Source organism: Lathyrus oleraceus, chromosome 5 (genome assembly GCF_024323335.1).
Source record: "Lathyrus oleraceus cultivar Zhongwan6 chromosome 5, CAAS_Psat_ZW6_1.0, whole genome shotgun sequence".
Lineage (NCBI taxonomy): Eukaryota > Viridiplantae > Streptophyta > Magnoliopsida > Fabales > Fabaceae > Lathyrus > Lathyrus oleraceus.
The window spans coordinates 58,781,182-58,853,270 of record NC_066583.1 but is presented as its reverse complement, the minus strand read 5'-3'; the positions used below and the strand labels follow the sequence as shown (position 1 = coordinate 58,853,270).

Below are 72,089 nucleotides of genomic sequence, written 5' to 3'. Positions count from 1 at the left end.
CATTTCCCCTCCCTCTTCATCTCAATCCCATTCTCTTCTCATTTATTTCATGGACCTATGATATCTCTATCTCCTAAGGCTAGTTGATTGCAAAATCAACATAAGTGTGGATGAGATTAGGTCCATCCCTTTTGCATATTCTTTTAAGTGTGGTATGTTTTAGGAGTATGATTCAGAATACCATATCTCTAACATGCATTAACACTAAAATTTATATTGCCCGACCTCAAATAATTGTGACTTCTACATAAATCCAATTATGATTGCTTAACATAGCGCTAAATTATTGACACAAAAGGTATAGCATTCTAGTAAGTGAGATTGTAAGTCTCCCCTCTTTCATGGTATTGTGTGGAAACTTGGCCTTTTTTCCTTCTTTTGGAAGATGTCTTGGTTCAAGGATCCATGCCTGTGAATAGTGGGTTGAGTGTTCTCCAAAGAATGACTTAAACAAAACAAAGTCAAAGCAATACTAACTTCTAATCAACTAACAACTAACATTTAATTTTAAGCCATTTACTTTTATGCACTTTAATTGTTAAGTCTTTATTCATTTGCCATTATTCATACCATTTAACTTGTTTACTTTAATGTCCTTTTCACATGGCTCACTTGAGCCATACCTTGTGATTATATTGTGATTGTATATACTTGTTTGTGTTTGTGGCCTTTTGACCATAATGTACATAATAACAATAAAAACCTTAAAAGACATTTCCTGTGGACTGTTGGATTGATCTGAGACATTGGACTTAGGATTAGGCAACACTCGCTATGCAAAAGGACTTGGCCAATGCCAACTATCATGAAACGAAGTGCTTGTGATTTGAAACATCATCTGAAGCAAGTATTGTGATCCCATCTGAGTTCATCTGCTACATGGTCTTATTGAAGCTGTTATTTTGAACTTGTGTCTAGTGCATATCCTTGAGTTCATCTAATGCATGAGAGATTTTGAAGAAGATCATGGAGTTTCTAAGCTTGGATGTGGCTATCTTTATTTGATGCCTTGCTGGTCATGTTGCTATTTGTGTATTAACAATACTTGATTCTAAAGTCCAAGAGAAATTTGGGTTTCTATATGACATTCTTGTCTATTGGATTGCAGTCCATTGGTCAGATCTTTTCAACTCTTAAATTTTAATTTTTGCTTAGGATTAGTCTCTTCATCTCTTCCCCACTTCTTAAATTTCAAATCTATCCCTCCTTTTAAAGCCTTCTTTCGTTGTGTTTTCTAAACATAGACCATATTGCAAATTAGAAACTTTGCCCTTATGCCATCGCATTTTTAAATTCTTTTCATAATCAAACTTGTAAATGAACCTAACTATACCTGACTTAAAATTTCAAAAGACAAAAAGAACTAACACTCATTCAAACCTTTTAGGCCTTTTGTGCCTTTGTTAAACCTAAATGTTTGTTAAAAGCAATGCATTCACTTTGAAATTAATACCACGAACTACGAGGTTTTGATCCCTCATTTTTTATGTTGGTACATAGGCACAAGTCCGAAGGTCTTGTCAAACACAATAATATAATTAATAAATTCTTTTCTCATCCCTCCACTCTATTTATGGCAAACATCATTTCACACAAAAATACATATGCACACAAAAAAGGGCTCCCTAGGAGTACTTAAGACACTTTGGGTGCTAACACCTTCCCTCTTTGTAACCAACCCCCTTACCTGTAATCTCTGGCATTTTACTAGTTTTAATTTGAAAACTTCTTACTTTTGGGTTTTGTTCGTACTTTTCCCTTTTCCCTTGGAAACAATAGAAGCGCGGTGGCGACTCTGGTTTAATTGACGTCTAGCTTACCCATAGCTGGATGGTCATGAATTTACCGTTACAATTTGCACGTAGGATATTTGCACGACATCCAAATCATTTGAATATCTTCGCAATGAAATCATAATAAAAAAATGTACCAATTTAAAATCTCATAATATTTTTCATAACAAAATTAAAAGCACTGACTCATGAGTCTTCTCCAAGCGCTATCATGCCAAAACATAAAACAAATACGAGAGCATGCATTGTCTCTCAGGAAATTTCAACATAAAACAAATTATTTGCTCCACAATGTTACATATTAGAGCATAACCAAAGCTAACATGAATAAACTAAAAGAAATAGCTCTAAGAGCTAACTCCCACTCGCATCAACGTCTATACTCTTGAGTATCTACAGGATGTCCATGTAAAGGAAACATTCAAACAAAAGGGGTGAGAATTCATTTTAATAATAAAAATATAGAATGTAAAATAGAGTACAACATCTACACAATCATGCAAAACAACATATCACATTCTCACGCCCAAATTATCATCAACATCACATACAACAACACCATCACCGCATATAGTCATATTTCACACATATATTTTATTTCTGATATGCAACTCATGACAACGACAACGACTTATATGCATGTGGTACCAATTCAAAATTTGGTTCTTCTTATGAACCCGATTCACCCTTTGAAATCCCGAACTCCCCCTTCTGAGGTCCGTATAGCTTTTTCGTCCCCCTTCGGACCTATTACTTATCTCCTTCAACATGATAACAATGAATGTATGACATGGTAATAATGCAATTAACAGAATAATTATAATAATATTTAGTGATCCACAATAGACCACACAATTTCAACCATGCGTAACGTAATTCGCCCTTCTGGACTACCACAAATATAATCAAACACATCATCCCAATCATTCAGAACACATCAAATCATTTTTCAATACACACCTCGTCCATATTCGTCACAACATGCACTTCTTTCTCACTTACTACCAACCTCTGTTAAAATCATTAAAAATATTGTATCTCTTAAACAAAGTTATAGTTCTCTGTTTAACCTACCCAACACTTAATGTTTGTGTAAGCCCTAGAGGCCAATACTTTTGGTACTTGTATCGAATTACTTATTAATAATAAAAGGATTTTTCTTTATTATGTTTGTTTAATAAAGTCCATAAAATAGCTAGTCCATTTAATGTATAAAGTGTGACTTAATCATGAAATCCCATTAAACATAAGAACACTATTCTAAAAGTATCCATAGTCGAGCTTTGTTGTGAAGTGGGATAACATTAAAGCATTAAGACTATTATGTATATAGACTGATTGTCACATCTCATGGATCATGGATAAGGAGTTATCATGTCTCAAATATAAGTATGAATATTGAGAGTAATATTTATACTGGATTGACCCGCTATGAGAATACTATATAGAATGTTATGCTAAGTGTCATAAGTTATTCTCATGGTGATAATGGTGTATACCACCCTTTGACCTGAAACCACTATGTACCCTAGATGTAGAGTCGAGTGCCTTATTGCTGATCAAACATTATCCGTAACTGGATGACCATAAAGACAGTTGATGGGTACTCCACGAAGCATGCTAAGGGACATGAGTGACCTAGATGGAATTTTCCCATCCTGCGTAACAAGGATGACATGGTCTATGCCTTGTGTTCAATATACGCATAAAGGCAAAAGGGTAATTGTACACATAACTATAATAAAAAAAGGATTTGTCAGATAACATGACATTTTCGTGTCTTGGATAGCAGTGATGTGTTGCTAGATACCGCTTACTGTTTATTATGTTAAATACGTGATTTAATATAATTGCCAATGCCGTGAAAACCCACAGGGTCACACACAAAAGGATGGATTGATGAGAGATAGAGTAACTAAGGAACACCATAAGGTATGGTGCATTTAAGTGAATTGTAGAACATGGTAAGGTACGATGTACTTAAGAAGAATACGAAATATGGTAAGGTACCACGCGCTTAAGTGATTTTGGCATATTATAAGATATGGGCCACATACACTTAAGTGGGGTTTTAGCTTGCAGCCCACACAAGCGATTCCATAAATAGAACCTTTATGGAGAAGCATTTGTGTAGTTGCAATTTCATTTCTCTCTCTCTCTCTCTCACTCAAAGCCTTCATTCGTAGCATCTAGCACTGAGATTGAAGGAATCCGGTCGTGTGGACTGAGTAGACGCGTTGTCACCATTCAACGTTCGTGATCGCTCCGTAGATCTGCATCATAGGTTTCAATCGCCACAAGAGGTAACGATTCTATCACTGATCATGCCCATTGGTAAGGATCAATAAAGAAGATTTTTTTTTAAATTTTGCTGCATTTTGGATCGCTCTTCTCCTTCAGTGGTATCAAAGCCACTTACGAAACCATGCATCCGATAGCTGTTTATTTTCTGTATTTTCTGTATTAATATGATTAAAAGAAAAAATGAATTAAAGAATTAACGAGTAATTAAATTTGGCATCATGTGTGTACGATTTGGATGATCGATGTTGACTATGCTTCGGAATCCGATGTTAGTATGGTGAAGCAGGGATACATCGATCGTCCATAGGTTACGCAATTGAGATCGATCAAGTCATATATATGATATAATTAATCTTGATGCAAAATACGGTATATATGATATACTGTTTCTGTTTCGTTCATTCAAACACTTAATGGTTGTTTTCCTTTGAGCGATCAATGGTCATTTGCTTCTTGATCCGACATTAGTATGGTGAAGCAATGTCGTGTTGATCAATCATACTAAATTAACAATCGAGGTGTGTTTGACGGTCTGAAATTGGTGCATTAGGGGTCATGACGGCACAAGGGTTGTGTTGTCAAAGAGTTATGTGATTAGGGTTGTGACTGCGCAAGAGTCGTGCCCCCTTGACCCCCGTCCGCTGAACGGTCAGCGGAACCCCCGACTATGCGATTATGGCCTTAGTTTTCCTTTATTTTATTTTGGGATTTTAAAATACGACTTGCATGTCGTGCCTCTCTTTTAATCTCTTAATGTAACTTCTTTTCTCATCTAACTCCCTCGTATGTAAAACATGTTTCTTTTATGTAATGTAATGTTATGAAAAAGAGAAGAATACAATATCAAAGGAGGACAACCTTGGAGATCTTGCTTAGAGAAGCTTAGATCGTTATTAGGTTATCTTAGGTTCTCTCATTGGCTTGGGAGAACAATTGCGCTAGAGGCCATAACTGTTTCATTATGTATGTTGATGCATGTGAATGTATGTTGATGCGTGTAAGAGACGATTTATATGATAAATAAGCCGGTGAGATCAGAATAATTGCAAATTCCCTCAAATTAAATATTAAGTTTATGCTTTCCAAGTTTTAGCACTCATCGAGACTAGTATCGAATAATGTAGGTTTCGCCTACGTGAGGTGCATATTCTATATTAGTAAGGTGCGATGGGATAATTGTAATATCCAATTGCTAAAACAATGGGTCAAACTTAACTAAACAAATTATAATAAGATTATATATGTTTAGAAGCAAGGGTTGGAATGATCAATGTGATGGATTAGAATAAGGAGTTATTCACCCAACTAAAATATTCGAGAGTTGTATTAGATACAATTGGAAGAAGTTCCTACCTAAATAACCTAGTTTTGTGTAATCCTCCTACGCGGACATAAAACAAAGTGAAATGTGGATCTCGACCCACTAGAAAATCTTCCAACGGGATTTTCCAAATCAAATGGTGAGGGTCATTTGTTTTGAGTAAAATAGTGGGAGAATATTTAATTAAAGGCCTAATTAAATAGGTTATTGATACTTCTATTCTCATTATTTGCATGTAGATTACCATGACAACAAACACCTCTAACAACATTTTGCGATCAATCCTTGATAAGGAAAAATTGTCTAGGAAAATTTTCTGGATTGGCACCGAAATCTGAGGATTGTCCTCAAACATGATAGAAAGCTGTATGTCTTGGAGAAACCTGTTTCTGAAGAGGAACCTCCTAGTTCTGCACCTAAGGCAGAAAGAGATGCTTATATGAAGCATGTCGATGATGCCAATGAAACTGCTTGCCTCATGCTAGCTACTATGAACTCAGAATTGCAAAAGCAACATGAGAACATGGCAGCGTTCGATATGATCGAACACCTGAAGATGCTCTATCAAGAGAAAGCAAGGCATGCTAGTTTTGAAGTTTCAAAAGCCCTTTTTCAAGGCAAGTTAGTTAAGGGAGCCCCTGTTGGTCCCCATGTGCTCAAGATGATTGGGTATGTGGAGAACCTTGAGAGGTTGGGTTTTCCCCACGGAAAGGAACTTGCGACTGATTTGATCTTGCAATCGTTGCCAGATAGATTCAGTCAATTTGTCCTTAATTTCAATATGAATGATATGGACAAATCTCTTCCTGAACTGCTAGCTATGTTAAGAATTGCTAAGTAGAATCTGAAGTCAAAAGGGAAGTCCATTCTGATGATCGGAAATGGAAAGAGACAGAACAAAAGACCCACTATGCAGGGGGATAAAGGGAAAGGCGAGGAAGTTGCCAAACCCAAACCCACTGCTCCTGCTTTGAAGCCTAGTGGAGGCATAGCAAAGGAAGGCACCTGCTTCCATTGCGGTAAGACCGAACACTGGAAGAGAAACTGCCCAAAGTACCTGGAAGATAAGAAGAATGGAGTAGAGACTTCAACTTCAGGTATTTTTATTATTGAAATTAATTTATCTACTTCTGCATCATGGGTATTAGATACTGGATGCGGTTCTCACATTTGTACCAATGTGCAGGGGCTAAAAAGGAGTAGAGATCTGGCAAAAGGTGAAGTTGACCTACGAGTTGGCAATGGAGCAAAGGTTGCTGCTTTAGCCGTAGGAACTTATGTATTGACTTTACCTAGTGGTTTAATAATTCAGTTAGAGAACTGTTATTATGTACCTGCAATTACGAGAAATATTATTTCCGTTTCTTGTTTAGACAAGTTTGGTTTTTCATTTATAATAAAGAACAATTGTTGCTCCATTTATTTGAATGATATATTCTATGCTACTGCTCAGATTAACAATGGACTATATGTCCTTGATCTTCAAATGCCTATTTATAACATTAATACTAAAAGGATGAAACCTAATGAGTTAAATCCAACTTACCTTTGGCATTGTCGATTAAGCCACATAAATGAGTAACATATTTCCAAACTCCATAAAGATGGACTCTTGGACTCTTTTGATTATGAATCATATGAGATATGCATATCTTGTTTAATTGGAAAGATGACAAAGTCTCCATTCACAGGAAAAGGTGAAAGAGCTAATGATCTTTTGGCCCTCATACATACTGATGTATGTGGACCATTGAACATACCAGCCAGAGGAGGTTTTCAGTACTTCATCATATTTACTGATGATTTCTATAGATATGGTTATGTGTATTTAATGAAACACAAATCAGAGTCCTTTGAAAAGTTCAAGGAATTTAAGAATCAAGTACAAAACCAACTAGATAAGAATATTAAAACTTTTCGATCAGATCGAGGTGGTGAGTATTTAAGCCTAGAGTTTGATGACCATCTGAAAGAGTGTGGGATCCTATCCCAACTTACTCCTCCTGGAACACCCCAATGGAACGGTGTATCTGAGAGAAAAATTGAACCTTGTTAGACATGGTTCGATCCATGATGAGTCACGCCGATCTTCCAAACTCCTTTTGGGGACATGCATAGTTGACAACAGCTTACACACTTAACCGTGTTCCATCCAAAAAGGTTGAGAAGACACCATATGAGATATGGAGTGGTAAGAAACCACTCATGTCTTACATGAAGATTTGGGGTTGTGAAGTTTATGTGAAACGACAAATTTCAACTAAGCTTGAGCCCAAATCTGACAAATGCTTATTTGTGGGGTATCCTAAAGAAACAAGAGGGTATTACTTCTACAATCCTTCTAAGGGCAAAGTGTTTGTCGCTCGAATTGGAGTTTTCCTAGAAAAGGATTTTATTTCCAAAGGAATCAGTGGGAGGAAAGTAGAGCTTGAAGAAATTCAAGAATCATAAAACATTGATACACCTATGGAGGACTTAGAGAAGGAAACACAAGTAGTTGTGGAAGAGCAACCTGCTCAAGTAGAACAAGACCAGTGTAGGTCAAGCAGGATACGTCACCTACCTGAGAGATATGGATATCTCATAACTGATCAAGTTGATGTATTACTCATGGATCAAGATGAGCCTGTGACCTACCAAAAGGCTATAACTAGTCCCGTGTCTGAGAAGTGGCTAGAGGCCATGAAATCTGAAATGGATTCCATGTAAACAAACCAAGTTTGGACCTTGGTAGAGCCTCCTGTAGGAGTTAACCCTATAGGATGCAAGTGGGTCTTCAAAAAGAAGACTGACATGGATTGTAAGGTACATACCTATAAGGCCAGACTGGTTGCAAAAGGATATAAACAAATTCATGGGGTTGACTATGATGAAACCTTTTCACCAGTTGCAATGCTTAAATCTATTCGGATTTTACTTGCTATCGCTGCATATCATGATTATCAAATATGGCAGATAGATGTCAAAACTGCTTTCCTTAATGGGAATCTTCTTAAGGATGTGTACATGACACAGCCTGAAGGATTTGACATTCAAGAAGAAGCCCAAAAGATATGTAAGTTACGAAGATCAATCTATGGATTAAAGAAAGCTTCCAGAAGCTGGAATCTTCGTTTTGATGAAACAGTACAACAATATGGATTCATCAAGAACGAAGATGAGCCTTGTGTCTACAAGAAGGTTAGTGGGAGCATGATCGTTTTCCTGGTATTATATGTAGATGACATATTACTCATTAGAAACGATGTCCCTACCCTGTAACAAGTAAAGTCTTGGTTGGGGAAATGCTTTTCTATGAAGGACCTAGGTGAAGTAGCCTATATATTAGGAATCAAGATCTATAGAGATAGATCACAAAAAATTCTTGGCCTAAGTCAGAGTACATACATAGACAAAGTGCTGAGACGCTTTAATATGCATGATTCCAAGAAAGGATTCATACCTATGCAACAGGGCTTGTGTCTATCAAAAACACAATCCCCTTCAACTAAGGAAGAAAGGGATCGCATGAATAAGATTCCATATGCATCTACAATAGGATATATCATGTATGCCATGTTATGTATTCGACCAGATGTCTCGTATGCTTTAAGTGCAATGAGTAGGTACCAATCTGATCCCGGTGATGCTCATTGGGTAGCTGTCAAGAATATCCCTAAGTATTTGAGAAAGACTAAGGACTCATTCTTGATATATGGAGGTCAGGAAGAGCTTGTTTTAATTGGATACACCGATGCTAGCTTCCAGATAGATAAGGATGACTTTAGATCACAATTTTGTTATGTGTTTTGCTTAAACGGTGGCGCTGTGAGCTGGAAATGTTTAAAGCAAGATACAATTGCTGATTCCACAACTGAGGCCGAGTATATTGCTGCCTCAAGTGCAGCAAAAGAAGTTGTTTGGATCAAAAAGTTCATTAGTGAACTTGGCATAATTCCTAGCATTGTGGAACCCATTGGTCTTTATTGTGATAACAATGGTGCTATGGCACAAGCTAAGGAGCCTAGATATCACCAATGATCCAAACACATATTTAGGCATTATCACCTCATTCGAGAGATAATAGATAGAGGAGATGTGAAAATATGCAAATTACCTACACTTGAATATATTGTTGGCCCACTAATAAAGCCTCTTACGCAGCAGAAGCATGATGGCCATACTAGATCTATGGGCATTAGGGGTTTTCTTGATTGGCTCTAGTGCTAGTGGGAGATTGTTGGTGTAAGCCATAGAGGCCAATACTTTTGGTACTTGTATCAAATTATTTATTAATAATAAAAGGCTTTTTCTTTATTATGTTTGTTTAATAAAGTCCCTAGAATAGCTAGTCCGTTTAATGTATCAAGTGTAACTTAATCATGAGATCCCATTAAACATAAGGACAATATTCTTAAAGTACCCGTAGTCGAGCTTTGTTGTGAAGTGGGATAACATTAAAGCATTAAGACTATTATGCATATAGACTGATGATCATATCTCATGGATCATAGATAAGGAGTTATCAAGTCTTAAACATAAGTATGAATATTGAGAGTAATATTTATACTGGATTGACCCGCTATGAGAATACTATATAGAATGTTATGCTAAGTGTCATAAGTTATCCTAATGGTGATAATGGTGTATACCACCCTTTGACCTGAAACCACTATGTACCCTAGATATAGAGTCGAGTTCCTTATTGCTGATCAAACATTGTTCGTAACTAGATGACCATAAAGACAGTTGATGGGTACTCCACGAAGCATGCTGAGGGACATGAGTGACCTAGATGGAATTTGCCCATCTTGCGTAACAGGATAAATGTCTATGGGCCCAATATTGAACTGGACAAGGATGACACGGTCTTTGCCTTATGTTCAATATAGTTATAAGGGAAAAACGGTAATTGTACACATAAGTATTATCACAAAAGAATTTGTTAGATCACATGACATTTTCGTGTCTTGGGTAGCAGTGATGTGTTACTAGATACCGCTCACTGTTTACTATGTTAAATACGTGATTTAATATAATTGCCAATGCCGCGAAAACCTACAGGGTCACACACAAAAGGACGGATTGATGAGAGATAGAGTAACTAAGAAACACCGTAAGGTACAGTGCACTTAAGTGAATTATAGAACATTGTAAGGTACGGTGTACTTAAGTAGAATACGAAATATGGTAAGGTACCACACGCTTAAGTGATTTGGGCATATTATAAGATATGGGCCACATACACTTAAGTGGGCTTTTTAGCTTGCAGCCCATACAAGTGGTTCTATAAATAGAACCCTTGTGTAGAAGCATTTGTGCAGTTGCAATTTGATTTCTCTCTCTCTCTCTCTCTCTCTCTCTCTCTCTCTCTCTCTCTCTCTCTCTTACACTCAAAGCCTTCATTCATAGTAGCTAGCACTGAGATTGAAGGAATCCGTTCGTGTGGACTGAGTAAAGGCGTTTTCACCATTCAACGTTCGTGATCGCTCCGTAGATTTGCATCAAAGGTTTCAATCGCCACAAGAGGTAACGATTCTATCACTGATCATGCCCATTCGCAAGGATCATAAAGGAGATTTTTTTTTCAAATTCCGCTGCATTTTGGATCGCTCTTCTCCTTCACTTAAAACCTCGTCCCAAAATGATTTACGAGTTTAAAGTTATGATCAAAACCGTGCATGAAGGCGTTACAAGGAAGTTGTTGTTTTCTGAAATTTCCAACACGATTTTCGTCTTCTCCAACCCCAAAAACGGCCATGAAATCATCATCAAGAATGTTTTACCCCTGAAAAAAGTTATTTTCCTCTGTCTCAGATACCTAATGCTTCAAACTCCATCCTAAAATGATTTATGATTTGAAAGTTATAATCAAAACCGTGCACAAAGGCGTTACCAAAACGTTGTTGTTTTTCTAAAATTTTCAGCATAACTTTCATCTTCTCTACCCCCCAAAACGTCCATGAAATAATCCCAAAAAATATTGTATGGTTTTAAACTCATCATAAGCATACTTATATCAATCATTACTTATATCCATATAATCAATGATCTATATACTCTATCAATCCCTAAAATCTTCAAACATCACCAAGGGTGAACATACATGGACACTTTAAAACGAATATTTCATTGAACAAATATCAACATTCATCACCAATCCAAAAAGAAATAAACCTTCCTCTACCCTTCCATTCATATCCCTATTATTGAACCAAATTTTTATCCTTACTGTAGCGGGGTTTTCGTTACCTTTAGATTTATTGACTAAACCAAAAGTAAACATACAATTCGAGTCGCCACCGCACTTTTATTTGTCCAAAGGAAAGGCTAAAAAACGAACAAAAGCCAAGGTAAGAAGTTTTATCAAATAAAAAACTAATAAAAATTTCAGAGATCTAGGTAAGGGGGTTGGTTATGAAATGGGAAGGTTTTACGCACCCAAAACATCCTTAGTACTCTAAGGGAACCTCTTTTTGCAAACATGTGTTGTAGGTTGGTATTTGTGAAACTATGTGCAAAATATTGGAGGGATGAGAAGAGAATAGATTATATTTACAAATTTGTTGTTTGAATGGATGAACCCATTTCCTACGTACCATCACAAAGGTAGGATCAAAACCTCGTAGTTCAGGTTAAAAAATCTCAAAAGATTGGTGAATTGATTTGATCAAAACCCTTAAGGTCTTTTGTTATCAAAGGGAGAAAACTCAACCTAAACCAACAATCCACCATGTGAGGAAGGATTCAACATGCTAGTGAGGGGTTAACCCTATAATAAGCATGGAAGAATTATAATCCAACCACTAAGGATAAGGTGAGATTTACATCAACCACTATGATAACTCAAACCTATGACTAATGTTTTTTAAAAGGTTTTAATAAGGTGGCCATTGGAACCACAAAAATAACTTGAAATGAGTTATATTTACAAGTTAGATTTATTTATAAAATGAAGTCAAAGTTGGATTAAGATTTATTCACAATAAGTATTGATGAAAATGGTTTTGAAAAGTCAAAGGCATAAGGCCTAGGTTTCTAATTTGAAAGCAATATCAAAGTTTGCAAGAAAAGATTTTGGCTTTGGTTAGAGTGAGGATAAGAAGAGAAGGGCTAGTCCTAAAGCATACAAAGATAAGAGGGAGAAGATAAAACCCTTGGAGTTCCTCTTCTTGAAATCATAGAGATGATTCAAGATGCTCCTTTCCTTTGGACTTAGCAACCAAACAAGCAATCAAACAAATTAGATTCAAGCTCCTAGGATCTCCATTTGGCTTGCCTCTCTTAACTTGGCTATTCATGACAATAGTCCTCTTTACTATCTCAAGATGGAATCCCTATTACATAAGAGCAAACATCAAAAAGTTCACAACACAATAAGGGGAATGGACAAAGAATAAGTTTAGACGAGAAGTCCTTTAAGATCAACTTTGAAATTTAGCATTCTAAAGGCATGAGGCCTAGTTTCTCTTCAACAAGTTTAGCATTCTAAAGGAATGAGACCTATTTGCTCTTGAACTCCTTTAAGTATAGGTATGTCCTAATTCTAAGTCCTTTCTCCTTTTTGCATTAGGTTCACACAAAACAAAGACAAAACAAACACAAGGCAACAATATGTTTATATACAATAATGAGCTTAAATGAGCAAAATAAAAATGACATAAACATAAAATATGTGCTCAAGTGAACAAAATGAAAAGGAATATGAATAAATGAGCAATAAATAAATGACATTAAAGTAAATGGCAAGAAATTAAATGCTCAAATTAAAGTTAGTAATTAGTATGGTTATGTTAGTTTGGTCATAAGACAATGTAGCGCTATGTTAAGCAATCGTAAGTGGACTAATGTAGTAGTCACACGTATCTGAGGCCGGTCAATAAAACTATAGGAAAATAAACACAAGTTAGAGATCATGACTAGTAAGCCAAACTCCACAAACTTGCCATGCCAAAACAAAAAGGGAAGGGCCTTGTATGGATTTTAGGTTTTTTGCTTGACCAAGAAGCAACCTATCTTGGACGCAAAACAACTCACTTGATCTTGGATCAAGTTGAGTTTGGTTTGGATCAAAGAAGGTTAAACCTCTCATTTGTCAAGACCAAACATAAGACATTAACTCATTGGCCAAATTATGAAAAAAAAAGGATGAAGATGAAATGGATGGAAAGAGAATTCAAGTATCAAACTCAATTGATCAAATGTGAACCAAGTCATCATCAATCAATATCAAACATAAATGAAATTAAGATTACAAGTCAACAGGTCAACCATAATTTTTTGGTAATTTTTGAATTAAAAATAAATGCAAAATAAAATAAACAAAATATTGGTCAAACCTCAAATTTAATTCAAATCAACTTCAACAAGTCCAATTAAATTATTATAGGTCTAACATGGTCAAACAAACTTTGATAAATTTTCTTAACAATTTTTGAAATCAGAAACTATTTAAAAACAATTAAACACAATGAAAAATAACACAATATGAATTAAAATCTCAAATAAATCTCAAATCAAATAAGAAATTGATGAGACTATTTTTCATTGACTTATCATGATCCATAGGTGTTATGAAAATATTTTTGGATTTTTCAAATATCAGAAAGTAATTAAAATTGAATTAAAACTATTAAAAATCAAATAATTCACAAAAAATATTAAATGAAGTCACAAAAATATTTAAAAATCAAAATATGAAACTAGATTTTTTAAGAATTTTTTTGGCATTTGTCTCATATTTTTGTGACTTCAAATAAAATATTTATGAATTTTTGAAATAAAAGGAAATAACTGAAATTAAAAGAAAAATAGGAATAATAGAAAAATGCGCAGCCATTAGATCAATTCATTAATTGACGTGGCAAGTGATCAAAGGCTCAGAGGCACGGATACATGGTGTGGCCAGGTCAAACGCGTGGCAAAGTGATTTAAAAAAAGTAAACGCGATGGATGCTCAAGATTATAACGTGGAAGCATGATCCAAGGGTTCAAAAAGCTAACACGTGGTGATGGTGGTGGAAACCACCATCTTCTCCGGTGATCCAACAATCTCCGGCCACCACGCGCAGGGAAATTTTTTGCAATGAAAATGAAATGTAAGGACATTAAAATGAAGCTCAGGTGATGTACATCACCACTGTAACCATGGATCATCCTCACTCTTCCTATTTAGAGAGAAATGTGAGATAGAAGATCATGGTATGCCAACTGAAATGGCACGATTTGAACAATTAAGACCACCACTGGCCTGCCTCAAGTGAGAGGACTTCAGAAAACCACACAAACCAAAGGAAATCACATTGAATTGCAAGTTCTAGATCAAAAAAGTTTGAGGTTCTACCTCTGAAATGAAGCTTCAAATGCCACGAATTCTTCAAGATCTTGATCTGTTTTTGCTCTGGAAGTGAGATGGAGATGATAGGTTAAGGAATTGAGCTTTGAAAATCAACTAATGATGTTAATTTCAAGCTTGAAAAAGAAAGAGAAATCTGAAAATTCCTTTAGTGAGGGTTGGGATTTCAATTCAGCAGCAATTCAGGTCTCCACTTGGTTGTTAAATGAATGAGAATGCAACTCTATTTATAGATGAAGAGGGTTGTAGAGCATGGTTCCCTCGTGTACATGGGATTTGAATTCTCCTTGCATGGGCCTGTACAGGCGCATGTAAGGCCCAATGATGGGTGATACACCATGCTGAGGTCAGCTGGAAATGAATTGGACGTGCATAATGAACCACACAAGCTTGCATATCAAGTTATATCATGAAATGCCAAAATGGACACAAAGAGAAAGCTCTCCGAAACTCACACATGGAAAGTCCAAAGAAGTAATGTGAGTAATGGTTGGAAAGCCCTTGAAATAAGGAACAAAAGTCATGTTGGGTAAAAATTCATTTGGCATTTGGAAATTAATGAAAACTGGCTGTGAAGGTTTGGGCACAAAACATGTCTAAGTCACCCTTTGAAAATTTTCACCAAATGCAAGCCCCTTCAAGCCCTTCTGCTTCAATGATGATAGCTTCAAATGAAAAAACCTACAACATCAAAGTTGTAGATCTTTTCAAGATGATAAATTTAGACTCAAAGTTTTCATCATTTGGATTTTTCAAAGTGACCTATAATGTTTTGTATTATCACATGTATTTCTTTTAGGATTATGAAATTTTTTCTAACATAAAATTTGAAGTAGACATCTTACAAGTTCCAATTCATTTGGTCTCACATAAAAATAATAAAAATTAAGGAAGTTAGGTCCTTGGGAAGTTGACCCAAAATTAGGGTTTCAGTCAAAATGACCTATAATGTTTTTAAATGAATGATGACCTTCCTAGTTTCAAATGGATTTTTTATGAACATTAAATTTGTTCATACGGTTCTTAAGAACATTTTTTTCTCTTAGGATCATCTTCATTTGACAAACAAATTAGAAGTTGTATCTCATGGACCCTCAGCTTAGTCAGATGACTTGACTGGTCAACTTTTCAAGGCCAAACTTCCAATCTTGATGAATAAATGATTGAGGGGCCACACATAGGCTCATATATGCATCAAATTATTAATGAAAGAACTTCCCTTGATTAAATTTGATCATAGGTTGAGATTGCTTCATGAGCAAGGCACAATCAAAGCACAGTTGACTTAGGGTTTCCTTTTGAAGCAATCCTCAAGCCCTTTGGGTTATCTTGATCAAATTGTCAATTTGAGACACTTGGGAGACATATATGATGATTATGAGCTTTATGGACCATTGTCATGCTGATTCTCATCTTCATCTAGCCACTTCATTGAGCTTAGGAGCCTCCTTGGAGCATTGGAGCACCTGATCACTTAAGCTTCAAAACAAAAAGAGTTAGTGACATATTTTTGTGCTTTTGGTTAGTAATCAAAATGAGAGAAGCAATAATATACAATACAAGCATGCTTTGTGGTCTCAAACCACTCACACAAGTCCCAACCCTAGGGTTAAGGAGCTAAACATGCTATGATCCTTGAGGCAATGCACTGAGCAAATGATATGATGCCATGAGGGATCTTAGGGTCAAAATTAGGGTCTTACACTTACCTTATAATTCCAACAAAATCAAGCTTTTGGCTATGGCTTCTCTTCCATATATCTCTCCTTAGGTTTTCCTTGCTATTCTCTTCTCTCTCCTCCTTTTCTCCAATTCCAAAAGTTTCACCTCACTTCTCTCCTTATAAATCAAAAACAAAATTTCTATCTTTCTAATATTCCTCTAAGGCCCAACTTATTACTAACTTACATTATTTATTTTAATTCTCCACAATTCACACTTTTCACCCCAAATTCATTATTTCCTATTATTTTATTATTTCAATTAAATAATTCTAAATAAATCTTCCAACCTCTAAATTCTCTACCTAAGGGTCACCCATTCTTGTTGCCCTAACACATCTCAATTATCACACAAATAATAATTAGATACACACATAAAATTATACTTAATTAATATAAATTATTTTTTAGAAAAACGGGGTGTTATAACTCTCCCCCACTCAAAGAATTTTCACCCTTGAAAATTACCTCAAGTGAATAGATTCGGATACGAATATCTCATCTGGCTCTCAAGCTCGCAAGTTACGTTTCCACCAGTCGGTCCTCCCCAAGGTACCTTCACCAAGGTAATCTCTTTAAGACACAATTGTTTCACTTCACGATCCTCTATCTGCATGGGTGATACCTCAACACTCAGGTTATCTCTTTTCTACACATCATCCACTTGGATCACATGAGACGGATCCAGAATGTACCTCCACAACTGACACACATGAAATACAAGAAGATTAGAAAGCAACGGTGGCAAAGAAATCTGATAGGACACTTCTCCTATTCTTTTCAAAATCTAGTAAGGACCGATGAAACACAGAGTGAGCTTTCGAGACATCAAAGCTCGACCAACACCAGTTAACGAAGTAACCCTTAAAAACACATGATCTCCCTGTTGGAACTCAAGTGTTTTCCTTCATCTATCATGATAAATATTTTGGAGACTCTGAGAAGCTTTCATTTTCTCCTAAATCACTTTGATCTTATCGGTGGTCAGTTGGATAATCTCAGGTCCAATCACAACATCCTCCCATGACTCATACTAACACAAAGGCGTCCTACACCTTCTACGATATAATGCCTCAAACGGTGTCATTCCAATACTCGAATGGAAACTGTTGTTGTATATAAACTCAATAAATGATAAAAAAGTATCCTAAGCACCTCCTTGTTCAAGTACACAAGCCCTCAACAAGTCCTATAGAGTCTGGATAGTCCTCTCAGTCTGACCATCTGTATGCGGATTATAAGTAGAACTCAAATGCACCTTAATACCTAAAGTCATCTGCAAACTCTCCTAGAACCCTGATGTAAACCTTAGATCTCTATCAGATACCATACTGGATGGAATATCGTGTAAACTTACAATCCTCTTGATATCCAGCTTCACCAACCTCTCTAATGGATAATCCAGTCTCATCGGAATAAAATAAGAAGACTTCGTCAACCTATCGACAATTACCCAGATAGTATCACAATTTTTCAAAGTCCTTGGCAATCGAGACATAAAATCCATCAAAATGTTGTCCCATTTCCATTCAAAAATAGATAACAGTTGCATCAAACCCAACGAATTTTAGATGATTATTTTCGAATGGAAGAGGAAGTACGATCGACTCGCCAAAGAGAAGGCAGATATGGAGGCAGCCTATGAGAGGGAGGTGAAGAGGCTTCGTGCAGCTTATCTTCCAGTCTCCAGAGCTTTAGATGATTGTTTCTAGGGTTCCATATGATGTTCATTTTCCTTCTCTCTTGTATTGTATTTGGTTACCAAGACTGTACTTCTTTGGTGTAAAAATATTTTCCAGATATTATTGATATGTTATTTCCATATATGTCTAAATGATTAATACTTTCAAATATTTGCAAATAGGACTCTAAAGTTCCTCTGATTAAAAATAAATCATATGCACAAGCATAGCATGCATCATGTGCATAAGCAGGTTTTGCTCCAGGCTTCTTGTTCAATGGTCTAACTCTGTGTTCTTCATTTATTTTGAAGACAAGCTGACTCACCGGTACTACACTCGAGCCAACATTTCAAGACTGATGGATCACTTAGAGCAAGAGAACCGTGAACTCAAGGAGGAAGTGGCCAGACTGACTTCCCTGATGGAGTCTTTCATGGCCGCCCAAAGCCAGTCGTCTCTAACACCTTCAACTCCTCCCCAAAGGACAATCATCTTCGAGATTGCCTCTTTAACAGTGCGTGTGGCCAGCGCCCACTTTGCACCAACTGCTATGCCAGCCGGGTTTCCCTGGGGGATGCTCGCAAACTTTGTTCCTGAGGGTCTCGCCCCCATGTTTGCTTCTCTGTCGGCATCTAGCTCGGTCCTCGCCGTTCCACCTCCTGTCGTGCATACTATACCAAGAGTAGATGACACCATCTACCACTCTGATCCGTCTGAGGGTCCAGACGTATATGAAAAGATGGACGCTATGAACGACCAGTTTCTTGAGCTCCGCATGGAACTCAAAATTCTTAGAGGAAAGGACCTCTTTGGCAAGTCTGCTGCTGAACTCTGCCTAGTTCCAAACGTCAAAATCCCTGTAAAGTTCAAAGTACCTGACTTTCAAAAGTACAAAGGAAATACTTTCCCTCTCATCCACCTGGTTATGTATGTGAGGAAGATGTCGACTCAGACCGACAACGATTAGCTCCTCATTCATTATTTCCAGGACAGTTTGTCTGGTGCTGCTCTAAGATGGTATATGGGCTTGGACAGAACAAACATCCGATCCTTCAATGATGTTGGCGAAGCTTTCGTCAAGCAATACAAGTATAATATGGATATGGCTCCCGATAGGGATCAATTGAGATCCATGTCCCAGAAGGACAAGGAAACTTTCAAAGAGTACGCCCACAGGTGGCGAGAACTAGCAGCACAGATCGTGCCTCCGTTGGAAGAGAAAGAAATGAACAAGATCTTCCTGAAGACCTTGAGCTCATTTTATTACGAGCGGATGATCGCCATCGCTCCTTCTTGTAGATGTTTAATTGGCTGCATTGTATGGTAAAACACTAGCTGGATTCTAATGTCTTGACTGATGTCATGACATACTGTGGAGATGTTTGTTTGACTGCATTGTATGTTAGAATATCTAGCTGTACTCTGATGTTTTGGCTGATGTCATGACATTCTGAGTAGTGTACTGCAGGATTAGCTAATACAGGATTTATTGAATGTCAAACTGGATGTTATGACATTCATCCCTGTCAGCAGATACTGAGGAATAGAACAGGTGATGTTCTACTATAACTCAGTATTTATTGTCAGTCTGCTTATCAAGAGGATAACAAACCTGATGTAAGTCTCTATATGTGAATGTCAAAATTGGATGTTTTGACATTTATTAATGTACGCTGATACTGAAGCATGGACAGATTGATTCTGTACAGTACAGCAAATTGTACAGTATGTTTTCAGGAAAAACAGACTTAGCATATGGTTAGTGACTTGAATGTCAAACTGAATGTTGTGACATTCATTCCTGACAGTGTATGCTATATTGTAGGTTGTTTAGTTTTTCTGTTTCAGCATTTTACTCAGGCTATTCTTCAGGGATTCAACAGCTGAGAGAAAATCCAGGAAACCAACAACCAAGCTACATTTAATGAACCTAACAAATAGCCTATTTGTTAGTAACCTAGATGTGGAATTTAGGGGAACTCGCGTGACCTTAAATTCAGGAGAATACAAGTACAAGGCCCAAGTGCTGCAATATAAAAGGATAGCAATCCTTCATTCAGGACTGGGGATTTTAGGCGTGAAGATTTAGTGTGTCCATCATACTTCACTGCTGTATTTTTGTGAGTCTTGTATTAGACATATCTTGTAAGCCAAGCTATTATCACATAGATGATTACATTGGTATAGGGTGTTCATCAAGTTGTAAGTGTTGTGTCACTCTAAGCTTTTAAGCGTGAGTGCTGTGTATCTTGATTAAAGATGTTAAGCACAATCAAGAGTTGTTTGAAGTGTGACTTCATAATTGTCTTTAATATTGATTAAAGGTAGTAATCACTGAGGTGATTGAGGGGGAGTGAGTAGGAACTCTGATCTTAGTGTAAGATTGAAATTGCATTGGGTAGGTATTAAGTGATAGGGTTAAACAGTTGGTTTAAGGTCTGAATTAATACTACTAATAGTGGATTTCCTCCCTGGCTTGGTAGCCCCCAGACGTAGGTCATGTTGGACTGAAGTGGGTAAACAATTACTTGTGTTATTTACTGCACTTACTTTTAAGTTCTGCATAATTCTTGTCTGTGCAGAATTGGATGTCATAACAACCCGTGTGACATCGAAAGTCTGATAACTAGAATTTCAATTGGCATCAGAGCAGGCACCCTGCCTGTTAATTTCTGGGTGAGATCTAGGGAAGTTACTTTCTAGTACCATGGACAAGGATATAGGACACTCAAATAGACCACTCATGCTGGATGGTTCTAACTATGATGACTGGAAGCCACGTATGATATCCTTCTTAAGGTCTCTAGATAGCAAAATCTGGAGAGCTGTCAACAAAGGATGGGAACATCCAACGAAGACAGGTGAAGATGGAGTCAGTGTGCAGATTCCTGAAGAAGAGTGGGACAAGGAGCAAGAGGCATTAGCCCTTGGAAATTCTAAGGCCTTGAATGCATTGTTCAATGGAATCAGTAAGAACATCTTCAGACTGGTGCACCACTGTGAGCTGGCTAAGGAAGTTTGGGATACCCTCAAGATAACTCATGAAGGTACCTCTAAGGTGAAGATGTCCAAACTTCAGATGTTGACCACCAAGTTTGAAAATCTGAGGATGAAAGAGGATGAGACTATTCATGACTTTCACATGAATATTCTTGAGATTGCAAACACCTCTGGTGGCCTAGGTGAGAAAATGGCTGAAGAGAAACTTGTAAGAAAGATTCTCAGGTCTTTACCTAAGAGATTTGCTATGAAGGTCACAGCCATAGAAGAGGCTGAAGACATCTGCAATATGAAGGTGGATGAGCTCATTGGTTCTCTCCAAACCTTTGAAATGGGCATGTGTGAGAATGTTGAAAAGAAGAACAAAAGCTTAGCTTTTGTATCAAATACTGAAGAGGAGTCAGAAGCAGGATATACTCGAGGTGATGAAAGCATATCAGAAGCCATAGCCATGCTTGGGAGACAGTTCAACAAGTTTGTGAAGAAGATTGATCAAAGAGGTAGACCAAATGTCAAGAACATCTCGTCTGACATCAGGAAAAGATCAACTTCTGAAGAAAAGTTCAACCAAGGCAAGGGAATCCAATGTCATGGATGTGAAGGCTATGGACACATTAGAGCTGAATGCCCTACGTACCTCAAGATGCAAAAGAAGGGGCTAGCTGTCACATGGTCTGAGGGAGATTCTGAAAGTGAATCTGAAGGAGAATCTGCTAAACATGTCACTGCACTAACAAGTGTTTGTGCCACTGATGATGACTCAAGTGCAGATGAACTGACCTTTGATGAACTTGCTGCAACTTATAAGAAGCTATGTGTCACCAGTGCAGAAGTGCGGGTACATGGAGAAAAGCAGAAGAAGCTCATCAAGGAGCTGGAAGATGAGAGACAGAAACATCTGACAGTCATAGAGGGTCTAAATGGTGAGATAACCTTGCTGACCTCCAAGCTGGATCAAATGACTAAATCCATCAGAATGTTGAATAAAGGAACTGACACCTTGGAAGAGATCCTAAAGGTTGGACAGAAGTCTGGAACCATATCTGGTTTAGGCTTTGTGAAAAAATCCTCAGCTGAACTCAAACGCCCAAAGGCTAAAGTTCAGAAATTCAAGCGGAGGTCACACCCAATGTCTCAACATCAGGGAACCAGGATGAATAATCATCAGAAGAGGAAATTCCAAAAATGGAGATGTCACCACTGTGGTAGGCTTGGCCATATAAAAGCCTACTGCTACAGGCTTCATGGTTACCCTAACCAAGCTCCTCATGTCAGACCTAAGCATAAGACATATAGACACTATGTCCCCATCAAGAAGCGACAATGGTATGCTAGGGTAGCTCACACAGCTCTAAGGGCATCTACCAGAGAAGACTGGTACTTTGACAGTGGCTGCTCAAGACATAGGACTGGTATGGAGAATATATTGGTGGATATACAACCTCACACTACCAGTTATGTGACCTTTGGTGATGGTGCTAAAGGAAAAATAAAAGGTGTGGGTAAGCTGGACTGCTCTGGAGTCCCATAACTGAATAATGTTCTGTTAGTAAAAGGACTGACGGCCAACCTCATCAGCATAAGCCAGCTGTGTGATCAAGGATACTATGTTCAGTTCACTAAGGAGCTATGTGTGGTGACAAATGGAGATAATCAAGAAGTTATGAGAGGTTCCAGATCCAAAGATAACTGTTATCTGTGGGAACCTAAGCTCTCAAACTTTTCCACAATGTGCTCCTCTGCCAAGGAAGAACAGGAGGTGAAGCTGTGGCATAGACGCCTTGGTCATCTACACTTAAGGGGAATGAAAAAGATCATTTCCAAAGAAGCAGTTAGAGGAATCCCAAAGCTGCTTATTGATGAAGGAAGAGTCTGTGGAGAATGCCAGGTGGGCAAGCAAACCAAGATGTCACATCCGAAGCTGGGACATCCTACAACTTCCAGAGTTCTGGAACTGTTGCACATGGACTTAATGGGACCTATGCAGGTTGAAAGTCTGGGTGGAAAGAGATATGCATATGTGGTGGTTTATGATCATTCCAGATACACGTGGATAAGCTTCATCAGAGAGAAGTCAGATACATTTGATGTCTTCAAAGACCTGTGCATCAGACTTCAAAGGGAAAAGGACAGTTGTGTTGTCCGAATTAGGAGTGATCATGGTACGTAGTTCAAAAATTCCAAGTTTGATGAGTTTTGCTCGTCTGAAGGAATAAGTCATGAGTTCTCCTCTCCTATAACTCCTCAGCAGAATGGGATAGTTGAAAGGAAAAATAGAACTATTCAAGAATCTGCCAGAGCTATGATTCATGCAAAGAAGCTCCCTATGCACTTTTGGGCTGAAGCTATGAATACCGCTTGCTATGTTCACAATAGAGTCACCTTGAGAAAAGGAACCTCCTCCACTCTGTATGAAATATGGAAAGGCAGAAAACCCACTGTGAAGTACTTTCATATCTTTGGAAGTAAACGCTACATTCTCACAGATCGTGAACAGAGAAGGAAAATGGATCCCAAAAGTGATGAGGGTATATTCCTAGGATACTCAACTAACAGCAGAGCGTACAGAGTGTTCAACTACAGGACCAATGTCCTGATGGAATCCATAAATGTTATTGTGGATGATAAAGAGGAAGGAATCGATGTCAGAGAGGATGTTGGAACATTCCTTGATACTACAACAGACATACCAGTCAAGTCTGAAGAAGTACAGGAGACCCCTACTGAATGTGAGGTAGATGCACCCACCAAAATGCCATCTATTAGAATTCAGAAAGACCACCCTAAGGATCTTATCATAGGAGATCCCAATAGTGGTGTGACTACCCGATCAAGGGAAATTAGTTCAAATTCCTGTTTTGTATCCAAGGTTGAACCAAAAAATGTGAAAGAAGCCTTGACTGATGAATATTGGATCAATGTCATGCAAGATGAACTGGAGCAGTTTAAAAGGAATGAAGTATGGGAGCTAGTTCCACGACCTGAAGGGACTAACATCATTGGTACCAAGTGGATCTACAAAAACAAGTCTGATGAGAAAGGAGTAATTACTAGGAATAAAGCAAGACTAGTAGCTCAAGGATATACTCAAGTTGAAGGGGTTGATTTTGATGAAACGTTTGCACCCGTTGCTAGGCTTGAGTCAATCAGATTGTTGTTAGGTGTAGCATGCATTCTGAAGTTCAAATTGTTCCAAATGGATGTGAAGAGTGCATTCTTAAACGACTACTTAAATGAAGAAGTCTATGTGGAACAACCGAAAGGGTTCTATGATCCTAACCAACCTAAACATGTGTACAAGTTGAGGAAAGCCTTGTATGGGTTGAAGCAAGCACCTAGAGCTTGGTATGAAAGGTTGACTGAATTTCTGACCTCAAATGGATACAGAAAAGGTGGGATAGATAAGACCTTGTTTGTGAAGGACGAAGATGGCAAAATCATGATTGCTCAAATCTATATGGATGATATAGTTTTTGGTGGAATGTCAGAGCAAATGGTAAAACATTTTGTTCACCAAATGCAATCTGAGTTTGAAATGAGTCTGGTTGGGGAACTGACTTATTTTCTTGGAATGCAAGTCAACCAAATGGAGGATTCTATGTTTCTCTCCCAAAGCAAGTATGTCAAAAACATAGTTAAGAAGTTTGGTATGGATAATGTTAGGCACAAGAGAACTCCTGCACCTACTCATCTAAAGTTAACCAAAGATGATGGAGGGCCCAGTGTTGATCAATGTTTGTATAGAAGCATGATAGGTAGTCTTTTATACCTAACTGCAAGTAGACCTGACATTTCCTATGCAGTTGGAGTGTGTGCTAGATACCAAGCAGAGCCCAAAGTGAGCCACTTGAATCAAGTCAAGAGGATTCTCAAGTACATCAATGGGACTTTTGATTATGGGATGCTATACTCACATGGTTCTGAGCCTGTCCTATCTGGGTACTGTGATGCTGACTGGGCTGGGAGTGCTGATGACAGAAAAAGCACATCAGGAGGATGTTTCTTCTTGGGAAACAATCTCATATCATGGTTCAGCAAGAAGCAGAATTGTATATCTCTGTCCACTGCAGAGGCTGAATACATAGCAGCTGGAAGCAGTTGTTCCCAACTGGTTTGGATGAAACAGATGCTCACTGAGTACAATGTCTCTCAAAATGTCATGACATTGTTCTGTGATAATCTCAGTGCCATCAATATTTCCAAGAATCCCATCCAACACAGCAGGACCAAACATATTGACATTAGACATCACTTCATCAGAGATCTGGTGGAAGACAAAGTGATTACCTTGGAACATGTAGCCACTGAACTCCAACTGGCTGACATATTTACAAAGGCTCTGGATGCTACTCAATTTGAAAACTTAAGGGGCAAACTGGGAATATGTCTCTCTGAGAACTTATAGCAACCAATGATGTTTGGGATGTATTGTTTAATATCTCTGCCTATTAAACAATTGGAAGTGTGCTCTGATTGGTCAACAGATCATAGCTATATCACTTGCAACAAGTGTGGTAACAAGAGGTTAAGGAGATATCCTAACTTGAGGCAGCCTATGCACCTGCAGGAGTTCAAGGACAATGTTCATGCAGGAGTGGTTCTGGATGTCAGACACAAAGTAATGGCATCTGATATGGTGGTACCTACTGTAAAGCAAGAGTGTGTGACTACTTGATCAAAGCTGTGAAGCAATATCAAGTGGGTGTTGACTTGGTTGAAACTGTGAAGTAAAACCAAGACTGTAATTCTGTCATGTTTGTGTAATTCTGTTTATGTTATGTGGATCTGTATTTTAAAGTGTTGCTTTGGCAACATTTTTGACAAAAAGGGGGAGTAACAGGTGATACCCCAGGACAACAGATTATTTTGCTTATTGCTAAACAGATATTCAGGACAGATATTCAGTATGTGTGTGCTGCAATTAGAAGTTTTTATTTAACTTCTGTATGTGTGCTGATATGTGAAGTTTTTATTTAACTTCCATGTGTGTGAGTGTGCTGCCACTCTGAGTGTATTAGCTATGTTAATTTCCTGCTAGATGTGAGATTTCCGCTGCTATGGACTCTGTTGTGAGACCAAAGTGTTTTAGCCAAAAATTTGCCAAAGGGGGAGTTTGTAGATGTTTAATTGGCTGCATTGTATGGTAAAACACTAGCTGGATTCTAATGTCTTGACTGATGTCATGACATACTGTGGAGATGTTTGTTTGACTGCATTGTATGTTAGAATATCTAGCTGTACTCTGATGTCCTGGCTGATGTCATGACATTCTGAGTAGTGTACTGCAGGATTAGCTAATACAGGATTTATTGAATGTCAAACTGGATGTTATGACATTCATCCCTGTCAGCAGATACTGAGGAATAGAACAGGTGATGTTCTACTATAACTCAGTATTTATTGTCAGTCTGCTTATCAAGAGGATAACAGACCTGATGTAAGTCTCTATATATGAATGTCAAAATTGGATGTTTTGACATTTATTAATGTACGCTGATACTGAAGCATGGACAGATTGATTCTGTACAATACAGCAAATTGTAGAGTCTGTTTTCAGAAAAAAAAGACTTAGCATATGGTTAGTGACTTGAATGTCAAACTAAATGTTGTGACATTCATTCCTGACAGCGTATGCTATATTGTAGGTTGTTTAGTTTTTCTGTTTCAGCATTTTTCTCAGGCTATTCTTCAGGGATTCAACAGCTGAGAGAAAATCCAGGAAACCAACAACCAAGCTACATTTAATGAACCTAACAAATAGCCTATTTGTTAGTAACCTAGATGTGGAATTTAGGGGAACTCGCGTGACCTTAAATTCAGGAGAATACAAGTACAAGGCCCAAGTGCTGCAATATAAAAGGATGGCAATCCTTCATTCAGGACTGGGGATTTTAGGCGTGAAGATTTAGTGTGTCCATCATACTTCACTGCTGTATTTTTGTGAGTCTTGTATTAGACATATCTTGTAAGCCAAGCTATTATCACATAGATGATTGCATTGGTATAGGGTGTTCATTGAGTTGTAAGTGTTGTGTCACTCTAAGCTTTTAAGCGTGAGTGCTGTGTATCTTGATTAAAGCTGTTAAGCACAATCAAGAGTTGTTTGAAGTGTGACTTCATAATTGTCTTTAATATTGATTAAAGGTAGTAATCACTGAGGTGATTGAGGGGGAGTGAGTAGGAACTCTGATCTTAGTGTAAGATTGAAATTGCATTGGGTAGGTATTAAGTGATGGGGTTAAACAGTTGGTTTAAGGTCTGAATTAATACTACTAATAGTGGATTTCCTCCCTGGCTTGGTAGCCCCCAGACGTAGGTCATGTTGGACTGAACTGGGTAAACAATTACTTGTGTTATTTACTGCACTTACTTTTAAGTTCTGCATAATTCTTGTATGTGCAGAATTGGATGTCATAACAACCCGTGTGACATCGAAAGTCTGATAACTAGAATTTCACTTCTGATTTCACCGAGATGGTGAACATGGGGATGCGTTTGGAGGAAGGAGTCAGGGAGGGGCGCCTGACCAGAGAAGAAGGCTCTTCTGCCAAATGATATGGGGCATTTGGAAAGAAGAAAGATGGTGAGGCACATGCTGTAACCTCCCATATTAAACCAAGAAGACCCTCAGTGAGGAGGAAGACCGTGCGTCCCGGCGGTAATCAGCATCAGGTGGCTCACATACACTACGCCAAAAAGTGCTTTTGGCAGCACCAAAAAGAAAGCGCTTTTTAAAAAAAGCGCTGTAATAGCTTGAAAAAAAATTCGCCTATGCGTGTAAAGCGCTTTTAAGGTAAAAGCGCTCTTATAGGTCTCCACTTATGAAAGCGCTTTTAAGGTAAAAGCGCTCTTATAGGTCTCAGTCTCACATCTATGAGTTTCACACTTATGAAAGCGCTTTTAAGGTAAAAGCGCTCTTATAGGTCTCATGGGTTTCACACTTATGAAAGCGCTTTTAAGGTAAAAGCGCTCTTATAGGTCTCAGTCTCACATCTATGAGTTTCACACTTATGAAAGCGCTTTTAAGGTAAAAGCGCTCTTATAGGTCTCATGGGTTTCACACTTATGAAAGCGCTTTTAAGGTAAAAGCGCTCTTATAGGTCTCAGTCTCACACACTTATGAAAGCGCTTTCATGGTAAAAGCGCTCTCATAGGTCATTTATAAAAATTATAATAAATCTAATATTACAAAATCCCTGACTTTCAGAAATCCCTCTTTCACTCTCTCTCGTTCGAAGCTCTCGCTGCCCTGGAAAAAATTCCACAGAGTACCTGGAAATCTCAACGATAAACACTGCAAATTTGAAAGAGACTGCATTCGAAAGAGAAGGATTCAATACCTGGAAATCTCATTGCGTTTTAAGGTTAGGTTTTCGTGTCTTTCTGTTTTGCCCTAGAAGTCAAAGAATAGGTGGTCGATTTTGGTTTGAATGGACTTGCATTGCTACATTATGGGTTATTTATTTGTCAGTATCGATTATTAGAGTTTGTGACTATGTTTGCTTAATATTCTGTAACTTACCGAAAGTTTCATCTTGTTCTGATATAAATGATATTCTGTAACTTGCATCGCCATTGACTTAGAAATAATGTTGGGAGTTCTAATAGAATCAGTGCCTTTTCAACATTTGTTTAAATTTGCTGAGAAAGTAGGAAGGAATGAACTGATATGTTTGCACCATTGTATCCTCATATTCTAACTATTACTGAAATTTCAGAAAGTGATTTTGATGTTAAATGTTGGATACTCAAATGGAATAACTTTGTCTGCTACAGTGATATATGTGATATGGTTTCAAGAACTTAGAGCAATGTCTCATATTTTGGCAATCCTATTACATGTTGGTTTGAATGAACAGTTAAACTTCAAAATGTACATTCATATTTTGGCATAACTTTGTCTGCTACAGTCATATTTTGGCAATCCTATTTAATGTTGTAAAATGATGTTTTAATATTATGTGAATTTTTAAGATGGTCACTGTAGTGTAAAATGAATTTTTGGTAATAGTATAATTATAGCCTATGTCATTCAAGAAAATTTAATTATAGCCTATGTCATTTTATATTATTCAATATATATATATGGATTATTGATTATGGATTTTTATATTTTTCATTTCATTTTTATATTTTTTCTTTATTACAGGTTAAATGGCTAGTGATCAAGAAAACTCACAAGATGCAAATGCTCCTGATGATACTTCAGAAAAAGAAATTACACGAGGCATCACTATTATGAAGAGTATCATTCGTGATAGAGATAAAGCAGTAACATATAATGTAAATTGGAATGCTGATAACCAACTAATTGGGTCTAATGCTGCAAAGTTGGCAAGCTACATTGGTACACTTGTTCGTATGCACATTCCAATCACTGCTACAAGATGGAGTAATAAAGAGTTGGGTAGCGCTAAAGATAAGATTTGGACTGAGATACTGGTACAATATATGATTGTTTATATTTTCTTTATATTGACGATAATGTGTTTAAATTACTTATACTAACACACTCTATTCCAATATTTTTTCGTAGAGGTCTTTTAACATTGAAGATACAACTATCCGAAAAAAGTATATACTTCAATTGGCCGGAAAAAGACACAGAGGGTGGAGAACGTTTTTAACAAACAAGTATCTTAAGGACAAAGAAAATTTTTTTGTTGAATATGATCCGGAATATCCAGTGAAGTATGCGATCTTCATTACAGAAGAAGAATGGGTTGCTTTTGTAGACCAAAGAAGAGACGAAAATTTCAAGAAAGTGAGTGCCACAAATCGCGAGAGAGCGTCAAATCCCACGTATGCATACAAAAAAGGGCGTTTGGGATATGCACGCTTAGAGGAAAAAATTGTAAGTATACAAAAATGCTACGATCTTATTAATTGTCTCAATGTGTTATAATTGATTATCTTATTATTTGTGTCAATGCGTAGTTAGACGAGACGAAAAGTGACGCAACATCACTTCCGCCACATGTTTTGTGGAAAGAAGCTCGTGTGGGAAAGGATGGAACTGTTAGGGATGACGTTCAACATATTTATGATGAATGTGTAAGTAGAACATTGTGTCTTTAATTAAATCAAAAGTTTAATAATATATAATTAATTTTTTTATCTCCACTAATAATTTCCGATATGTAAATGAATTTCAGGAGACCCTATCTCAATCGATAAGCACAGCTGAGGACCAGGAGAACAGGAGCGTACTTAGTAGAGCACTAAATGTTCCTGAGTATCCCGGTCGGGTGAGGGGTAAAGGGCATGGTTGTACTCCAACTTCCTTGTATAAGAATCCAAGGAGAAGAAATCCTAGCAATCAAGAAGTGATGGAGACGTTGCAGGCATTACAAGCGCAAGTTCTTCAATTGCAAAAGGATAATGAGAGATATAGGTGTATGGAAAAGTGCAGTTCACAGTTGAAAGAAACTAGTGAGAAAGCCAGTATCAATTGTCAAAATAAATTTCCCGAGGTAATTATATATGTTATTTTGAAATTAAAATAGCACATTTATGTTAATTGAAATATATACACATTAAAAGTAACATATTTATTATTGGTTTAGGGCATTTCATCTTGTCAGCTATACTTATCGTCACCGACTTATCGCCTAGTTGGTAAGGGAAAAGTGCACAACACTTCGGGAGATTTACTTCACCATAGACCGCTCCCGGATGGACACCTTAAAGTATCGGTTGATGTTGTATTAGATAAGGATGCGTTGCTACCGATACCTGACATTGTTTCAGAGACAACATTGCTGCGAGATGCAATAGGATCATTTGTTGCATGGCCCTTGGATCTCATTTTCATTGATGATGAGGTATGTTGAATTCAAAAACCACTATGAATCTTTTAGTATTCAAATGTCAATTCTGAACCAAAAAATGCATCTAAGGATAAAGGGATTTTGCGGCACAACGAGTTTGTTGCATCACAAAAAGAGGTATATTGAAAGTGTTAATTATATGATCCGAATCAAAAAATGCATGATTTTATAATTTACCTATGTTATATGATTTATAGGTATTTGCTCAAGGGTCACAACAACTGAGCCAGAAAATTGGTAGTCGACAGAAAAACAAAAGGGATCTTCCAGTGACTTCTTTGCCAAAAAAAGGTGCTTTTGTGCCTCGATACCAGATATCTCTTGAAACACTTGTTGACTCATCAGATATGGCAACAGCTGGTGCTATTCGCTTACTGGATATGGAGGAAGATATCTTTGGTTATTCATGCACTGAAACAATCGGAAAAGAAGATCTGGAACATATTTTTCGGCATCAAGAATTAGGCGTCGGTGTTATACACACATACATCCGGTAATCCGATCTATATATTATTTAATTACTTGAACAATTTATTTACACATTTCAATAAAAATAGTCTAATGTTTATTATGTTTTTATTGAAGGTTCTTGTATGACAATTTCACGCGCGGGAATGATCAATTGTCAAACAGATTCCGTTTCGTGTCTTCCTCCCTGGTCAACAAAGCATTAATTTGTAGGGAACCGGATTCATGTAGAGAGTACTTAGTCAAGAGATTCATGGCCAGCAGTACAAACAACTTGTATCTTTGGCCGTATAATTCAGGGTTAGATTTTAATTCTAAGTTTATTCTAATCTTTAATTGTTTCTTTTACGTAAAAAATTTCCATATAAACTTTTGTTTTAATTTATAGGTGTCACTGGTTGTTGCTTGCTATTGATCCTTTAAAAGAAGTGGTATATTTTCTGAATTCGATAGATGGTGAATGGACAAATTATCCGGATATGAAGCAATTAGTTGATACGTAAGTGAGACTGTTCTAAATATTCGTGTATATTTATGTGAGATTGTTCTAAATATATGTTTTTATTTTGTTAGATCAATAAAAGTGTTCCGATCTCAAAGACAAGCTCGAGTACCACGTACTAAATCCAGCAACATTACGTGGATAAAAGTGCAGGTACTTTAATTTTCACAATTTTGCTTATAATAGTGATGCTACTTGATAAGAAAAGATAACTATACATTCTTATTTATTTTTCTATGTAGTGTCCTCTACAGCGCAACGGTATCGATTGCGGATACTTTGTAATGAGGTTTATGAGGGAAATCATTAATATGAATCAAATAGAGATTCCAATCACGGTATGGATTTATAACTTAGGATTTGTTTTAATATTTATCGAATATTTCATATTATTTATTACTTTTAACTAAATCATGCATATTATGTTTTGTTATGTAGTACTTTGATGAATACAAGTGTGCTCATTACACGAGACTGCAGTTGGAACAAATCAAGGAGGAATTGTGTCAATATTTTATTGAGAAAAGATTAATTAGTATATAATGGTTTCAAAATAACATGAATACTTTGATGAAGAATGGTTTCTGGTTGGCAAGTGTATAGTTCTTTATATTTTTAACAGATTAGTTATGACTCCAAATAGGCCGTATAACATATTAGTTTTGACTTGTGTATAGTTCTTTATAATTTTAGTGATATCTTTAATTTCATGGATAGATTAATGTGTTCATTCTTGTGTTGGTTTGCTTTAAAAAATTACAAATGCTTGAATTATGACTCCAAATGTGTTCAGTGCCTATCTATCCTTGTGTTGGTTTGCTTGAATTATGACTCCAAATGTGTTCATTCTTGTGTTGGTTTAAAAAATTACAAATGCTTGAATTATGACTCCAAATGCTTGAATTAGAGAGGCTTGATTTACAGGTTTATGGGATTATTCCCAAAAAATATTACAGGTTGAAATGGTAGGCTTAAACTGAAGGCAGCGTTTTGTTATTTTACTAGAGGAAAAGACAGCGCTTTTTAGTAAAAAGCGCTGCTAAAGGTTGTCAATAGAGAGCGCTTTTTAGTAAAAAGCGCTGCTATAGGTTGTCAATAAAGAGCGCTTTTTACTAAAAAGCGCTGCTATAGGTTGTCAATAGAGAGCGCTTTTTAGTAAAAAGCGCTGCTATAGGTGGTATATAGACAACCTTTAAGAGCGTTTTTTACTCAAAAGCGCTGCTAAAGGTTGTCAATAGAGAGCGCTTTTTAGTAAAAAGCGCTCTTAAAGGTTGTCTATATACCACCTTTAGCAGCGCTTTTTACTAAAAAGCGCTCTCTATTGACAACCTTTAGCAGCGCTTTTTAGTAAACAAAAAGCGCTGCTAAAACCTATAGCAGCGCCACCTACGGCAGCGCTTTTAAGCGCTTTTAAAGGCCAAAAAAAGCGCTCTCATAGGTCTTTTTTGGCGTAGTGATAGCACCTGTTTTAGAGAAAATCAGCACTATCAGCACAATAATAACCAGCAACATCAACAATATCAACAACAAAAACACCATCCTCAATGGCAGGCCTACCAACCTCGAAACAATAATCAGACTAGTACCAGCTATGAGAAGAAGAAGGTCACCATTGATCCCATTCCAATGACCTACACAGAGCTATATCCCTCTTTGATAGAAAGGAAGCTAATTACTCCACGCGACCCATCGGCTATACCTACCAACCCTCAGTGGTGGTATATGCTCGAGCTACATTGTGTTTATCATTCCGGTGCCCCCGGACATGACGTGGAAAACTGTTACCCGCTGAAGACCAAGGTTCAAGACCTTGTGAGAAGTGGTATCTTGTGTTTCGAGGATGTAGGTCCCAACGTTAAGAAGAACCCATTGCCCGAGCATGGGAAATCTGCTGTTAACATGGTCCAGGGTTGCCCTGGTAAATATAAGGTCAAATATGTCAGCCATATTCGACAATCTTTGGTCGAGATGCATAAAATGTTATGTGAATACAGTCACTATGAGCATGACCATGACAGATGTCGAGTTTTCACTGTCAATCAGAGGGGATGTCGCCAAGTTCGTAAAGACAACCAAGAAATGGTGGATGAAGGTGTAATTGAAATACTTCAGAATCGTGATGGTGATGATGAAGTCAATGTGATATCACCAGTATTTCGGATCCCAGAGCCTGTTGTCATCCGATATGATGGCAGCAAACAGAATGCTTCTCCCTCTTTGATAATTAAACCAGCTGGCCCTGTGCCATATTCTTTTGATAAAGCTGTCCCCTATTGTTACAATGCTGTGGCATGGGAAGATGGGAAGGAGGTGCCCCTGCCCTCTACCTCTGTTGTTAATATCGCTGATGTCAGTGGCCTGACCCGTAGTGGTTGTGTTTTCTCGGCTCCGCCGAAACCCCAGGCTGACATCAGAACGGCTGATGTTGCTGATTGTGATGTGCGCCCGGTTGGGAATGCTATTATTGCTCTGAATCCGGCACTTATTGCACAATGAAAGAAGAATGTGATGAGATGCTGAGGCTCATCAAGAGGAGTGAATACGACATTGTAGATCAGCTTCTACAAACGCCATCAAAGATCTGTGTGCTATCTTTGCTTATGAATTCAGAACCACACCGTGAAGCTCTGCAAAAGGTGTTGGATATGGCGTATGTAGATCATGATGTCACAATAGAACAATTTGATAGTATTTTTGCAAACATTACCACTTGTAACAATTTGAGTTTTTGTGATACTGATCTCCCTGAGGAGGGAAGAGACCACCATTTGGCACTTCACATATCTATGAGCTGCAAGGATGATGCCATGTCTAATGTGCTGGTAGACACTGGATCATCACTGAATGTGTTGCCAAAATCCACTCTTGCTAGATTGTCATACCAGGGGCCTCCCATGAGGCAGAGTGGAGTAGTGGTAAAAGCTCTTGATGGATCCCGCAAAACTGTGATTGGAGAGGTTGAACTCCCAGTCAATATCGGACCAAGTGATTTCCAGATCACTTTTCAGGTCATGGATATCCACCTATCATATAACTGTCTGTTGGGTAGACCATGGATTCACGAGGCAGGCGCCGTGACATCCACCCTACACCAAAAATTGAAATTTGTCAAGAACAAAAAGTTGGTGGTGGTAGGGGGAGAGAAGGCTCTCTTGGTTAGCCATTTGTCTTCCTTTTCTTATATAGATGTTGAGGATGAAGTTGGAACGCCGTTCCAAGCTTTACCTATTGCTGAGCCTACTAAGAAAGGAACTTCTTCATTTGCGTCCTACAATGATGCTAAGTTGGCCATTGAGCATGGCACAACTACTGGTTTGGGACAAATGATCAAGATGGAAGACAACAAATCCCGGGCTGGCATATGGTATTCTTCAGGCACTTTCAACAAGCATGGGCTGTTTCAGAGTGGTGGGTTCATCCACGCCGTCCAAGACGAGGAAGCTGCTGCTATTATGGAAGAAGATGCAGAGGAGGATTCTGGCAACTTTGTCACCCTGGAGGGGTCTGCAATAACTGGGTCGCTGTTGATGTTCCAACAGTTGTCCATAAGTCAACGTAATGTTCATTTTGTTTAAAAAAACCCTCCTCCCATGCCAAAGGGAGGAGTGATGACATTGTTGGCTCATAAATACAATGATATTTTCATTCAATAAGTTCATGTTAAATGTTTGTTTTTCCAATTATTTTCACTTTTTGCTTTTTTCATGAAATTGGTGATCACATAAAACCTTAAAAATAGAACAAAATCAATCTTTTCATCTGCATAATGATTTACCTTGCTTGAATTCTAAAATCTCTTTATATCCAAAATCATTATGCAGGTTGATCAAACCCATTGAACATAATGATCCAACGCCATCTCCCAACTTTGAATTCCCTGTATTTGAGGCGGAAGAAAATGATGTTGAAGAGATTCCTGACGAGATTACCCGTCTACTTGAGCACGAAGAGAAGATCATTCAGTCGCATCTTGAGAATCTGGAAACAGTCAACTTGGGGTCTGAGGATTGTGTGCGAGAAGTGAAGATTGGGGCACTCTTGGAAGAGTCTGTTAAGAAGGGGTTGATTGAGTTGCTACGAGAATATGTCTACGTCTTTGCCTGGTCATATGAAGACATGCCTGGTCTGGATACTGATATCGTGCAACATTTCCTGTCGTTGAAGCCTGAGTGTGTGCATGTGAAGCAGAAGCTCAGAAGAACTCATCCCGATATGGCAGTGAAGATTAAAGAGGAAGTTCAGAAGCAAATTGATGTGGGGTTTCTGGTGACTTCTACATATCCTCAATGGGTGGCCAATATTGTGCCCGTGCCTAAGAAAGATGGAAAAGTCTGAATGTGTGTGGACTATAGAGACTTGAATAAAGCTAGTCCGAAAGATGATTTCCCTATACCACATATTGATATGTTGGTAGATAATACATCTAAATTCAATGTCTTATCATTTATGGACAGCTTTTCCAGATATAATCAGATTAAAATGGCACCTGAGGATATGGAGAAGACAACATTCATCACACCTTGGGGAACATTCTGTTATCGAGTGATGCCCTTCGGTTTGAAGAACACCGAAGCCACGTATCAACGAGCTATGACTACCTTTTTTCATGATATGATGCATAAGGAAATCGAGGTATATGTTGACGATATGATTGCGAAGTCGAGAACGGAAGTTGAACATGTAGAGCACTTATTGATGCTTTTCCAGCGTTTGAGGAAGTACAAACTTCATCTGAATCCTAACAAGTGTACACTTGGGGTCCGTTCCGGCAAGTTATTGGGCTTTATTGTCAATGAGAGAGGTATTGAGGTTGATCCTGCAAAGGTCAAAGCAATACAAGAGATGCCTGCACCCAAAACTGAGAAGCAAGTTCGAGGTTTTCTTGGCCGCTTGAATTACATATCCCGATTTATATCTCACATGACTGCCACATGTGCGCCGATATTCAAGCTCCTCAGGAAAGATCAACGTCATGATTGCATCGAGGATTTCCAGAAGGCCTTTGACAGTATCAAAGAGTATATGTCCGAGCCGCCGATTCTGTCTCCGCCTGTGGAAAGGAGACCCTTGATTATGTATTTGACAGTTCTTGAAGACTCTATGGGGTGTGTCCTTGGTCAGCAAGACGAATCAGGAAAGGAAGAATATGCTATCTACTATCTGAGTAAGAAGTTCACTGATTGTGAGTCTCGATACTTGATGCTTGAGAAAGCATGTTGTGCTTTAGCTTGGGCTGCTAAGTGCTTACGCCAGTACATGTTGAATCATACGACTTGGTTGATATCCAAAATGGATCCAATCAAGTATATCTTTGAGAAGCCTGCTTTAACTAGGAGGATTGCCCGTTGGCAGATGTTGTTGTCTGAGAATGATATTGAGTATCGAGCTCAGAAAGCTATTAAAGGTAGTATCTTGGCTGACCACTTGGCACATCAACCAATTGAGGATTATCAGTCAGTTCAGTATGACTTCCTGGACAAGGAGATTCTGTATTTGAAAATGAAAGATTGCGATGAGCCTACGCTCGACGAAGGGCCAGAGCCTGGTTCCCAATGGATCATGGTGTTTGATGGCGCTGTAAATTAATATGGAAATGGTATTGGGGCAGTGATTATTACTCCTCGGGGTACACATTTTCCTTTTACAGCAAGGTTAACTTTCAAATGCACGAATAATATGGCAGAGTATAAGGCCTGTATTATGGGTTTGGAAGAACGTATTCATCTTAGGATCAAGCATCTCGATGTTTATGGTGATTCAGCCCTTATTGTTAATCAGATTAAGGGTGAATGGGAGACGAATCAACCTGGCCTGATCCCATATAGAGATTATGCGAGGAGGATTTCAACATTCTTTACTGAGGTTGACTTCCATCATATTCCTCGAGATGAGAATCGGATGGCAGATGCGCTTGCTACACTTGCTTCAATGATCGTGGCGAGACTCTGGAATGAGGTTCCCAATATCATTGTGATGCGCTTGGATAGACCAGCTCATGTATTTGCAGTTGAAGAAGTAAAAGATGATAAGCCAATGTTATTATGACATCAAATGTTTTCTTCAGAGTCAGATTTACCCGCCTGGGGCATCTGTGAAAGATAGGGAGACTTTGAGGAGGCTGTCAGGTAGTTTCTACCTCAATGGCGTTGTGCTTTATAAAAGGAATTTTGACATGGTTCTGCTCAGATGCGTGGATTGACACGAAGCAGACCTGTTGATGACTGAATCCCATGAGGGTTCATTTGGTACTCATTCCAATGGACATGCCATGGCTAGGAAGATGTTGAGAGCAGGCTACTATTGGTTGACAATTGAGTCTGACTGCTGCAAGTATGTGAAGAAATGCCATAAGTGTCAGATCTATGCGGATAAGATTCATATTCCCTTGACACTTCTGAATGTGATTTCATCACCATGGCCTTTCTCCATGTGGGGAATTGACATGATTGGCATGATAGAGCCGAAAGCGTCCAACGGTCACAAGTTTATTCTCGTAGCAATTGATTACTTCACTAAGTGGGTTGAAGCGGCATCATACGCAAACGTGACCAGGCAGGTGGTTGTGAAGTTTATCAAGAATCAACTCATATGCCGTTATGGTGTGCCAGACAAGATCATTACTGATAATGGATCTAACTTGAACAACAAGATGATGAAAGAGCTGTGTAGCGAGTTCAAGATTGCACATCATAATTCTTCTCCTTATAGACCCAAGATGAATGAGGTTGTTGAAGCTGCTAACAAGAATATCAAGAAGATTGTCCAGAAGATGGTTGTTACATACAAGGATTGGCATGAGATGCTGCCATTTGCGTTGCATGGATATCGTACATCTGTCTGCACTTCAACAGGGGCAACCCCTTTCTCTCTTATTTATGGCATGGAGGTTGTGCTCCCAGTAGAGGTGGAGATCCCATCAATGAGAGTCTTGATGGAAGCCAAGTTGACTAAGGCTGAATGGGTCCAGAGTCGTTATGACCAACTGAATCTAATAGAAGAGAAGAGATTGACTGCCATGTGTCATGGTCAGTTATATCAACAAAGGATGAAGAAAGCCTTTGATAATAAGGTTAAGCCTCGTGTGTTTTGAGAAGGTGACCTCGTGCTCAAGAACGTTTTGTCTATCGCGCCCGATTCCAGGGGCAAGTGGACTCCAAACTATGAAGGTCCATATGTTGTTAAGAGAGCCTTTTCAGGTGGTGCTTTGATACTTACAACTATGGATGGGGAGGATTTCACTCGTCCTGTGAATTCAGATGCAGTCAAGAAATACTTTGCCTAAAATAAAAACAGAATAGCTCTCTAAGTTGAAAACCCGAAAGGGCGGCTTAGGCAAAAATGAGCGTCTCGGTGGATTGAAAACCCGAAAGGGAGATCCAGGCAAAAGTTAGAGACATAAAAAATTAATATGTATCCCGTTAGATTGAGTACCTCACCTTGGGGTAATCTAGGCAAAAAATTAGGGATTTGGCAAGTAACTGCATCCTGACAAGACTTTGTTCCACAACTGTCATCTGTCAAGGAATTTCGCTCAGTCATCGTCAACTGAAGCTTCAAATACATCAGATTCAGGGTCGGTGGAGAAATGATCATTATGTTTAATGTAGCCCTTTTCCAATATATATCACCAATTTCAAATTTGTAAAGATCCATGGAGTCTTGCCATTTGCAGACCACCATTCCCTCAAATAAATTTGAGCCTTTATCCAATTCTTTGCACTCTTATTTGTTTCTATTCAACAAATATTTTGCATGTTTTAATTGATAAATATCATTGTTTTAAATAAATTAAATTTTCATAAATTGTTTTAAACAAAGTGAACATTCACAATGACAAAAAGGATACTTGGGACGTCTTCAGTGCTCTCCCAAGGATAGTATGATCTCCAAAAGGGTAAGACAGTTGTTCATATTCCCGGCATACTTGAATCCTCTTCGTTACTTCTCAGGTTGTCTCCTCCGCGAGTGCAGAAAAAGATTATGCCCCACCAAATCCCCAGAGAGTTTGGGAGTCTGGTCCTAATCTTCTAGCTCCCCTGTGAGGCTGGATTTAGCATTTGTGTTATCAATTATATGGTTGTCATCCCTTACGTGGATTGACCTAAAATCCCTTATAGATTGATAAATTGAATATGCTTAATCTTTTCGAAGAAGTTGGTATTCCCTCACTTCAAGTTAGAAATCTCTCCGTTAAAGTGAGCAGGAAATCCCCAGCATAAGCGGAGTTATCATCAAGTTGGTTTGTAGCTTTTCCCATGTGGACTTGTCTACTTTGATTTCCAGCAGATATGCTCCTCGACCATCCTCAGCAGGGTTGATCCCACTTTTACTCCCAAGTATGGTCACGAGCAGGGTATCCCCAGTAGATCGTCTACAGGTAATCCCCGGTTCAGTCATCAGCAGTGGAGTTGTCTGATCAGAGCTTGTTTGTTATTTTCCTCCTAAGTAAAACGGGTGTTGAAAATGTTTATTTTCTATCCCCAGCGGATTAATGCTCCCTTCTCCTCGGCAGATGTGTTGGTGTTGAAACTTTTTGATTGGTGGTTGTTCCCCACAGAGTTTCATCTTTCCCTGGATATTTTCCCGAGCAGAATGGCCTTCTACGATGGACCGTATCCCTATTCAGTTCCCCAGCCAAGACTTTACCTGATTGTAGAGTGGCGTGGGAATTTTTGAGGAAGATGTGTTGATTCCTTCCCACGGGAGTGACTGGTTCTCCTTTCCCTGCAGAGATCTTTGTTCCTGGTATCTGTTGCCCCCATCAGATTGGATGTTCTCTAGTGGGTCTGGATTTCTCTTTTGAGATGTAGTATCGGATACTTGTTCCTTAATCCCTGGACCTGGTTGTGTTAGATGTGTCTGTTTGTCAGCATTTATCGTACATAAATCACGCATATACATGCATAATTATAACATTCATATATTCATGTTGCATTCTTTTCCACATATCTTTGTTTGGTGTCTCCTGCTATTTGGGTGATACGTACTTCCCCAAAGCAGATGTTTGTGTCTGATCTCTCCATATAGAGTCAGCCCCATAGGCAGAAAGTGTTTATCCTTTCCTCCATATTCCCCATTGAGTTTTGTCCTCGTGGATGATTATTATTTCAGTTTCCTCCTAAAACATATATTGGGATGGAATTTCTCCCCTGAGTTATATCCTCATTGGGTTGAGTCTTGTTTCTTTGTGTCTCTCTAGCTTGTTCCTAGATTGACTCCTCTTGTTATTTCCCCTGCACTTCCCCGTAGTTTAGATGAATGATTGCTCAGTAACAAGTAATCGTCCATCTTTTTCCTGGTGGAGTATGTGGCCTTCTACCCAGTAACTGGTAGCTGTAAGTCCTATTTCTGTGGTTTTCTACCCTCATACCGGTAGTTGTAAACCCCAGCTTTATCCCCTTGTAGAGTTAACCCTTGATTTCGTTCATCCTAACCGATGGTCGTTACTCTTCTGTGGTTTTCAACCCAGTATCTGGTAGATGTAATCCCCTCCTTGTTGGTTATCTTTATCCAATATTCGGTATCGATATTCCTTCACTTTCGAGTATATCTCCCAATAACCGGTGATATGTCTCTTGGATGATTGCTCTGATTAAGAAATTTATCCCCTGTGAGGTCTCTTCATTTACCATTGTTGGGTAATGATTGTTTCTCCCTTCTGATTGGTCATCATTTTATACCTAGTATTCGGTATCCCGATGTCCTTTCCTTTCAGTCGATTTATCCTTTATTAACCTAGTAACCGGTTACAGATAATCTTCCATGCGAGTATGTTATCTATGTTCTGACGGTAATAGATAATATATCTCATGCACTCTTCGGTCGAAGTCTTTTGTTCTTCCCTAGTCCAGTAAGATTTGTATGTCCTTATGGAACCGAATGTCCATCCTGTAATCAAGTTTGCTTTTTCAGCCCTCCTTTTGGATGATGAGTGTCTTGGAAATATTCCCCAATCCACGCTTGGTTGTTCACCTATTATATGCCCAGTAATCGGTATCCTTGGTGTTCCTTCCTTCCGCTCCCTATTATGACTTTTTGTCCCCTGTGGAGTCAGATTTCTTGAGTCGAAGTATACCTTTCTAGGTCTTCCTCGGATAATTTTGGATGTTTGATATCTCTCACCCTTATATCGGTCTTAGATATTCATTCTTGCCGAGCATGTTGTTCTCCCACCCTTATACCGGTGTTTTGATCACATGTCTCCTTGAGCTTATTACCCAGTAACCGGTAATACCTCATTTTGTTGATTCCTCAGCTGAGTCCTCTTTGGACATTCCCCAACGAGGTCCCTTAGTGGATTTTCCCCATCTTAGTCCGAATTTTTATCCGAAGTATCCTTTGTGGATAATTTTGCTGTATTAGCATATTCCCCAATACACGCATCTTTGAGTCAGCTCGGGTCTTTCCATTGATTTATTTTCATGGAATCCCTTCGTGTCTCCCAGCAAGTTTCAAGTTGTGACCTGCTCACGCATTTTATTCCCTTTACACCTCAGAGTCTCTGTCCCATTTATGAGTGTATTACTCATATGGATTGTCAGTTTCTCCTGATTTCTTTTTCCTTTGAGGACACATATCCCCACAGAGTATTACCTTTTGCATACATACATTTGCATCATGAGGTCTCTTAGGGACCAAAATTCGTCTCTTTGTTATTATTTAAGCCCATTCTACCTCGTCGAGACGAAGATTTTAACCTTCACTTCTCCGGCTAGAATGACCTTAAATAGGGGCATCTGTAAGACCCTAATTTTGACCCTAAGATCCCTCATGGCATCATTGTTCATTTGCATTTGCCTCAAGGATCATAGCATCTTGGCTCCTTAACCCTAGGGTGGGAACTTTTGTAAGTTGGTTGGAGATCACAAAGCATGCTTGAATTAGATATTATTGCTTTTCTTATTTTGTTTACTAACTAAAAGCACAAAAATATGTCACTAACATCTTTTGTTTGTAGCTTGAGCAGTCACAAGATTCAAGGCTCATAGAAGGCCCTATGCTCATTGATATGGCCAGGAGAAGGTAAAAGCAAGCATGAAAATTGTTCCCAAAGCTCTCATTCATCATATATGCTTCCCAAGTATCTCAAATCATCATTTTGATAAAAGCAAACCAAAGGGTTTGAGGTTTGTTTCCCAAGGAAACCCTAATTCATCTGTTCATCAACTGTGCCTTGCTCATGAAGCAACCTCAACCCATGATCAAATACCATCAAGGGAAGTTCTTCCATTCATCATTTCATGCATATTTGATCTTATTTGAGTATCCTCAATCATCAATTCATTTAGATATGAGGTTTGGACTTGAGAAGTTGATCAGTCAATTCATCTGACTATTTCGAAGTACATTGAGACGTAACTTTTGATATGTTTGTCAAATGGAGATAATCCCAAGAGAAAAAATGTTCTTAAGAACCATATGAACAACTTTAATGTTAATCAAAAATTGATTTAAAGCTTGTAAGGTTATCATCCATTTCAAAACATTATAGGTCATTTTGACTGAAACCCTAATTTTGGGTGAATTTCCCAAGAACAAAACTCATTCATTTTTAAAGATTTTGAGGTGGGATCAAATGCATTGGAAATGTTAAGATGTCTTGTTCATTTTTTATGTTGAGAAAAATTTCATAATCCTAAAATAAATACATGTGATAATGCAAAACATTATAGGTCACTTTGGACCAAAGGCATTGAAATGTGAAAAAGTCCAACTTCAAGTGCCTATAACTTGTTCATCAAAAATCCAAATGATGCAAAATTTAAGTCCAAATTTATTGTCTTGAAATTATCTACAACGTTGATGTGAAGGTTTTGTCATTTGGAGCTTGCATCACTGAAACAGAAGGGCTTGAAGTTTGGCCATTTTTGAAATTTTCACATGTACATGTTTTGCACCCTACACTTCATGATCAATTTTCACCAATTTCCCAATCTCAAATGAAGTTTTGGTTAACATAACAATTGATCCTCATGCCAAAATCTTTTCAACCATTACCCATAAGGTTATGTTTCACTTTTGGAAATACCATTTTCGAAGGGATTAACAATTTGGTGCATTTTTCGAAACCAATTGAAATTGCATTGCATGAGCTCAGTACACATAATATGCACGTCCATTTTGATTCTATTTGGCATCAGCTTGCAAATCCAAGTGGAATTGGGCCCTCCATGCGCCTGTACAGGCCCATGCATGAAGGCCCTTTCCATTCATGCACATGCTTTGATCATGTATTCAGCTACATTTTGCTATAAATAAGTGTTTCATGCTTCTCATTTACACAACCTAAGGGCACCTGTTATGCTGCACGAATCATTCCATAACCACACTCAAAGGAACTCACTATTTCTTTCAAAATATTCAGATCTAAATTTCAATTTCCTTAATTGATTTTTAGATCTACAGTTCCTAAGCCTTGCTCACCTTGATCCATAAAATACACTGCAAGCATAAGCATCAAGAGATCATGCTCTCAAGCTCCTCATTTCAGAGGTTTACATCCAAACTTGTTTTCTTCGAATCTCCTTGTATATAGCTTCTTTCTTGTTGTTGCTGGGTTGTCTGAAGTCCTCTCCATAGAGGCAATCATTTTGTGCTTTGAATTTTTAAATTACATCAAGTTTCAGTTGACTACCACAAAATTCAAGCTCTGATTTCTTTCTCCATGGAAGTCTAGAGTGAAATTGGTTAGTACAGGGGTGATGTACGTCACCCTAGCTTTCATTTGATACCTGGATCGTGGCATTTGGTGGAGTTTTGATCTCTGCAACTTTTGGCCGGCGACGGAAGTTTGGCCGAAGAAGACGGTGGTGTACACCACCGTCTGGTTCCCAGATTGAATCATGGTCGTGCATTCCTATTTCCAGATTAGATCTGAGCCACTCAATGTTATGACTTAATTAAAGGCTAGGTGTTTTGCATTGACTAAAGTGCATGGTTGATGCGCGCATGTGGTCCGTGTGATCTGCCAGCTCATTTAATGAGCTCCATCCAACACATCCTGTTTTTCCACATTTTTATTTCTGATTTCATTTTTCATTTTATTTCTTTAATTCTATTTCATTTCAAATAATCATATCTCCTTCATTATTGGTCCAAAAGATGTGAGACCAATTGCATTTTTCTTCTTTTAATTTCTAGTTTCTTAAAATGTTTTTTAATATTTTTTATTTTATCATTTGATATTTTTTATGAATTTTCTCTTTTCTGGTTATTTTTAATTCATTTTAAATAGTTTTTGATATTCAAAAAATACTAAAATATTTTCTCAACCTCTTTGAATGATGATGGATCTATGAAAAATATTCTCATCAATTTATTAATTGATTTGAGATTTTAAATCAATTAGGTTAATTTTATGTATTTTTAATTGATTAAAAATAGTTTTTGACTTCTAAAAATGCTGAAATTTTTTGTCAAACTTTGTTTGACATTGTTGAACATAGGATAATTCACTTGGACTTTTCAAAGTTGATTTGAAGTTTGACCTTTCTTTATTATTTTAATTCAAGTATTATTTTAATCTTGAAAAATACCAAAAATATTTTATTTGTTTCTTGACTTCTAATCTTTATTTTGCTTCTGTTTACCATTGTTTGACCTTGATTTCATCTATCTTTCGTCAATGCTGGTTGGTTACCTCATTTCATTTCCATTAATGTACTTTATTATTCATCTTCTTCTTCTTCTTCTTCTTCTTCTTCTTTTTCTTTTTTTGATCAATGACTTAAAGATTGGTGGTTAGCCTTGATGTATGGGAGGTTTAACCTTCCTTGATTCAAATCTAATTCATCTTGATCATAGATCAAGTGAATGGCTTTGCATTAAGGATAGGTTGCTTCCTAATCAAGCAAAGAACCTAAATCAATACAAGATCATTTCTCATTTTCTTTTGGCATGGCAAGTTGTAGGAGCTTGATTCACTAATCAAGATCTCTAACTTGTGTTGTTGCCTACATTTTATTGACCGGCCTCAAATAGGTGTGACTACTACATTAGTCCACTTACGATTTCTTAACATAGCGCTAAATTGCCTTATGGCACACTAACTCTAACACTAACCATTAACCACTAACATTTAATTCTTGCACTTTAGATTTATGCAATTTACTATTCTTGTACATATTATTCATTTGCTTTTCCCATTTGCTCATTTGAGCACATGTTTATGTTAATGCAATTTGCCTTTTGCTCACTTGAGCACATAATTGTGTATATATTATTGTGCTTGTGTTTTTGTTTTGATTGTTGTGGACCAAATGCAAAAATGGACAAAAATGGACTTAGATTCTAGGACATTCCCTATGCAAAATGGAGTAAAAAAGGCCTTAATGTTGAAGATGGATTAGAAGGACCAAATCTCTAAACTCACTCTTGTCCATTCTTGATTTGCTTCATGGAACTTTTTGATGTGTGTGCTTTTGTGCTAGGGATTCCTATTTGAGCCAAATTGAAGAACCATTGTCATGTGCATCTAAAGTGAGAGATACAAGAGCCATTGGAAGATTCCTAAGAGCTTTGCTTGATTGATTGATTGTTTGAGTATACACTTATTTGCTTGCTTATTCCAAAGGATAGGACCTACTTGGATCATCAATATGATCTCAATAAAGGAACACCATTTGTGGTCTTATTTCTTCTCCTTCATCTCTTGTATGACTAGTATTTAGCCATTCTTCTTCTTCCCTCCACTCTAACCCAAGCCAAAACTTTTGTGCAAACATTAACACTTATTTTCAAACATTAGAAACCTAAGCATTATGCTTTTGATTTTCAAACTTTCTTTTCATAATACTTATTTTGAATTGAATCTTTAAGTCAACTTTGACCATATTTTGTAAATACTTTTCATTGGTAAATATAACTCATTCAAATGTTTTGTGGTTTCAATGGCCACTTTCTTATCAAAAACTTTTAATAACCTTTAGCTATTAGGTTTGAGTCATCATTGAGGTAGATATAATACTCACCTATATCCTTAGTGATGGACAATGAGTCTTCCATGCTTATTATAGGGTTAACCTCTCACTAGCATGTTGAAGATATCCTCACATGGTGGATTTGTGGTTTTAGGTTGAGTTTTCTCCCTTGGATAACAAAAGACCTTAAGGCTTTTGGACCAATCAATTCACCAACTTGTTTTGAGATTTTTACCCCGAACTACGAGGTTTTGATCCTAATCTTTTTTAAGATGGTATGTAGGCAGTGCGTTTATCCATCCCCAATCATGTTTGCACAAACAAATTTTCACAAAATACCAACCTTACAACAAATGTGAAAAGGGCTCCCTAGGAGTACCTAGGATGTTTTGGGTGCTTAAAACCTTCCCATTGCATAACCAACCCCCTTACCCCGATCTCTGACATTTTTATTAGTTTTTGATTCGATAAAACTTCTCGGTTTTTGTTCGCTTTCTAACCTTTCCTTTGGATAAATAGAAGTGCAGTGGCGACTCGACTTGTATGGTTTACTTTTGATTTAGTTAATAAATCTAAAGGTAACGAATACCCCGCTACACACACCATTTTGCTAACCGACACCATCCTCGAATTCGACCTCTCTTCAGGTTCAGGAAAATCACAACATTCTCAAAATAGTTAAACTAGCCAACACATCACTCTCACATGCAGCAACATGATGTCCAAGCTCTTTACTGTTGGAAAATCCAAGAGAAGCAGATGCTTCTCCCCCACTTGTTTCATTCCTAACTTGCAAAAGGAAAACAAAACAAGCATCGACAATGTTTTCACATACATGTCGCATACTAGGGAACAACCATAATTAAACAATCTGGCCGGACGGACCGACCTGCTCTGATACCACTATGTAACACCCTAAAAACCTGCACGTAATCATCAAAGAATTTAATTAATTAAATAAAATCACTTAGGGTTTCACTCATAACAGTCATAGCCTGCTCCGTAACATGGGTTACAACAAAACATATTACTGCATACATTTGCACCTATGATGTTTACACGATATTCAACTCCTCTAAATACCTTCGCAGTAGAATGATAATAAAAAAACATACCAATTTAAAATCTCATAATATTTTTCATAATAAAATTAAAAGCACTGTCTCGTGAGTCTTCTCCAAGTGTTATCACGCCAAAACATAAAACAAATAGAAGAGCATGCATTGTCTCTCAAGAAATTTCAACACAAAAAAATATAATTCGCTCCCTAGTGTTACATATTAGAGCATAACCAAAGCTAACACTAATAAACTAAAAGAAATATCTCTAGGAGCTAACCCCCACTCATATCAGCATCTAGATTCTTGATTATTCGCATGATGTTTGTGTAAAGGTAACATTTAAACAAAAGTGGTGGGAATTTGTTTCAATAATAACAACATATAATGTAAAATAGAGTACACAATCATGCATAAAAACATATCACATTCTCATGCCCAAATTATCATCAACATCACATGCAACAACACCATTATCACACATAGTCATATTTTACGCATATATTTTATTCATGCTATGCGACTCATGACAACGAGATCGACTCATATGCATGTCGTACCAATTCAACATTTGGTTCTTCTTATGAACCTGATCCCCCCTTATGAATCTCGAACTCCCCCTTTTGAGTTCCGGATAAGTTTTTCTTCCCCTTTCGGACCTATGATTTATCTCCTTCAACATGATCACAATGAATGTATGATATGGTAATAATACAATTAACACAACAATTATAATAATATTTAGTGATCTACAATCAACCATACAATTGCAACCATACATATCATAATCCACCCTTCTGGACTACCACCAATATTGTTAGTGTAAGCCCTAAAGGCCAATACTTTTGGTACTTGTATCGAATTATTTATTAATAATAAAAAGGTTTTTTTTCTTTATTATGTTTGTTTAATGAAGTACATATAATAGCTAGTCCGTTTAATGTATAAAGTGTGACTTAATCATGAGATTCCATTAAACATACGGATACTATTCTTAAAGTATCCATAGTCGAGCTTTATTGAGAAGTGGGATAACATTAAAGCATTAAGACTATTATGTATATAGACTGATGATCACATCTCATGGATCATGGATAAGGAGTTATCAAGCCTTAAACCTATGTATGAATATTAGGAGTAATATTTATACTGGATTGACCCGCTATGAGAATACTATATAGAATGTCATGCAAAGTGTCATTAGTTATTATCATGGTGATAGTGGTGTATACCACCCTTTGACCTAAAACTACTATGGACCCTAGATTTAGAGTCGGGTGCTTTATTGCTGATCAAACGTCGTCCGTAACTGGATGACCATAAAGACAATTGATGGGTACTCCACGAAGCATGCTGAGGGACATGAGTGACCTAGATGGAATTTGCCCATCTTATGTAACAGGATAAATGTCTAAGGGCCCAATATTGAACTGGACAAGGATGACACGGTCTATGCCTTGTGTTCAATATAGACATAAGGATAAAAGGGTAATTGTACACATAAGTATTATCACAAAAAGGGATTTGTCAAATCACATGACATTTTTGTGCCTTGGATATCAGTGATGTGTTGCTAGATACCGCTTACTATTTATTATGTTAAATATGTGACTTAATATAATTGTCAATGTCGCGAAAACCTACAGGGTCACACACAAATGGATGGATTGGAGAGAGATAGAGTAAATAAGAAACATCGTAAGGTACGGTGCACTTAAGTGAATTGTGGAACATCATAAGGTACGGTGCACTTAAGTAGAACACGAAATATGGTATGGTACCATGCGACTTAAGTGATATTTTAGTATTTCATAAGATATGGGCTACATACACTTAAGTGGGTTTTTTAGCTTGCAGCTCACACAAGTGGCTCTATAAATAAAACCCTTGTGCAGAAGTATTTGATTAAATAAAATTTAGTTTCTCTCTCTCTCTCACTCACTCAAAGCCTTCATTCATAGCAGCTAGCACTGAGACTGAAGGAATCCGTTCGTGTGGACTGAGTAGAGGCATTGTCACCATTCAACGTTCGTGATCACTCCTTAGGTCTGCGTCAAAGGTTTCAATCGCCACTAGAGGTAACAATTTCTACCAATGATCATGCCCATTCATAAGGATCACTAAAGGAGAAAATTTTAATATCCCCTGTGTTTTGGATCTTCATTCTCCTTCAAATATAATCAAACACACCACGCCAATCATTCACAACACATCAAATAATTTGTCAATACATACCGCGTCCATATTCATCACATCTTACACTTCTTTCCCACCTACTACTAACCTCTGATAAAATCGTTAAAAATATTTTATCTCCAAAACAAAGCATAGTCCTCTATTTCAGATACCCAACACTTTAAACCCCGTTCCAAAATCATTTACGACTTGAAAGTTGTTATCAAATTTGTGCACGAAGACATTACCAAAAAGTTGTTAGTTTATGAAATTTCCAACACGATGTTCACCTTCTCCAACCCCAAAAACGACCATGAAATCATCACAAAAAATATTTTACCACCGAAACAAAGTTATTCCCCTCTAATTCAGATATCCAAGGCTTCAAACCCCGTTCCAAAATGACTTACGAATTGAAAGTTATGATCAAAACCGTACAGAAAGGCATTACCAAAATGTTGTTGTTTTTCTGAAATTTCTAGCACCGTTTTCATCTTCTCCAACCCCAAAAATTTCCATGAAATCACCACAAAAAATATTTCATGGTTTTAAGTTCATCATAAACATACTTATATCAATCACTACTTATATTTATATAATCATGAATCTATATACTATATCAATCCCTAAAACCTTCAAACATCACCAAGGATGAACATACATGGACACTTTAAAATAGAAATTTTATTCAAAAAATATCAATATTCATCATCTATCCAAAAATAATTAAATCTTCCTCTACCCTTTCATTCATATCCCTATTATTGAACCATACTCCCACCCTTACCTTTTAATTCCAGAAAAATTCAAGCTTTTGGTTATGGCTTCTCTTCCCTAGAGTTCTCCTTAGGTTTTCCTTGCTTTTTTCTTCTCTTGCCTCTTTTTCTCCATTTCAAAAATTTCACCTCACTTCTCTTCTCATAAATCAAAAACCTAATTTCTATTTTTCTAATATTCCACTAAGGCCCAACTTATTATTAACTTATTGTCGTACCCTAAATTTTGACCACCATATTTGTCCTTACTACTAACTTAGGATGTCGGATACTAACATATTCAGATTCCCATATAAATCATTTGGTCAACTCCGATGACCTAAAAAGTTAGAGGAGGACCATTTTGAGTTTTCCAAACTCTAATCCTATCCTGATCAATTACTATTTTATTGTAAGATTAGAACAACATTGTAAGGTTAATCAGATAGTGATTAGTTAAATTAGTTTTTATGGTATTAGGTTGAGTTTATTAGTAAGAGGGTTGATTAGAGGGATTAAATATGAAGTAATATTAGTGATAAAGTTATTTACAATTTTACTAATTTATAAGAAAGTGTTTATTAATTCTTATTATTAAGATAATTAGTTTTAAATGACTTATAATTAAAATTGTTTTTGTCTATATTATTAAGCTAAATTAATTTAAGTAAATAATTAACTTATTTTTTGATTAACTTAGTTTTAATTTAGATATGTTTTTTGGTATTGGGCTTTTTTAGATTGGGTCCAACCTAGTCCGGTACCCCATTTCAATTGGGTCAAATGGATGACCCAAGTGTCAATTGGATCAGGTTAGGCCTAGGATCCATCCTCCAACGTGACCCAAACCCATCATTCAGTCGGGTCATTTTGACCCGTAACCCTGTTCATCTTCTTCCCCAATCAAACCCTAAAATCACGCCAACAGAAATTCAGAATGATCAAAACTATTCAGTCAAATATTTCCATTTTTATTATAGCATACTTTCCAAAATGATAGTTACACACAATTTCTGACTAAATACATCAAAATCTTAAAACCCTAATTCTAAATCATTATCAAATCATGAATTACAAATAAAATCTGATTCAACCTAATATAAAACTTCCTAATTGAATCAATCTAATTAAAATATTCTAACCTAATTCTAACCTATAAATAACCTAATATTAAAATAGAGAAGGTGGAGAAAAAGGAAAAAGAACCCTAAGAAACAAATCATTGTCCCCGCGATCCATCACCCTCCACTAGAACTCCATAAATCAGGTACTTAGGGTTTTCACATTGAAACCCTAAGTATTGTAGTTAATCCCCATCGTACTTGAAAAAAGAAAAAGAAAGGAGATTAGAGAAAGAGATATCAGAGGAAGCAATAGAAAGGATTAGACGAATTAGAAGAAAAGGGAGAGGACTCAACTTAATTTGGACACTGCAGGAGAGGTAGGTCTCAAATTCTTGATTTAGTGTGCATCTATGGGTAATTTTATTGTTGTTAAGATATGGCTTTGATTCAGATATGTGTGTATGTTTGTTCTATTTTTGTTGTTTGGTTTGAGATTTGGTGTTGGGGTTGTTGTGATCTATAAATTGATAAGGGTTTTATGTCGATCTGGGTAGTTTAAGGGTGTTTATGGGTTACAGTTAGGATTAGGGTTCATGTGATGAACCCTAGGGTTCATCTGGGTAACATGAAGGGGTTAGGGTTATTGGGGTTTTAGATTAGGGTTCATATGAGAACCCACAAGTTTCTAGGGTTCAAAGGGTTTCTGGGGAAGGCATGAGTTTCTGGGTTGATGTTCATCACCTTGATGAACATCGATTGAAGGTTCCAGTTGAACTTCAACCGAAGACCTGGGGGTGCAAGGTAGTGCAGGGTGGGGGGAGGTGGTCTCTGGGTTTGGGTTTGTGTTTCTGGATTGATGTTCATCATGTTCATGATGAACATGATGAACGTGGTGGTCCGGTGGGGGTTGGAATGGTGATGAAGGGTGGCTCGGGGAAAGGGAAAGTAGAGGGGGTTGAGAGTAAGAGAGAGAGAGAGAGAGGGGGAAGTGAATAGAGATAGTGGGAAGAGAGAAATGAGAGAGTCTGAAGGGAAATAGTTTAAGTACTCCCTTCATGACTCCTTCGATACTGGCCAAGTAGCCCTCCCAGGAAGCTCCAGATCAGTTGACTATTTTAGTCAACTGATGCTCACAGACACACACACTCACCCAATTCTCCAGTTGAATTTTCTTCCTAGCCACACGATTTGCATACATCGATCAGTAATCAAAACCAGTGGCTATGATCTAATCCCATCAAGTCCATGAGATCTTGATCAAGAGGATCAGAGAGAGTCAACCATTGACTCTCTCCCTCCGTAGACCCTTCTCTATATGTGGGCTTCAGCAACAAATGGGCCTAACCCATTGCTTTCCACACCCCCATTTTAATGGCCCATTTACTTACCGGGGCAAAATACCCCCCGGGAGAGTCAACCATTGACTCTCTCCCTCCGTAGACCCTTCTCTATACGTGGGCTTCAGCAACAAATGGGCCTAACCCATTGCTTTCCACACCCCCATTTTAATGGCCCATTTACTTACCGGGGCAAAATACCCCCCCACGTTTTATTAATTTTTTAGTTAATTAATGACTTAATTAACTATTAATTAAGATTTATCCATTTAATATTTAGGGCTAATTCAATAAGAATAAAAATATATATTTTTTGTCATTTATTTATTCACGATATTTATTTAATTAATTAATTGTAATAATAATACTTTAATTAATAAGGGGTTTATATTATATATATTAGGGCTAATTAAATTAGGAGTTAAGGGATAGATTCAGGGATAATACTTAGGGTTTTAAGGGATGTAAAAATGGGACAAAATAGGGATAAGGAATATATCTTATGACATCCAATTTAGTTTATTTGTATTACCTTTAATTTAATTTATTTTGTATTATATTATCATATCGTATTTAATATATTGTTATCAATTAAATTAAATGATATTTTCAAGTTAAAACGAGATAAAGACATGAGATACGATTTGGGATAAAACTAAGGGGTCATCAAAGGTTAAATCGGGATAAGGGGTTATGTCTAACACATAATTATGATTCCTAATTTATTTTCTTAAATAAATTAAAAGAATATTTTTGCAAGGGATAAAGGGATAAAATCAATTCAAACTCACTTCAAATTGTAAGACCTCTACCCTAGTGTATTGAGGCATTTTTTAAATTAAGTACTTCTCCGCTCCCGATACATGAGGACTTTTCAAGGGATAAAAATAACCAACCAACCAACATTTTCAAGAAGAACTACGGTACTTTGATCACTCGCCTAATGCGAAGGTACGTAGGCATAGAGTTGTAAACTCTAGTGAGTAAAATCATGAAAAACCTTTTTGGGTCTCCATATTAATTCAATTGAAATATCTTTGGTAAATATAATAAATAATTAATAGTTAATCAGTAATCAAGCAAATACCTTAGGAATGCACACTAACCCTAAAATTGAAGGAGGATCCCATTGAGTACAATGGAGGTGAGGGGTGCCTAGTACCTTCCCCTTACTTAACCGACTCCCGAACCCAGTATCTCACCCTTAGTTTATAGGTTTTATCATTATTCCATGTTCCTTAGGAACAAATAAAGGATGATGGAGACTTTGTCATTTTTCCAACCGCGACACTTACATTACTTATTTTAATTTTCCACAATTCTCACTTTACAACCCAAACTCATCATTTCCTTTTATTATATTATTTAATTTAAATAATAACACCTAAATAGTATTTAATCAATTAAATAATTCTAAATAAATCTACCAACCTCTAATTACTCGTCACACTCTCAACCTAAGGGTCACTCACCCTTGTTGCCCTAACACATCTCAATTATCACACAAATAATAATTAGATACACATATAAAATTATACTTAATTAATATAAATAGTTTTTTAGAAAAATGGGGTGTTACAAAAGGTTGAAGAATTTACTACCTTCGAGACGAGCAGTTCTTCAGGGCAATTGGGATCCGAGGCGAATGAAGATGAAGATGATGAAAATTTCTCAAGTAAGCCATGTAACTCTTCTTCTTCCCTTCCATTCTTCCTTTTTATTTTGCTACACCTTATTCTTTAGGAAATGATGTCTCTATACTTGTTTGTGTATGAGATAGATGTAGAAGGTTGGGATTGTATTGATTCAGAGTGAGGGTTAAATGATATGTGATTGAATTCTGAGTGTGAGTGAAGAATGGTACATCAACCTGAAATTCTGAGGGTGATGATGCATTTATAGGGGGTTGATGATTTAGCAGAGCTTAACTCTGTTAATTTACTCAATGTAAATTTGGTTGCAGGTGATAACCTTGTTATACTTAGAAATTAGTGCAAGTTAGTTAGGTGAAATTTTTGTTTAAGTCTGCTAAAGAGTTAGTTAGTAGAATTTGAGAGAGGAAATCTGTTAATTGCAGTTAGTAGTTAGGAAAAACATGAGAAAGTTAGTTTTTGGTTAATGAACCATGACAGTTAAGTTAGGGCAATGGTTAATGGGTGGTTAGTTTTATTGTCAGTTAGTTAGAAGTTTACTCACTGTAACTGACAGTTAGAGTGGTTTGGGAAAGCATAATGACTTGGACTAGGGTTGGCAGTTATAAGCATTAGGGTGATTATTGGATTGGTCGGATCATGACTTGTATCTATGCTTCCTATCATTGTGTAAATTATTGGAGAAAATTCACCTTGTGTATACACATTTGAAGGTCATTATTTTTTGCTCAAGGTATGCATGATTTTGTTTTAGATTGTGAACTTAATTATATTGAATCAAGTCATGAAATGATCATTGCTTAGAAGTATGTATTGCTATAACAGTAGGGCTATTAGTAATATGTGTATGATACCATTCTGATTGGTACTATCATGGTAGCTAGGATGTTTATTTGGATGTGAGTATGTTGAGCTATGTTTGAACTGTCATGACATTGTATGCGTGCATAGCATTGTCTTTGTGTGTGTTGAACTATGATAGTTAAGGTTTAAACCATAGTGATAGGAATGGTTTATTTTGGTTCATGAAGTGATTGTGTGCATTGATCATTGCATTGTATGTGTACATATGTGGGACTGTCATGATAGTTACCTTGATTGGCATGTGTGCTTAACTTTTTAGGTTATGGTTTTCTTTGACATGATAAATATGTAGGTATATATAGGTATGTATATTGAATTGAACTGATATAGGCTTGCTTTGGTCTGCAGGTTGGCCTAATATAAGTTTGAATGGTCATGTTAGGTGCATTTGATGTGTGGTCAACACATATTAGAAAAATTATGTATGTATGTGTATGGAGTATTATAGCATTGCGAATAATATTGATGTTGTTTAAACATTGTAGAGTTGTCTTAGGTTGGTATAGCATGGTGGAAAAAGAGTTCAAGGCATAACATGACCTGACATGGAGTTTGGCATGGAAATGTTAATGAAAAGGGGATTAAGGCATCATTTTGGGCACAAGAGTTGAAGAACCATGGAGATGAAAGAAAAAGAGCTTCATTAGGGTTTTAAAATTTAGGTTGTTTCGACTTTGGTTAACTATTGACCAAAAAGTCAACAGTTGATTAAAAGTCAACCTTAGGTCAAATGATCCAAACTTTTTGTAATTTTGTAATCTTGAAACTTTTGATGATTTGTAATGAAATTGGCCCTTTTGACATGAATTGTGCATGGTATCTTAAGAAAGATAAATTCCCTCCAAAGTTTCAATTTGAATTTGATCTTCTATGCTATATTTGAAATAACATGAATCATGATATTTGAATCTTGATCAAAAAAAATAATGGACCAATGCACAAACAAATAAGATCAGTTGAATTGTAATTCAAAACCAAGTTGGTGCTCTGATGCAAACCAAACTATCCATGTGTACCAAAACACAAGAATTAGGGTTTCATGTGTAATTGAATACCCTGATGCAATCTCCATAAACCAAGGTCTCAAGCACCAAGAATTAGGGCTCTAGAGTGTTGTGAAGAAAGTAAGTCCACGCCTTCGAGACATCATTTAGATCCATCACAGCCAGCTTCCTAAGAATAGGAGTAGAAGCAGGTTGTCAATCTCTTCCCTCAAGTGCCAATTAATCCAATATCACTCGATAAGGCCAAACAGTCCTAGAGGATATCTTCATCATCTGATACTCGCAATTAGGTTCCCTAAACTTCATCTTTAGCCACCTATTCACCGTTTTTCAATCGTGCCATATTTGTTGCCCTCAGACCCAAGAAATGAATTCAGGCTCTATTGGAGCATCCTCAGATGGTTGGATGTAAGCATTTTCATAGAACTCCAACACCAGCTCCTTAGCTACAAGCTGGATCTGACTATTCAGATAATTTAGTTTATGCTTCTTGAGAACAATATGTATGTTGTGGTGTTGGTCAGGGTGAAGATTGAAGGCTCTCTCCTCAATAATTTTCCTATCTAGCATATACAAGTATCTTTCTGCGTTCTCAGCAGAAAAAATCCTATCAGACTCATGAGATGAAGAAGAATAACTAGCCATTTGTTGCCTACTTGAAGAGATCTGACCTGTAGCAGATGAAATCTATGGAAAACATGAAAAAATCCAGAGAATTTTGTCCGAGCTCGACGTATGACCGGTCTATGGTGTTTTGAGTCAGGCCTCTTCCACCAGTTCAGTCTCATGTCCTTGGTGGTAAGGCTTCAACCTTGAGGGTGTCCCCACTAGTGTTATTCTTCAACTCAGTTGCCCCACGTGGGAACACTTTATCCATAGTGAATGGACCAGACCATCTCGACTTCAACTTTCTATGGAACAAATTCAACCTGGAATTATACAAGAGAACTCATTGTCCTTCCCAAAATTCCCTTTTTTGAATCTTCCGATTATGCCATTTTTTCTTTGTTCTTTATACATTTTTGAATTTTCGTAAGCTTGATTCCTAAACTCTTCCAACTCATGAAGCTTGATTCCTAAACTCTTCCAACTCGTAAGCGATTTTTACATCCATAGCTCGACGTATGACCAGTCTATGGTGTTTTAAGTTGGCCTCTTCCACTAGTCCAATCTCATGTCCTTGGTGGTAAGGCTTCAACCTTTGGCCATTAACCTTGAGGGTGTCCCCAATAGTGTTATTTTTCAACTCAATATCCCCATGTGGGAACACTTTATGCATAGTGAGTGGACCAGACCATCTCGAATTCAGCTTTATATGGAACAAATTCAACCTGGAATTATACAAGAGAACTAATTGTCCTTCCCGAAATTCCCTTTTTTGAATATTTTGATCATTCCATTTTTTGTTTGTTCTTTATAAATTTTGGAATTCTCGTAAGCTTGATTCCTAAACTCTTCCAACTCATGAAGCTGAAGAGTTCTAGAATCCCCCGCTTTGGAGATATCATAATTCAGGAATTGTATGGCCCACAACGCATGGTGTTCCAGTTCTAAAGGTAAATGACAAGCCTTTCCATAAACTAACTGATAAGGAGACATGCCTATGGGTGTTTTGAACGTAGTTCTATATATCCATAATGCTTCATCCAACTTTGTTTCCCAATCTTTCCTGGAGGAACTCACAGTCTTTTCTAGGATTTGCTTGATTTCTCTATTTGAAACTTCTACCTGCCCACTTTTTTGAGGATGGTATGGGGTGGCAATTTTGTGCTTCACATTATACTTTCTCAGCAAGTTTTCCATAAGGTGATTCAGGAAATGTGTACCTTCATCACTTATTAGTGCTCTTAGAACTCCAAACCTTGCAAAGATATTTGTTCTCAAGAACTTTACAACCACTTTCGCATCATTTGTGGGTAATGTCACTACTTATACCCACTTAGACACATAATCGACTACCACCAGAATGTAATTCTTACCAAAGGATGGTGGAAACGGTCCCATAAAATATATTCCCCATACATCAAACAATTCCACCTCTAGCATAGCCTTATGGGGAATCTGTTTCCTCTTTGAGATGTTACCAATTCTCTGACACCTATCACATTCTTGTACAGTAAAATGAGCATCTTTGAACAAAGTAGGCCAATACAACTCAGATTGGAGAACTTTGGTTTCTCTCTATCTCCACAAAAGAGTCCTCCATATTCTTAATTGTGACAAGCTTTGAGAATTTCCCTCTACTCTCCTTCTAGAACACATCTTCAAATCAACCCATATATCCCCTTTTTATAAAGGAATGGATCATCCCACCTATATAACCTACAATCATGTAAAAACGTTTTCTTTTTGTTATAGTAAAAATCATCAGGTATAACTCCACCAACCAAATAGTTCGCATAATCTGCAAACCATGGAACAACAATAATGATGAAGATGCACTTATCTGCAAAGAAATCTTGAATATGATGTGTCTCTTATGTTTATTCAATCAGGGACATACGGGACAAGTGATCATCAGTGGTGTTCTCACACCCCTTTTTGTCCCTGATTTCAAGATCAAATTCTTGAAGAAGTAGTATCCATCTTAAAAGTCTTGGCTTTGATTCCTACTTAGCACACAAATACTTCCAAGCAGCATGGTCAGTATCCATAATCACTTTTGACCTAGTAAATAAGACCTGAATTTTCCAAAAGCATAAATAACTTCTAACAACTCCTTTTCGATAATCGAATAATTCATCTGAGCATGATTCAGAACATGACTAGCATAATATATCACATGCAAAAGTTTTTCTCTTTTTTGTCCTAACATAGACCCTACTGCAATATCACTTGCATCACACTTAATCTTAAAAGGGAGAGATCAATCTAGGGCTATCACTATCGGTGCAAAAACTAACTTACTCTTTAAAGTCTCAAATGCTACCTTACACTCTTTGTCAAAAGTGAAAGGATTATCTTTTACAAGAAAATTAGTCAGTGGCTTGGAGATCTTTGAAAAATCTCTAATAAACCTGCAATAAAACCCTACATGTCCTAATAAACTCCTTATACCCTTCTCGTTCACAAGGGGTGGGATATTAGCAATTACCTTTACTTTTGCGTTGTCAACTTTTATTCCCTTGTGGGAAATTTTATGACCTAGCAATATACCTTCCTCTACCATAAAATGGATTTTTTCCCAATTCAGAATTAGGTTAGATTGATGACACCTTTTTAAAATAAGAGACAAGTTAGTTAAAAAGTTATCAAAAGAAGAACCAAGAATAGAAAAATCATCCATAAACATTTCCATGTGCTTTTCAAGCATGTCAGCGAATATGGATGTCATACACCTCTGAAAAGTAGCAAAGGTGTTGCACAACCCAAATTGCATTCTTCTATAGGTAGAAATACAATAAGGACAAGTGAATGATGTATTTTATTGATCCTCGGGGGCAACAACAATCTGATTGTACCCCGAGTATCCATCCAGGAAGCAATAGTACTCATGACCGGCTAGCCTCTCTAACATCTGATCAATAAAAGGGAGAGGAAAATGATATTTCCTTATTGTGGTGTTGAGCCTCCTGTAATCAATACACACTCTCCAGCCACTTACCATGCAAGTTGGAATTAATTCATTTTTCTCATTCAATATCATTGTTGTTCCTCCCTTCTTTGGAACCACATGTACGAGGCTCACCCATGAACTATCCGAAATTGGGTAAATCAAACCTTCATCCGAAAACTTCACCATTTCCTTTCTCACCACCTCTTTTATTGTTGTGTTTAGTCTTCTTTTGGATTGTACTGCCGATTTGTGATTGTCCTCCATCAGTATCTTGTGCATGCATACTGTGGGGGTAAACCCTTTTGAGTCTCCAATGGTCCATCCCATAGCACTTTTGTATTATTTCAGTACATGTACCAATTTCTCCTCCTCTTTTTCTTGTAACCCGTAACTTATTATTGTCGGACAATTCTTATCAGAATCCAAAAAAACATACTTCAGATTTTCAAGTAACTGCTTCAATTATGTACGTGTTTCAGACTCTTCTTTGCTCCCAGCTTCCAAAGGAACTCTTAAATCCTTCCACCAGTGTGGTTTGGATCTGATCCGTTGAGGTTGTGCTTCTAATATGGCTAACCCTTTTTTCTCTTTTTCATCCTCATTTTCCTCTATTTCCTGGGTTGACAAGTTGGTGTCGCAACCTGAAAAATACAGTGCACGAAAAAACAACCAGCGAAAGAAAAAGACAGAAGAGTCGCCACCGTGCATTATTCATCCCAAAGGGGGGAAAGGAAACGCTCGAAGTAAACCTGAAAAAAGGAAAGGACAAGACGGGGTCTCGCAATCAAATCTTGGGTTCGGGAGTCGGTTATGCGAAGGGAAGGTATTAGCACCCCTACACATCCGTAGTACTCTACGGGATCCACTTTTGTGGTTTCTGTCTAAAGGGTGTGGGTTTATCTTGTGCTATTTGCCAAAAAAAAAAGGGTTAAATGAAAATGACTCGCGCGGATGTCGCATCCACTGCATACGTATCTCATCTGAATATGAGAATCAGAGTCTTCGTAGCTCGGCTGACCTATGGGTTGGGATGTGTGCTCGCTAAGACATCGCGTCTTATGCCTACGTATCTCATCTGGCCTGAGAATCAGAGCAAGCCGTAGTTCGGCTAACTACGGGGTTATAGATTGGGTTTTGGACGAACGACGTCACTACGCAATCTACCGGATGCTCGACCTTTGGAGACTTACTCGCCTGTAGTAGAAGGAGTTAACGTGTCGCTTTGGGTTTTAGGGTTTGGGATGCTCGAGGGCAAAAAGGCAGTCCTTGACGAAAGAACCGCGCTACCTGCAGGGATATGAATACAAAACACAAAACATGTATCTCAAAGTAAAATGCCACCAAGGGGCTCAAACGTTGCCTCCTATCGAGGTCTTCCAGCTAGGAAAGCAGTAAAATGCGGGAAAAATGTAAAAGTACCACGCGGATAAAGATCCGAAGTAACAGCAATTAGAGGAATGGGAAACCCTGAGATCCTTCCAAGCTAACATCATCAAAGAAAGTGGGTCAGTACAGGTAATCGGAATGAACCTCCAGGGGTTATCCCACAAATAAAGTGGGAAAACCACGCAAACCATCTCTCCAAAAGTCATGTGAGCCCTCACAAAAACTCAACAAAAGGGTTAGTGAAACACCATAAGCATTTTTTTCATGAATAACAGTATGGTTTCAGAAACCTCAAACCCTGTGGCATACACTCAAAAATTAAACGGTTAAACATTCAAGGCATTGTTTATACATTCATATACATATTAAACCCATGGGCGAAAAACCTAATGAAATTCATCCATCATACCTCATACATTCAGAGTATTCAACTTCAAAGCAAAAGGTAATGGGAATAAAGGCAAACCTGATTGGAGAGCTTGATTGAAATTGAGTTGCACCCGTGAGGTTTACAAAACAATCTTCAGGGTTTATGTGAGGCAGAGGTGATTATGTGCAGTTGAGTTCCCTTCGGGGTTTGGAGGCTGCTCTGAACTCCGTTAGGTCTTCTCTCACTATCTTTTTCCTCAGGGTTTTGTTCCAAGGAAACCTCAGAGTATTTTGCTTCTCTTCCTTTTTCTCAAGTGAAGCCTTGGTATTTATAGACTGAATTTCATGGTTTTGTGGGCTCAAATGAGAGAGACCCAAGCCCAAAATTTTTTTATTATATTTTATTTATTTTTTTATTATTATTTTTATTTATTTATTTTTTTTGTAAAAAATTATTTATTTTTTTTTCGTTTTTTTTTTTTTTTTTTTTTTTTTTTTTTTTTTCGGATCTAATTCTGATTGACATGATGAAATGCAATATGAAATGCTAAATGAATGCATGAATGAGGAGGGCAAATTTTGGGGTGTTACAGCTGCCCCTATTCAATCATCAGCTAACCCGAGTAGGATGAAAGCGAACAGCTTATCAGACAAACGGGGTGAGCTGTGATTGAATACCAAAGATAAACCGAAAATTTGCGCTCCGAGAACACCACAAAAACGCGGAAATACACCGCGCTGTTTATTTTCCTTCCGATCCTCTGGCTTAATCTGGAGTTTCGATCCTCTGGCTGAACCTATACTCAATTTAGTCCTCTGGTTGGATATTAATTTTGATCCTCGGGCTGGATACGATTTTGATCTTCTGGCTAGATCTTCTTCGATCTTCTGGCTAGATCTCCTCCGTTTCGATTCTCTGGCTGAATCTATTTCCTTTGATTCTCTGGCTGAATCTACTTCGATCTTCTGGCTAGATCTGAATTGTTTCGATTCTCTGGCTGAATCTACTTCGATCTTCTGGCTAGATCTGGATTGTTTGGATGATAAATTCCCGTCATTAGGATCCCGCATCTGAGGCATGCGCTGGTTGACCTTCTTTTGAAATCTAAACCCAACCTTCATATTAGATATGCAGCTTCGAGAATATTCCACTTTTGGGCTTCGTACATATTCTTCGGGCTAGAACATGTTGTAACGACTCCTCAATTAGACTTAGGCTTGCTGGGGAAATAAAGCTTGTAGGCGACTTCACTGGGGAATCTTCAAATTGAGCCTTAAGCTGGCTTACTGGAACACGATTCTCAGGCTGAATCTTCGAAATGACCCTCAGGCTGGATCACTGGAACACGATTCTCAGGCTGAATCTTCGAAATGGACCCTTAGGCTGGATCACTGGAACACGATTCTCAGGCTGAATCTTTGAAATGACCCTCAGGCTGGATCACTGGAACACGATTCTCAGGCTGAATCTTCAAAATGAACCTCAGGCCGGATCACTCACGCTTGATCCTCTGGCTGGATCTCATGACCTTGGTTGTAAAGTAATTCTTCAGTCTGCTTGGAAGAACCTGTTTATCAGCTTATGTGTATGCTTGATATGATATGCATGCAAATGCAAATGTTATGCATGGTGTAAAAATAAATCTGCTTGGGGAAGCAAACTCCGGTAGGGAACAGATCGCTGTATCAATCCTTGAATGCTCTGTGGGGAATGATCCGTCTGCCGGGACCAATGAGCCACCAAAAATAAATTGGCTGCTTGAAAAGTTGACCTTGCGGGGGGAGTATCAACTATGGAAACTTTGTTCGGCGAGGCTCTGTGAGGAGAGTCTGTGTGGAAAACACTTCCTGGGGAAATGTCGTAGGAATCGACCTTTGCTGGGGATATGAACTTGCTAATCGCCCTCAAGCTGGGGATTAACAAATCTGTTAAAAATAATCTGCTGGGGAATGAGATGAACACTGGGAACGCCACCCTCTCATCTGTTGGTCATGCAACCACTCCGCTGTTGCTAGGAAGATACAGTCTGACACTGTCAACTCCGCTGGGGATATATATTCTGGATACTGTCAACTATACTGGGGATAGACAGTCTAGATATTGTCAACTCTGTTAGGGAACATGCTCTGCTGAGGAGAGACTTTGTCAACTGCTTGGGGATGAGGATTCATGACTTGGCATCCGGTTCCTGTGACCTGCAACCAAAAATACACGTATGCCTCGGGGGAATTACTCGGTTTGAATTCACCATTCGGGATTAAGCACATTCAAAGCAATTTTAAATGTTTTCCTGTGCAAATCATCTGCAAAAGCCACCATTATGTTCATATGCAATATGTTTTATCAAAAATTCGGACATTTTTGCAAACAAACTGATAAATGAAAAATAAAGAGGCTCTTTAACTGAATTATTCGACTCTTAATGGGGAGAAAATTTGTGCCAGGAATAGGCGGGGGTATCAGGAAGCTGATCCCTGAAAAGAGGTGATCGCTATAAAAAGAGCAAGAGAAACTGTCCTAATGGCAATGTGGAAACGGGGTCCCACTGAGTTTCGACTCTGCTATGGCTCGTATGTCCTAAGACGCTCTGCTCATCTTGCTTTCTGAAGTGGATGATTAGTCGATCTTTAACCTTCGAAGATTGCCGGATTGAATGAAACGGTGATATAACACTGATGAACTCAGATCACAGTCATTCGCTTATTCCCTAACTTTTGCCTGGATCGCCCCCGTTTTGGGTTTTCAATCCATCGGGATACCCATTTTTGCCTGAGCCGCCCTTTTGGGTTTTCGACTCACCGGGTGTACTCCTTTTTTATATCCCTAATTTTTGCCCGAACCTCTTTATTCTTTTTTTTTTGGTTCGTCGGGATGCCCTTTTTTTGCCTGGACTATTCTTTTTACTTGACCAGCGGGTCAATTTTATGCGAAGTATTTTTTTAACTGCGTCTGAGTTGACAGGGGACGGGAAGTCTTCGCCATCCATGGTTGTTAGAATCAGAGCTCCGCTAGAGAAAACTCTTTTAACCACGTATGGACCCTCGTTATTCGGTGTCCATTTGCCCCTGTGATCTGTGTTGGGAGGAAGAATTCTTTTGAGTACCAATTCACCGACTCGATACTCCCGAGGGCGCACTTTCTGACCAAATGCTTTCTTCATTCGTCTCTGACCGAGATACGTCAATTCTGGGTACGTAGTTCCAGCATAGCACCATTTCCCGTTGGTTTGATTGATGACCAAAGTTGAATCCCCGTATACATCCAAGGTTTTAATCTGTATATTGACGGCTTCCTCAAGTCTTAGGATACAAGCTTCGTATTCGGCTTCGTTGTTGGTGCAGGGAAAAGTTATTCTGGCACCAAATGGCATATGAACCCCCTTCCGGCGTGATCAACACTATACCAACTCCGCGACCATTGACGTGGACCGCCCCATCAAACATCATAACCCATTTGGATTCAGGGTCAGGCCCCTCCTCCGGGAGTGGTTCCTCTCAATCTTTCGATTTGAGAAACATGATGTCCTCATCAGGAAAGTCAAACCTCATAGGTCGGTAATCATCAATCGGTTGCTCTGCAAGATAGTCTGACAAGACACTTCCCTTGATGGCTTTTTGTGAAGTGTATTGGATGTCATACTCTGTCAGTATCATTTGTCACCTAGTAACCTTTCCGGTAAGTGATGGCTTTTCAAAAATATACTTGACTGGATCCATTTTTGATATCAATAGAGCCGTGTGAGTCAACATATACTGTCTTAGTCGGCGAGCAGCCCATGCCAAAGCGCGGCATGTTTTCTCGAGCAATGAGTATCTTTGTTCACAGTCGGTAAACTTTTGCTAAGGTAGTATATTGCATGCTCTTTTCGACCTGACTAGTCATGCTGACCGAGCACACAACCCATTGACCTTTCTAACACAGTCAAGTACATGATCAATGGTCTTTCCTCTCGGCCTGTAGACTGGCCCCGATCTTGATCTCTTTTTTGTCGTCTTCGGTACCAACGTTGATGGTCTCAACCACCTCCTGATAAGGTGTAATAGCTCGGTCCTCCAGTTTCAACAATCTGGCTAACCCTTTAGGCAATTCACAAACTTCCTCAGCCCCTTCTTCGGCTTGATAGATAGGATTGTCGAAGTCATACTTGGCCATAGCAGTGTCGTTAGCAGTGAGATCCGAGTGGTCGGCTCTGCATGATGGAGGATCATGCTTTACCTTAGAATGAGAGATTTTTTTTTTTGGAAAGAAAGAAAAAACGAAAAAAAGAAACATTGCCATTTTTTTTGTAAAAGTAGAAAAAACTGAAAGAAAGAGAACACAAAATTGTTTGCAAAAGCCGTCCTTAGTTGATGATAAAAATAATTGCGAAATGTAACTAAATGGATGGCCCTACAAATGAGCCGTTACACCTTGGGCAGAGTGTAAGACTTTATTATGCATGTAATAAAGGAAAACAATAAAAATCACTCTTTCAGTAGAGTAACCCAGACGGTTTTTTCAGACGACCAATTGTCGAGCTTTTCTCCCGGGACACACGGGCGAATCCAGCTATCTAAGTCACAGTTGCCGTCAACCTTGTCTTCTTTGATGACTGGCTCCACAAATTTGCCCAGCCTTGGGCATCATCGGCCTTGACTACTTCAACAGCATTAATCCCCTGCCCGCCGTGAGCCAGCATCGGGTTCTGGATAACATTAGGCACCGGAGCAAAATTGATAGCCTGGGCGTCTCTCAAATCTGGTACCTTTAACTGGAGAGCCTTGCAATTATCTGTAGTATGGCCAGGTGCGTTGGAGTGAAAAGCACATCTGGCGTTGACATCATAACCTCTAGGAAAATTATTGGGATCGATTGGTGGGGCCAGAGTTCTCAACGTAACCAGATTCATGTCAATCAGCTTGGGAAGTAATACTGAATAAGGCATTGGGATTGGCTCGATGACCCGGTCTGTCTGCCTTGGACGTTGTTGATAGTGTCTCTGCTGACCCGGATTACCTCCTTGTTGTTGATTGTTGTACCGGGGTTGTTGTTGCGGATGATATTGCGGTTGAGGAACAGGTGTTGGAATAGTGACTGCGGCCACTTGATCTTGATAATAATTAGGGCGTCCTCTGCCCCTGCCTTTGCTGGCATAAACAACGCTTGCCTCGTCTTCTTTTCTTCGCTGACCGTTACCAGCAAACGGTCTCTTGGGACCTGATGAGTTGGAAGCACTATTGTCTTGAATTCGGCCCATCTTCAACAGACTCTCGATTCTTTCTCCAGCAATTACTATCTCTGCAAAGCTGATTGACGGGCAAGCAGCCAATCTCTCAATATAATTGCCTTGAAGAGTGTTCATGAACATGTCCGCCATCTCCCTTTCAGACATAGGGGGTTGGACAGACGCAGCAATCTGTCTCCAACGCTGAGCATACTCTCTAAAGGTTTCCTTGGCAGTCTGAGACATACCTTGCAACAAGGTCCGATTTGGAGCCATGTCCAAGTTGTATTGATATTGCTTGATAAAAGCCTCTGCCAAGTCTTTCCAGCTCTTGATGGTAGTACGAGACAAATGAGAATACCATTCACGAGAAGCTCCAGTTAGACTGTCTTCAAAATAGTACATCCACAGCTTTTCATCTTCCGTGTGAGCTCCCAACCTTCCCAGATAAGATTGGAGATGAGTGCGTGGGCAAGAAGCCCCGTTGTATTTCTCAAAACTAGGGGGTTTGAACTTGTGAGGAATCCTTACTCCCTGAACCAGACCAAGATTTGTGACATCAAAGTCTAAGGAATTTTGAGACTCCAAAGATTTGAGCTTCTCAGCAAGCTCATCCATACGGCGAGTGGTCTCGAGGGCCTCGTCGTGCAAAGAAAATTGATCATACTGATAATCTTCAGTAACGGGGTGCCCGTTAATCCGAATTCCTTGATTCACATTGTACCTTCCGCCAATACCATTTCCAACATTCCCTGTGTTGCCAACATTACCCGGGTTTCCATCAGCATTTGCGTTACCCGCGTTACCAGTGTTCACAGGGTTATCAGGGTTTCCCTCAACATTTGGTATCTCCACCTCCGGATCGTGTCTCGGTTGCTCAACCAATTCCCTCAGCTTTTCCTGACCTGCTACCATACCAGTCCTCAATGTCATGAACTGATCCATCCTTTCACGCATATCAGCCAGCTCTTTCTGTACTTGGTCCATCGCTAGTCGTGGACGGTTTTCCTTTGTCGGGTATCTGTGAACTTGCTTGGGACCAATAACTGCCTGACACAGGGAACAAACATTAGACACTGCGGTGACACCTGCAAAACAGACAAGGGTTAATATGCATGGTATGCGATGCACTGCTTGTTCAGTTTTAAGGCACCCCCGTTTTGAAAGGGAATACCCTGCAAATGAATAAGCATGAGATGTTGGATGCAAATATGCAGATGATGTTATGCAATGCAAAGGCATGTCAATCAGAATTGATGGACCCGCTTGAACATCTGTCAGGTTGCACTGTCTGGAGAGAAATTAAGAGCACACCAAACAAAGGTCATGAGATGGATCATGTTATCCTTAATATCAACCACCCATTTTGGTGGATTATGGTTTACACCTTATCAACACCCGAGTTTCATTGATATTAAGGATACCTGATCGGATTAACCATGAATCAAGGGTTTGTTGCAAGTCACGAGCATGGAGTTTAGGTTAAGAACCACCCAAAAGGAGTGTACTAAGGTTTAAACCTGCCAAACATGTTCTACAAAAGGTTCCCATAGTCATAATCCCATCTTTCGGATATTTTCAGAGGAACGACTACTCGTATTCCAAAAATATTCTCAAGAGAGACTCTTATGAGTGTAGTATCGCGTAACAATCGTATCAAATCTCACACTTGAACGACTTTCGCACTACGTCCTACGAATAGGCCAAGATGGGTTTGGTAAACTAAGGTCCTCGGCTTCTTAGGTCTATATTGGAACAAGTAATGTCTAACCACAACTTACTTATGTGACATTATTGATCTCAACATGACCTCCACCAAGTGAATGGGCTTGCAAGTCAACTCGCTAAGGAATAACTCCACACAAGTCGACAGGACTATGCCATTCTCCTATCCTAAGTGCACTCGAGCTCGGGTATAGAACTCATCTCACAAAGATCACCAAGCAGCCATAGCCATCCAACAGATAAAGCAATGATATGTACACAATGCAATAAGGTAAAGCAGGTAAATAAATAACTGTACAAAAGCATGAACACCCAATAAACAAACTACAAAAGCTAGGAGGGACTCGCTTAGGGAAACCGGGTCCCCAACAGAGTCGCCAGCTGTCGCAACTTGAAAAATACAGTGTGCGAAAAAACAACCGGCGAAAGAAAATGACTGAAGAGTCGCCACCGTGTGTTATTCATCCCAAAGGAGGGAAAGGAAACGCTCGAAGTAAACTTGAAAAAGGAAAGGACAAGACGGGGTCTCGCAATCAAATCTTGGGTTCGGGAGTCGGTTATGCAAAGGGAAGGTATTATCTTGTGGTTTCTGTCTAAAGGGTGTGGGTTTATCTTGTGCTGTTTGCCAAAAAAAAAAGGGTTAAATGAAAATGACTCGCGCGGATGTCGCATCCACTGCATACGTATCTCATCTGAATATGAGAATCAGAGTCTTCGTAGCTCGGCTGACCTATGGGTTGGGATGTGTGCTCGCTAAGACATCGCGTCTTATGCCTACGTATCTCATCTGGCCTGAGAATCAGAGCAAGCCGTAGTTCGGCTAACTACGGGGTTATAGATTGGGTTTTGGACGAACGACGTCACTACGCAATCTACCGGATGCTCGACCTTTGGAGACTTACTCGCCTGTAGTAGAAGGAGTTAACGTGTTGCTTTGGGTTTTAGGGTTTGGGATGCTCGAGGGCAAAAAGGCAGTCCTTGACGAAAGAACCGCGCTACCTGCAGGGATATGAATACAAAACACAAAACATGTATCTCAAAGTAAAATGCCACCAAGGGGCTCAAACGTTGCCTCCTATCGAGGTCTTCCAGCTAGGAAAGCAGTAAAATGCGGGAAAAATGTAAAAGTATCACGCGGATAAAGATCCGAAGTAACAGCAATTAGAGGAATGGGAAACCCTGAGATCCTTCCAAGCTAACATCATCAAAGAAAGTGGGTCAGTACAGGTAATCGGAATGAACCTCCAGGGGTTATCCCACAAATAAAGTGGGAAAACCACGCAAACCATCTCTGCAAAAGTCATGTGAGCCCTCACAAAAACTCAACAAAAGGGTTAGTGAAACACCATAAGCATTTTTTTCATTAATAACAGTATGGTTTCAGAAACCTCAAACCCTGTGGCATACACTCAAAAATTAAACGGTTAAACATTCAAGGCATTGTTTATACATTCATATACATATTAAACCCATGGGCGAAAAACCTAATGAAATTCATCCATCATACCTCATACATTCAGAGTATTCAACTTCAAAGCAAAAGGTAATGGGAATAAAGGCAAACCTGATTGGAGAGCTTGATTGAAATTGAGTTGCACCCGTGAGGTTTACAAAACAATCTTCAGGGTTTATGTGAGGCAGAGGTGATTCTGTGCAGTTGAGTTCCCTTCGGGGTTTGGAGGCTGCTCTGAACTCCGTTAGGTCTTCTCTCACTATCTTTTTCCTCAGAGTTTTGTTCCAAGGAAACCTCAGAGTATTTTGCTTCTCTTCCTTTTTCTCAAGTGAAGCCTTGGTATTTATAGACTGAATTTCATGGTTTTGTGGGCTCAAATGAGAGACCCAAGCCCAAATTTTTTTTATTATATTTTATTAATTTTTTTATTATTATTTTTATTTATTTATTTTTTTTGTAAAAAATTATTTTTTTTTTTTCGTTTTTTTTTTTTTTTTTTTTTTTCGTTTTTTTTTCTTTTTTTTTTTCGTTTTTTTTTTTTTTTTTTTTCGGATCTAATTCTGATTGACATGATGAAATGCAATATGAAATGCTAAATGAATGCATGAATGAGGAGGGCAAATTTTGGGGTGTTACAGCTGGGAACTCTTTCCAAAGGTATTTTGGGGACTTGGCTCTTAACAGATTGAGTTACTATCGTGTCTAACATTTCAACTGAATTACTTGTCCCCGTCATCATCTTTGTACTTCATGGCATTCCTAACATCAACTTTTATCTCTTCATCATAAACCTTGAGCGTCATGGTTCCCTCCTGAATGTCTATCATACATCTCCCTGTTTCTAGGAAAAGTCTTCCCAAAATACAGGGTATCTCTTCATCTTCAGTCATATCAAGAATGACAAAGTCAACAGGAAACACAAACTTATCAATTTTTACCATAACATCTTCTACTATTCCATAAGGTCTTTTTTACTGAGTAATCAGCAAACTGAAGTGTCATCCTGGTATCCTGAACTGTACCTATTCCCAACTTCCTATAGATGGAAAAAGGCATAAGACTCACACTTTATCCCAAATCAATAAGTGCCTTCTTGAATTTTCTATCTCCAATTGTGCATCGGATGGTGATAAAACCCCTATCTTTTTTACTGTAATCTTCATACCCTACAAAATAGCACTATAAGTTTAAATTAAAAGTATAAGTTCAGTGCCAATGGTGTTTTTCTTGGAGATGATATATTTCATGAATTTGGCATAAATAAGCATATGCTCAAGTGCCTCAAATAATGGGATATTGATTTAAATCTTCTTAAACAACTCTAAGAACTTCTCAAAAAATTTCTCACGTTGATCCTTCTTCTTGTTTCTTGAAGGATATGGGAGTTTGATGGTTGATTTTGGCTCTTTTGGTTTTATCTTTCTCCACCACCATTTGTGTGACTTCCTCTTCATAAATTTTCGAGTTCTCTTTAATTTCTATATCCACTTCCAGCAAAAGGTCTTCTTCACCTGATTTGTCTTTTGTGCTCTCAATTTACTTACCACTTCTAAGTACCACAACACTCACATTATTATGTTCTCTTGGATTAATCACAGTTGCACTAGGAAAAGA

The 72,089-nt window shown here is 38.1% G+C and overlaps 1 protein-coding gene across 1 annotated transcript; it reads left to right on the top strand.

The window, feature by feature from the left end:
* The first annotated feature begins 27,881 nt into the window (after window positions 1-27,881).
* Window positions 27,882-55,254, top strand: LOC127078717 (uncharacterized). Its single transcript, XM_051019149.1, has 13 exons — window positions 27,882-28,519; window positions 29,305-29,597; window positions 29,692-30,009; window positions 30,093-30,209; window positions 30,311-30,628; window positions 30,722-30,979; window positions 31,183-31,478; window positions 31,571-31,753; window positions 31,842-31,952; window positions 32,027-32,108; window positions 32,198-32,293; window positions 54,826-54,937; window positions 55,226-55,254. Exons 2-13 carry the CDS (start codon window positions 29,310-29,312, stop codon window positions 55,252-55,254), a joined length of 2,208 nt encoding a protein of 735 aa, XP_050875106.1. The 5' UTR covers window positions 27,882-28,519; window positions 29,305-29,309.
* Window positions 55,255-72,089: the final 16,835 nt, after the last annotated feature.

What these genes read in the sequence shown, in the direction of transcription:
- LOC127078717 (XM_051019149.1), top strand. Translation starts at nt 29,310, where the DNA reads ATGGCTAGTGATCAAGAAAACTCACAAGATGCAAATGCTCCTGATGAT. An exon ending in CTTTGGCCGTATAATTCAGG is followed by an intron (nt 31,754 to 31,841) that starts GTTAGATTTTAA and finishes TTTAATTTATAG; the next exon opens with GTGTCACTGGTTGTTGCTTG. An exon ending in TTACGTGGATAAAAGTGCAG is followed by an intron (nt 32,109 to 32,197) that starts GTACTTTAATTT and finishes TTTTCTATGTAG; the next exon opens with TGTCCTCTACAGCGCAACGG.